We start from the raw sequence: 60948 nt of genomic DNA on the forward strand, positions 1-60948 counted from the left end.
AGGGCACGTCTCCAGGATGGAGGATCACCCACTGCCCAGGGCATGTCTCCAGGATGGAGGATCACCCACTGCCCAGGGCACGTCTCCAGGATGGAGGATCACCCACCGCCCAGGGCACGTCTCCAGGATGGAGGATCACCCACCGCCCAGGGCACGTCTCCAGGATGGAGGATCACCCACTGCCCAGGGCACGTCTCCAGGATGGAGGATCACCCATTGCCCAGGGCACGTCTCCAGGATGGAGGATCACCCACTGCCCAGGGCACGTCTCCAGGATGGAGGATCACCCACTGCCCAGGGCACATCTCCAGGATGGAGGATCACCCACTGCCCAGGGCACATCTCCAGGATGGAGGATCACCCACTGCCCAGGGCACGTCTCCAGGATGGAGGATCACCCATTGCCCAGGGCACGTCTCCAGGATGGAGGATCACCCACTGCCCAGGGCACATCTCCAGGATGGAGGATCACCCACTGCCCAGGGCACGTCTCCAGGATGGAGGATCACCCACCCACTGCCCAGGGCACGTCTCCAGGATGGAGGATCACCCACTGCCCAGGGCACGTCTCCAGGATGGAGGATCACCCACTGCCCAGGGCACGTCTCCAGGATGGAGGATCACCCACTGCCTCCCAAAGATTGTGCTCTATGGTGAACTCGCCACCGGCTGCCGCAAGAGAGGAGCCCCGAAGAGGAGATACAAGGACTGCCTGAAACAACACCTCAGCCTTGGCCACATTGACTGCCACCTATGGTCCACTCTGGCCTCCAATTGGGATTCATGGAGACACACCATTCACGACGCTGCTGCTTCCTTTGAGAATGCACAGAGGGTCAGTCTTGAGGAGAAAAGACACCGCAGACAGAACCGTTCCTTGCCAATGTCACTCAGGGAGACGTTCCCCTGTGCCTTCTGTGACCGGACCTGCCTATCCCCTATCGGCCTTTTTAGCCACCGGCACACCAAGCCTGGGCAGTGCCCTTCTCAAATCTTCGTTCGCAAAGCCTGGCCATGATGATGATGATGGATACCCAGAGCTCAAAGGGGAGTGAGCAGTGATGCTGTTCGTGCCAGCTGTGTTTCCTTAGAGTCAAGAGGGGAAGGAAATAACCACTGGAAGAAGCTTCCTTCCAGTCTGCGTTGCTGGTTTATGGAAAAACGGTGGAAGTTGAGACTTCCCGCAGCGCTGAGGCTCCAGCTGTGCCTTCGTGCAGTGCCACCGGGTGGAGCTCTTCCACCAGCCTCGCAACTGCCAACGGACCTTTGTTAAAAAAAAAAAAAAGGCAGGAAATGTTTTAAGCTCTTTGAGAAGAGCAACCAAACCAATGCCGAGATGGGGTTTGCAGTTACAGTTCTGGGCGTTGCCAATAATAAACGACACGAATACTTCAAAGGTGGCCTTGAGTGATCATTCCTTCTGAGAGCAGGGGAAAGTTCTTCACCTGGTTCTGGAAAGCTCCAGGCAGTGCCCAGGTGACAGAAGATGTGAGTGCTGTGTGAGCTGCAGCTCCCTGTGTGTTACCAGCCTTGCTCCTCCCGAAAATAAATAAAGAAATCAGTAAATCCAAGCCCCTGACTGATTGCCATGGAAATGCACCCTTTGAAAATAGTTTTGAAAACACTTCTGCTTGGGCTGCCTGGGGCTCCTGTCCCAGTGCTTGGTTTTGTTGTTGTTTTTGGCCCTGTGTCCTGCCTGTGTTCAAAGAGCAGAGCGAGGTCTGGATACTCTTTATCCTTTGCCCCGTCCTTGATGTTTGTCTGGACCTTCACCCTGCAGAGTGTCCCTGAGGGTGCCTTCCTGGCTGTGCTGGGAATTTGGTGCCAGATCTACAGGGTTTGGTACAACTCAGAGTGTGGGCAGAGGTTACCTGGAGGAGACTCTTGGTTTTTCTGTACTTTCCTCAGTTCTGTGTCCAGACAGTGGGAGGAACCAAGTCCTTCAGTTTAGGGACAGCTTTGCCTGGTCCTGTCACCCACAGTGGTGGCTCCTGATGCAGTTTAGTTATTTTTTAATAATAAATAAGGTTCTTTTTGTATTCTCAACCTTGTTAAACCATTTGTTCAGCACTTATTCTCCTGTTCAGCACAGGACAGGTTGTAGCTTTAACACTTTTCAAAAAACCCAACCAAATACACAAAACCTCTGATGCCAAATTAGCAAAACTCTAAACCTTGTTTTGACGTAGGGAAAAGACTCTGAAAACTGCTCCAAGTGCCTTTGCTTCACCCCCTTCCTCATCAAGCATTTTGAAATCAGAGTTGGTGATGCTGAAACATGCAGAGATAAAGCAAAACAGGGTAATTCAGAATTTCTAGAATTTATAATTTTTTCCTTTGATCCTGCAGACACACCACCTGCTGCCTGTCCAGAGCAACACTTGCACCTTTTTATCACAAGACCTTGTGTGGGCAGATCTGATCCTCCCAAAACTTGCTTTTTGGGTTTTTTCCCCCTCTTTTCTGCTGTGGCATCAGCCCAACTGAGCTCCTGTTCCTGACGGGAGGGGGGGGTGGGGTGTGATTGTACCTTTCCTTGGCAGGGAAAGCACCAGCCCTGGAGCTGGTGCTGCAGGGGATGGGGAGGCAAAGGCCAGCGGCACCTTTTGGTGTGGGAACAATCGCTGGATGTTTTCCAGCCCGAAGCTGAGCTCCACATTTCCAAGGTGGGCTCCACGCAGGAAAACCTGCTGAGCAGAGCTGGTTTGTGCGGCCGCGACCTGCCTTTGTCAGCAGGGCGGGATCCAAAGGCCGCGGGCGAGCGCTGCTGATCCCAGCGCCGCTGCATTTATGGCCCTTTATTGGCGAGGTGGCTCCGCGCAGAGCCACGCGGGGCTCGGGAGCGTCGCACCCGCCGTGCCGGCCCCGCGACCGCGGTGCGGGCTGCGATGCGGGGCTTGGGCCCGGGGGGCGACGCTCGGAGCGGGGGGGACGGGGACACGGGTGGGGAGTGAAAAGGGGGATCAATGGGAGAGATAAATGAGGGGATAATGGGAGGGATGAATGGAGGGATCAGTGTGGGGGGATCAGTGGGGGATGAATGGAGGGATCAGTGTGGGGGGATCAGTGGGGGATGAATGGGGGAATGAAAGGGAGGGATCAGTAGGGAGATGAGTGGGGGGATCAATGGGAGGGATCAGTAGGGAGATGAGTGGGGGGATCAATGGGAGGGATGAATGGAGGGATCAGTGGGGGGGATGAATGGGAGGATGAATGGGAGGGATCAATGAGAGGATGAATGGGAGGGATCAATGGGATCAATGGGCAGCGGTCAGTGGGCAGGGAGGGGTTAATGGGCGGCGCATGCGCTCCGGCCCCACCTTCCATTCGCAAAGAGAGCGCGCAGGGCGCTGCGGCCGCTGATTGGCTGCTGGGCGGGCGGGGGCGGGGCCGGCACGGGGCGGCCACGCGGCGGCGGCGGCGGCGGAGGCAGAGCGGGAGCGGAGCGGGAGCTGTGAGCGGGTACGGGACCTCTGAGCGGGTACGGGATCTGTGAGCGGGTACGGGATCTGTGAACGGGTACGGGAGCTGTGAGCGGGTGCGGGAGCTGTGAGCGGGTACGGGACCTCTGAGCGGGTACGGGATCTGTGAGCGGGTACGGGATCTGTGAACGGGTACGGGACCTCTGAGCGGGTACGGGAGCTGTGAGCGGGTGCGGGAGCTGTGAGCGGGTACGGGAGCTGTGAGCGGGTACGGGAGCTGTGAGCGGGTACGGGATCTGTGAGCGGGTGCGGGAGCTGTGAGCGGGTGCGGGAGCTGTGAGCGGGTACGGGATCTGTGAGCGGGTGCGGGAGCTGTGAGCGGGTGCGGGAGCTGTGAGCGGGTGCGGGATCTGTGAGCGGGTGCGGGAGCTGTGAGCGGGTGCGGGAGCTGTGAGCGGGTGCGGGATCTGTGAGCGGGTGCGGGAGCTGTGAGCGGGTACGGGACTTCTGAGCGGGTGCGGGACCTCTGAGCGGGTGCGGGAGCTGTGAGCGGGTGCGGGACCTGTGAGCGGGTACGGGAGCTGTGAGCGGGTACGGGAGCTGTGAGCGGGTACGGGACCTGTGAGCGGGTGCGGGACCTCTGAGCGGGTGCGGGACCTCTAAGCGGGTGCGGGAGCTGTGAGCGGGTGCGGGACCTGTGAGCGGGTACGGAACCTGTGAACCGGGTGCGTGACCTGTGACCGGGTGCGTGACCTGTGACCGGGTGCGTGACCTGTGACCGGGTGCGGGACCTGTGAGCGGTGCGGGACCTCTGAGCGGGTACAGGACCTCTGAGCGGGTAGGGGATCTATGAGCCGGGTGCGGGACCTCTGACCGGGTAGGGGATCTATGAGCCGGGTGCGGGACCTCTGTCCGGGTACGGGATCTATAAGCCGGGTGTGGGACCTCTGAGCGGGTGCGGGATCTCTGAGCCAGGTGAGGGACCTCTGAGCCTGGTGTGGGACTGCGGGGCCGGTGCGGGACCTCTGAGCCAGGAGCGGGACCTCAGAGCTGGGCGCGGGGCCAGGAGCGGGACTTCAGGGCCAGGTGCGGAGCAGCGGGGCCAGGTGCGGAGCGGGGTGCGGCCCCGCGGGGCGGACTGGGCGCGGACAGCACCGGGAGCGCACATCGCCCTCTCCGCGGTTACTCCGCGGGCGCGGCGGAGCCCTGAATGCCCCGGCGTTTGGTCGGGGAGTGCCCGGTGCCCCGGTCCGGTCAGCGCTGGGCGAGTCCCGCGGGCGCGGGACGGCCCTCCCCGAGCTCCCCGCTCCGGTCGGTGCCCCCGCCCCGCCGCAGCCCGCGGGCGCTGCAGCCCCGCCGGTGCCGGTGCCGGTGCCGGTACCGAGCGGGCTGTGCTGACTCGCCGGTTTTCCCTTCGCAGAGCAGCCTCAGCACTATGTCCGTCAGCAGCCACGAGAACCGGAAATCCCGCTCGAGCTCCGGCTCCATGAACATCCACCTCTTCCACAAACCGGGCCACGCCGACAGCCTCCTCACCCAGCTCAACCTGCTCCGCCAGCAGAACCTCTTCACCGACGTGGTGCTGCGGGCGGGGAACCGCAGCTTCCCCTGCCACCGCGCCGTGCTCGCCGCCTGCAGCCGCTACTTCAACGCCATGTTCAGCGGGGGCCTCAAGGAGAGCAGAGATGCCGAGGTGAACTTCCACGACTCGCTGCACCCCGAGGTGCTGGAGCTGCTGCTGGACTACGCCTACTCGGCCCGGGTGCTGATCAACGAGGAGAACGCCGAGTCCTTGCTGGAGGCCGGGGACATGCTGCAGTTCCAGGATATTCGGGATGCCTCAGCCGACTTCCTGGAGAAGAATCTCTACCCTGGGAACTGCCTGAACATGCTGCTCCTGTCCGATGCTCACTGCTGCGAGCGGCTGCTGGAGCTGTCCTGGAGGATGGCATTGGCCAACTTCACCTCGCTGTGCAAGACCGAGGATTTCCTGCGGCTGCCCAAGGACAAGCTGCTGGAGCTGGTGGAGAGCGAGGAGCTGGAGGTGGAGGATGAGACGCTGGTCTATGAGGCCGTCATGGGTTGGATCCGCTACGATCTGTCCCGGCGCCACGAGGTTCTGCCGGAGCTGCTGCGCTCCGTGCGCCTGGCGCTGCTGCCCGAGTCCTACCTGCGCAAACAGGTGGCCTGTGAGAAGCTGGTCACCAGCCACAAGCTGGGGGAGGAGATCGTGGCCGACGCCGTGAGGTGCAAAATGAAGATCCTGCAGAACGACGGGCTGGTGACGGGGTGCTGTGCCCGGCCCCGCAAGGTCAGCCAGGCCCTGCTGCTGCTCGGCGGCCAGACCTTCATGTGCGACAAGATTTACATGCTGGACCCTAAAACCAGCGAGATCATCCCCCGTGCCGACATCCCCAGCCCCCGGAAGGAGTGCAGCGCCTGCGCCATCGGCTGCAAGGTGTACATCACGGGGGGCAAAGGCTCGGAGAACGGCGCCTCCAGAGACGTCTGGGTCTACGACACCCTCCACGACGAGTGGGCCAAAGCTGCTCCCATGCTGGTGGCGCGGTTTGGCCATGGCTCCGCCGAGCTGGACCACTGCCTGTACGTGGTGGGGGGTCACACAGCCATGAGCGGGGCCTTCCCGGCCTCTCCGTCCGTCTCCCTGAAGCAGGTGGAGCACTACGACCCCCAGCTGGACAAGTGGTCCCTGGTGGCCCCTCTGCGGGAGGGTGTGAGCAACGCCGCCGTGGTGGGGGCCAAGATGAAGCTGTTTGTTTTCGGGGGCACCAGCGCCAACCAGAGCAAGCTGCCCAAGGTGCAGTGCTTCGACCCCTGCCAGAACCGCTGGACGGTGCCCACCAGCTGCCCCCAGCCCTGGCGGTACACGGCGGCCGCCGTGGTGGGCAGCCACATCATGGTCATCGGCGGCGACACGGAGTTCTCGGCCAGCTCCGCCTACCGATTCCACACTGACACCTTCCAGTGGGCCAAGTTCGGGGATGTCACCGCCAAGCGCATCAGCTGCCGGGCCGTCACCTCGGGGAACAGGCTGTACGTGGTGGGGGGTTACTGTGGGGCCCAGCGCTGCAAAACCCTGGACTGCTACGACCCCTCATCCGACACCTGGAGCAGCGTCACGACCGTGCCTTATTCCCTCATCCCCACCGCCTTCGTCAGCACCTGGAAGTACCTCTCTGCCTGAGCGTGGCCAAGACTGGAAGGGAAATAGTTGTGAATTGATCCAGAGCTCCTCTGTATAACTCTGTGCTGCACAAAGGGTAAACCTTGAGGGGCAGATGCACGTGGATCTGAACTGGAGTTGTCCAGCCTTGAGGGGCAGATGCACGTGGATCTGGACTGGAGTTGTCCTTGTGTGAGCACCGGCTCCAGAAATGTGTTTCCAGGCTGGTGGTTTGGGATCAAAAATCCTGCAGGAGAGAGAAATTCTCTTTAAGGTGCCAAAGTGCTGCGGGGAGAAGATTGGTATAAATAACAGGACTCTTAACCTGGCATCTTAGCCCTGCCACCGAGTCTGGGCCTATGCAAGGATTTTGGGGAATGCTCTGTGTGAGGATTGGGTGTCGTCCCTGGCTCAGGGAGCTGCTGCAGTGGGTGTTTTTTGCAGGCAGTGTCTGAGGAGCCGGGACAGACCGTGCGGGGCCACGGGGCTGCTTTTAGCGCAGCCTCCTCCTCCTGGTGCCACAGTTAATCTGCCAGTGGCACCCAAATGTCTTGTGGGACGCCAGGGCTGGGAGCTGGTGCCAGCACAAGATTATAGCTGGGATTTAGCCCCAGAATGGTGGGTAATTGCATTTATAAGACAAGCCTGTCTATGTATAAACACAGGGTTTCTCTGCTTCTAATTATTCCCTGGTGTCCCTTTCATGCCATTGCTTTCCTGCAACACACAGATTGACTTTCAACATTTGCAACTGGAGTTAAACCTTTCTAAAGGCTTTTGGCAGAAACGATGCCAGTGAATCACAGGCCCTGCAGGGTTTTTATTTTCTCTTTGCAAGAGCTCTACTACCCAAATGAACTTATTAATGTAATAAAATATCCTGGGACATCTGTAGAAAATTCCTGGACGTGGAGGGAAATCAGCAGAGCTCTGTGGGATCCAAGGTCTGAGTGGTGTTGGGTTTGCTGTGCAGTGGTCTCACAATGCTCTGCACCACAGTTCACACCTTGCTATGCCAGTGTCTCACTTGACTGAGGATCCAGGTGGAAGACACAGGGAGCAGGAGCACCTCCTCCCACCCAGCAAGCCAGTGAGCTGATGGATCCCATCAGCACAGCTCTGGCTTTGAACTGCTCCTGCAAATCCATCCCCTTGGTCAGCCCATGAAGGGGACAGGCACAGAGGGGTCTCAGCTTGTGCTGTCCCTTGAGACAGCAAAAGGCTTCCAAGTTTTCTCCTAACTTGTGTGATCTCAGAGCAAGAACCAGAGATATTTTGGATTTTTAGTGATATTTACTAGAAAGGACAAAGGACAATCCTGACTGGCCACTCTGCTGGGACTCAGAGCACAAGCAGCACCAGGGGCAGTTTCCTGGAATGCCTGAACATGTGACTACTTTGCCCACGAGCTGGTTCTTTCCTTTTTTTTTTTATACAGCAGTTGTGTGCTTATTACTCAGCCTGGAGCTGCTTCAATAAATCTGAATCAAATCCATGGTGTTCACTGCCTGTTCTCTATGCTTAAACTCTGCAGGTTTTCCCAGCCCTCACTTTAGTAGACTAGTGAGGACCTTGAGTTCAAATGGAGGGCTCAGCTCTTCCTGTGTCTTTGTAACACAGGTTTGAGGAAAGCTCAGGTCTCACACTGCCTTTTAGCTTTGAAAAACACACAAGTCTGTTTAAAACTCCAAAGGTTAAGCTATTCTGTGCCCTTACCTGGTCATCCTCCATGGAGTTGGGTTTCCTCACTGTCCAAAGCAATGGGGGAAAGCACTGCCCCTTCTGTCCCAGGGGCTGTGAGCTCCAGGCCCTGCTCCAGGTGAGAGGAGGCAGTGGCTGGGAAGGAAGGGCTCTTCCTGAGACAGGAATCAGCACAGCCAGAGGAAACAGGCACCAAAGGTACAACCACAGAAGCATGGTTTGGGTGTGATGCATTATTCCAGAGGTAAATAAATCAATGTCACAGCCCTTCCGAGCTGCTCATACAGGCAAGAGCTGGCATGACAGGAAGGAAAGGAGTTGCCCTGCTGCTGGAGGCAGGAGCAGATACACAGGCTTCATTTCCACCCTGGTTTCTGATGCCTTTGCCATTTTCAGCTCCTGTGCCACCTCTCCATGGCTGGCTGCAGGGAGAGGAGCCCACACCCAGCCTGGAGCACACAGAGAAAAAGACTCATTTCAGTGGGAAAAGGGTAAGATCATGGAGTCCAACCATCCAGCAGCTCCCAGCCTGGCCATCCCTCACACACACAGGGGAAAGTCACAGCACAGGACACGGCTGGGACTGAAATCCCTTGGGAAGCCTCTCCAACCCTGTCACCCAGCCAGGAGTTGCTTCACCTTTGTCACATCTACAGCTCCTCCCGAGGGCTGCACGGTGTGACTTTGCTCAGCAAACTGAAGGAGTGGAGTTTTCATTCATGGCCGTTTGAGCAGCAGCTGTTTTATTTACGCTGCCAGGCAATGAGTGTTGGCTCCCAGCCACGTCCTCCTCCCGCCCCGGGACGGAGCAGCTTCCCCCGGCTCGGGTCTGTCTGCGCCCGGCACTGGGCGTCATCCCAGCCGGGATGGGGATCCAGCTGGGGGAACAGGCAGCCCCCACTGCTGCTGGAGGCTTTGCAGGGGCTGGGCTTTGTTTCCTCCTTTCAATCCAAGTACCTCTCTGTGGCAATCGACTTACAGTATCTAGAATGGAAAAAGTCCTGTCAGAAGTGGACTTGTGAAGAAAATGAAGAAACTAAGTCTAATGTCTTAAAAACTGAGGGGTTTTAATGTTGTTTAAATGTACAAGATGGGGTCTATTGTTCTTTTTGCTAACTCACTCTTCTTCCAAAAATTCCCTGAGTTACCCTTATCTCCCACTATGGAATGTCTGCAGTGTCCTTGATGAAGGCTCAGAAAGTTTTCTCATAGGCCTATATCTCACCCTTTCTGTTGGTTCTTAACCCTTGAATTCTATTGGGGAAAAGTCCAAAGTCCCTCGGGATTCCTATTGGTGATATTTTGATCCTCCTTGAACCCATAAATATCCCCTTCTGTTATCAATAAACGGCTCTGGCTTTCTCTCATCCCTCGACTGCGGTCCCTGTGTGGTCCTTGTGGGCTCCCTGGGGGCTACGTGGTCAGGGCAGTGGGGGGAGCTCACCCCTCTAGGTAATGGGCTAAGCCTGGACCTAGAGACCCCCACGCAGCTGTTGCACCTCTCAGGGAAAACCAGCACTGGGAGCACACCTGGGCTGGGCTGCTCCCGTGGCTCCCTTGCTGCTGGCAGCAGAGCCAGCCTGGGCTGCCTTTCATCCCCTCAGCTGGCAGAGAGCCCTGTGCTGTCCCTCCAGCTCCACCTCCTCCTGGCAGGAACCAGCTCCTGGAGCACCCTGGGGAAAACCAGACAGCTTTACTTGGGCTTGGGTCTGCTGGAGCACAGTCATCCCAACAGACCTGTTCTCCCAGTTTGATGTTTCCATGCATCGATCCACTTGCTGCTTCAGTGCTGGGCTGGGAGAGTCAGGCCAACTGAGCTGTAGGTGAACTTGGTTGCTGGGGCAGAAATCCTCCTGAATTACTAGAATTAATTTAAAATCTCAGCTCAAACCCAGGCCTCTCCTCCTAGCCCAGCTCCTCCATTTGTGGTTGCACCTCTCCAGCTGCAGGAGCTGAACCCCAGCCCACAGTCACATCTGGAAGAGGCGACACAGATGGGCTTCACTGGGCTCAAAGCCAAAGCCATCCAAGTGTGACATCACTGTCCCAAGGATTCTCACACAAAGCCTACAAGCCACCCCAGCCAGAAAAACATGGGATCAGACTGACCCACCTCCCTCCTGGCCAGAAGGCGGGGAATCAGGGCTGATTTTAGGGGAATTCTACTGCTGTTTCAGGGCATTCTGTTCAGCAGCTCCTGCTGTCAGAGCACTGAGGGCTCTTCTTCCTTCCCAGCTCAGCACTAATGGACAAATTCCCCTTTCTGGCTAAGTTGGGATATGGGTATTTCCAATGTTCTGCAGCACACCCACCACACGTCATCTATCAAGGAACTGTTACAGTAGATAATTCATGGCAGCCCAAGGAAAACAAAGCTCTAACTACACACAGTGTGATTTTTGTCCACAACTTCTGATGCTGTAAGAGGGAAACTGGACCCTGCACTCCAACCTGTCTGGAATGCCCCAGATCTGCTATCACAGGCAGTCATCGGGGATGGCTTCAGGTCCAGCAACACACTGTGCCCCACACAGTGGAATGGCATCAGCTGCTGCTCTGACACAGGAGAGGCACATTGTGCTGTCAGAGAGGAGTTTCTATGCTCCTGTGCACATGGAATTATGGAATGGGTTGTGTCCTGAAGGACCATAGAGACCACCCAGTCCCACCTCTGGCCATGGACTGGAACATCTTCCACTAGCCCACGTTGTTCCAAGTTTATCCAGCCTGGCCTTGGACACTCCCAGGGATGGGGCAGCCACAGCTGCTCTGCCCAACCTGTGCCAGGGCCTGCCCACCCTCATAGCCAAGAATTTCTTTCCCATATCCCATCTAACCTGCCATTCCCCTTGGCAGTGGGAAGCCATTCCCCCTAGTCCTGTCCCTCCATCCCTTGTCCAAAGTGAAGAAGCCCCATAACAAGCTGGTCCCTGCCCTGTTTGAGCCCCCAGTGCACGGGACAGTCCCAGAGCCAGGGCCCGTGTGTCACACGCTCCAGCTCTGCCAGCTCTGAGAGGGTTTGGCTTTTATCCTCTGCCAGATCCCACGGGCCCAGAAAGCAGTAAATAATGTAGGGCAGGCCCCACATCCCTCATCTGTTGAGCCTTGGGCTGGCCCCATCGCTGGGCTGAGAAACTAAACCGGATTTGAATCACAGGGGTGAGGAAAGGGAAAGGCAGCAACCAGCACATTCCCACTGTCGGAGCGCACCGAGGAGCCAATCCCCTTTGTGCGTGTTTGTCCTCAAGCATCTGGTTTGCTGATGAGTCTCAGATGCAGGATGGGAACCATCAGCCGCGTCTCACCCACATGAAAGAGGGAGGTTTAGCATAAAGCTGGTCATTGCCGATGGCCTCGGAGTGATTCATGCAGAGAAAGAATGTGGTTTGGGTTTCGGGTTAATTAGCTGCAGATTACAGAGAGAGACAACGCAGGGAGGAGCTGCTGGAATAGTGGTATGAGCACAGCTCTGAAGGCACCGCCACCACCCGTCCTGAGCTCACACCCGTCCTGAGCTCACACCCTCCTGCCTCACAGAGGAGCGACAGCTTTATCTGCCTCACTGCCAGGGAAGGTGTCTGCAATCCCCAAGGAATGCCTGCCCTGCTGCTGTGGCAAAAGCTGAGCGCAGCAACACCCACGCCCCTGTGCACACCGATGGCTGCAGCAGCACCGAACTTCTAACAGATGCAAATTCTGCCCAGGATTTAAACTTGCCTCTGCTGAGCTCTGGGCTGCTGCAGCTGGGCAGTTCCCAGCGCCAATCTGTGCTGCAGGGATCCCTCCAGGCTACGTTAACCCTGGATCTCCCTGATCCAGGCTCCTCTGTCTTTCCAGAAACAATTCCTACAGGTCTGACACTTGGAAACTGCAGGAGAGCACAGTGCAGCTCCCTGTAATTCTCTCCTAGACTGTCCCTCTCTGCTGCCCGCCATGAACTCACACTGATTCCATTTCTTGCTGCTGAAAAATATTTAGAAATGGAGAGGGAGTTACAGGCCTTGCTCTGGTGACAGACACGAGGTCTGGAAGAACAGAGGCAGTGTCTGACCTCCAGCAGGCACTGTGGCTTGGCTCCAGCTCAGCCTCTGGGAGCTCAAAGGGGCAGATGGAAGGAATATTCTCTTGAAGGAAGCACGTCATTCTCTCACACATCAGCCTGTTAGTTCCCATAAAGGCCAAATTTTAAACACTGATCTGCCTAGAAGTGTTTGATTATTTACATACGTTGGAAAAATAGAAAATCTCCGTTTTTCCAGTTGAGTTCCAGTTTGTAACACAACCCAGATGTCACGTGCACTTCAGAGACTGACAAATTCTGACTTATTCTACTGACTCCTGCTCACAGAGACCCCAGGTCACTCACAGCTGCTTTGATAAGCCCCAAAGGCAGTGATGGGCAGACATCACAACTGGTACTGGCACTGGCACTGGCCCCAACTCTGGCTCAGGGTTCTCCTCACCACTGGCTGCAGTGCAGGATTCAGATGATAAAATCCTCCCTCTTCCTTGAGAGCACCGACCCATGTCCCAGTTGTCCCCCTCTCTCCCCAGTTTTGCATCTCTTCTCACCTCTAGAAATGACTCCAGGTTACAGCCCCTGTGCCACGAGGGGGGTTTCACCAGGAAGCACAGCCGTGCTCCTGAGCTGGGAAGCACAGCCAGAGGCTTTGGGATGGTGCTGGGAGGAGCAAGAGCTGCCAAATTGGCACAGGCTCCAGGGAGAAAGTTTCTATTTTTGTTATACTTGTTCCAAGTGGGAACCGATACTGCCTGGGACAGAGCCAGGCATGTCTCAGGCTGGCACCATGCAAAGCACCTCCATGCTAATGTAGGAAACTCAACCCAGTTCACTCTCTCCGGCGAGTTCGGGCGTTTGGGAGCAGCTGATCTTCCCCTCAGGTGTTCACCTCCTGCCAAGGGCTGCAGCTGTTGTTATCCTCCTCTAAACACCTCCCATGCTCTGTCCTGTCCTTTGGAAAACTGTCCTTTTGTTCATGTGGCACGTTATTTCTATCCAGGGTAGAAAATGAGAAGCACATGACAAGTGGCAACTGCTCTGATCTTCAGTTCAAATAGAAAATAATAAATAATTATATAAAGGCAGGCAGTTTTTAAATGTTCTTTTTTATTGCTAGAAGTTGGTTTCAGTCCTATTGCAGCTCTGAAATCCTTCAGTGGAGAAACAATGCAATCATTGTAAAAATCATCATTTGGTGTGCTAAGATCAAGTTTACAATTAATCAAGAGTGCACAATTCAACAGAATATTAACATTTAACCATCAACTTTACAAATAAAATAAAGACTACAAAGATGTTGCTACTGCAGTATCAACAGTAAAGGAAATATTTACAATGTTTACACCCTAACAAAAAACAAAACCAAACTCTTCCCCAACAAAATGGTCAATTTAACCATGGACCATGATTATTTATTAAATCTTTACAGTGCAAGGTGGGCCTAGAAACCAGACCTAAGACTAAAGAGCATCAAGAGTTCACAGCTCTGAGTGAGATGCACGCAGTTATGCCAACAGGATCTACATCCATGAGAGATTTCCTTCCGGGTACAAACAGAAATGGAATTTGAAATAAAACTTTTCTAAAGTGCTCCAATTCCTTTCAGTACAAAAATATAAAAAACTGATTTATAAACATGGCACAAATGTTATGAACCAGAGCTCACACAAATGCTGTCTGAAGAAGAACGTGCTGATGGTGAACGGAGAAGTCGCCAGTGGTTACGGAGATGTGGGGTCTGGTCTCGGCAGGGAGCAGGGAAAGGCTTTGCCTACAGAACACGTAACCTGGCACTGAGATCTGTTTCCTTGTGGATGTGAGAACTGCTGGGGAAGACAACAAAATCTCCAAACTCCCCTGCACGGGGGCACAACACACTGAGCAGCACCAGGGAGCCGCAGCTCCCGTTCCGCAGAGTTAAAGGGAAACGAAAGACGCGGTTTAACCTTTTCTTAGTTTAAGTTTCAGCTCCCATTGTAAATGCAAATGACAAACACCAAGCTCTGTGTACGCAGGATCGTCTGACTATTACTCAGAAGGACAAAACTGTCTGCAAACGATTGAGAATGAGTCCTAGAAGGAGTCCTGGCTGTGCAGGAATGCGAGTACCTGGATGAGCAAGCGTCTCTAGGAACAGCAATTCTTCTGCCTCACGCTGGGGAATGATGAGCGGTCTCGACTCGTGGGACAGGCCACAGCTACAACCCACAGACAGCAGAGTTAGAAACTAGGGAAGCATCCACAACACACACAGGGCAGCTGTGCTCAGCACTAGTGACCACGGAGGGATCCTCAGCCTGGAACCCAGAACCCCCACGTTCCAGGGGGGAAGAGGAAGAGGAAGCCTCCTTTGCACCAGCATTCCAATTGAAACCAGAACCACAGGAACAGCCTCTACGGTGCAACAGCACAATATTAAAGGACAAACATGCTGATAATTTTAAGGCTGTGACACCAAGCAAACACAGCAGCAGTTCAAAGCTCGTGCTGGCATTTCCTCCACACCCCAGCTCAGAGAGAAGCCAGAAGGCACCTGGGAGGCACAGAAATTTGAACTGTCTAATCCTCAGAAATCACTTAAATGGAAACTTTTATCTGAAGGGATCAAAAAGTCCAATGGAAAGGATGTGACTCAGAATCAATCGCGGGTTACTTAGCCCAGGACACAGCAGTATTTTGCAAACTAATTTGCCTAGAAGTTACTTTTCAAAGAACAAGATTTGAGCAAAGAGTTCAAGACTAATTCACTCAGCTGGAGTGATTTGATACCAATTTCACAGATTCAGTTTTGCACAAGTGAAGAGACTCATTCATTTAAAGAAAATAATTCCCTTGCTTCCCTCAGCCATCCACAAATCACCTGCCCATACTCAGCACTAACAATGAGGTATCACAGCACCTGCTCATTCCAGAACCTTCTCCAAGCTGGGTCTAGTCCCAAGCAGGAAGCCACACCAAAACCAGCATGGCACTTACATGATCCAGACCCAAGCGGGAGAAGATGCTGTCTCAGTTCTGAGTGAAAAGAGGTCTCATACAGCCAACTGCAGCCAGACATGTGTACTGAGGTCAGGAAATGACTTTTAAGGTCATTTCTCCATTACAGCTTGAAGACCCATCTTGCAGACCCATATTCCAAGGAGCTTTTGGGGTATTGAACAACAGCCTGGCCTGACACCGGCCTGGGTCCAGTTATTAACAGCCAAAAGTTATTCAAAGCACAAATGTTAACAATTAAGTTAAAACACTTGAAGAAATGAGACCTCACTGCAGAGTTTATTTTCCAGATGTCACTGTTCTATACTCCAACTCATTCATTGCACAGAAGTAGAAAGCAGCCAATGAGCTGCTTCAGCCACGCTTTAGGACAGGGACAAAATTAAACTAAACAAATGTTTCCAAAAATTGTTTCCAAACACCCAAACCAACATCCCTCTTTGGCTGAGGTGGTTTATTCCACTGACACAACTTAACTTTAGGCCAAAACTCCTAAAAACCTGGTAATTTAAGGCAAAGGGGGCATTGAGTTTTCAGTAAAACACAAACCACAGCACAGAGGGGAGAACCCTACTGTGCATTCCTGCTGCTTTCCCTGTGTGCTTCCAGAAGAAATCACAGGGGAGCGGAGGTGACTGGACTGCTGGCTTGATCAGAAGTTACACTGATTTGAGGATTTCCTCTCCATTCCAACCCAGCTTTTAGGAACACAAAAACTGGATACGGGGCAGAATTGTGTTCTAAGCATCACTGACACTGTATCACAACAACCCAAAATCACCACGTGGGACAGTCCCACCTTGTTCTCTGCTGACAAGCACTGTGAATTCTGCAGTGCTGCTGATTCTCCAAGCAGCCCTTCCCAGCAAACTGTGTCCAGTGTCACAGCACTGATCTCCTGGGAGCTGGAGGAGCAGCACCAGGCTGGTAATGAGCCAGATGGTTCCAAGTTTCCTCTCACTGAACTCGGTGCCTTTGCCTCAGGTTTGTACCAGGATCACTCAGCAAAGAAACAGACCCTGAAACTCAACAAGTGTTCCAGCAGCAGTCCTTGTCCCTAAGACCAATTCACTCTTTCGTGGCTTATCTTTCCCCCTGACAAACTTGAGGTTTTCGATTTCTTGTTTGAAGACAATAACAAATTATCACCACTTGAAAACAAACTCTGCATTTTCTGCTGAAAACTTATAATGTTTCAGGCACTGTAACTACTGCAGTAACTTTAAAACTCCCAAGCAAAGTGAAGTTATGACCTTGAAGACATTACTAACCTCTCCAAGGCCCTAACCAGAGACAGCTCAGTGATTTGAGGAGACTGGCAAACTGCCACTGGATCCATGGCCATGGATGGAGAACTCAACAGGCCTTCCACCCACTGCTGCTAAAATCACTTTAAATCAAAGATAGAAAAAAACTATAATCAATCATGTTGAGAAAAGTATTCATCCAAGTTTTTAAGCTCCGAGATACTGATTTCTTTAATTCTGTAACAATACCCACCCCTAAACAATCTCTCCTGTGCATCATAAATCTGACCAGTCACATTCAACACATACTGGAATACACATCCCTGGTGAGGTGTGTAAAAAGGATCTGAGATACAGAGTGAAAAATACAACACAAAACAACTGTGCAAATTACTACAAAGGGAAATAATGCCTTTTCAGCAGAACACTTACTGTCATCAACATCCCATGATCAAGAACTGACCCATTTAACAAGAGGTATCAAAGCTGGTTTAGCTGAAAGCAGCTAAACACAGGTTTAGCTGAGAGTTGGGTTTTTTTTAATTTTAAAACCAAACAGTTCTTATTCCCTTCATCCCTACCACAAAGCTGCAGAGAAGTCTCTGCAGAAACAGCAGCTTTGATATCTTCTGGTACTGGGAGTAAAGTCCCAACAAATTAACAGACAAACAAAAGATGCAGAAAACAGAATTAAACAAGACAATAAATTACTGCATTCAAATGCTTCTTAGACATATCTTGAGCAAAGGACAAAATCCAAGTCTCAAAGTTCCTTCTGAACCAACTCATGAGCGTTGCCTGGGAGCCTGCCCTGCTCTCACCCACAGAGACAGATCCCAGCCCACGCTGGTGGCCACTGAAATGTGCATTCAGCCCAGCTCTTCATTCCTGCTGGGAATCCTCACGGGTCCAACCCTCTCCTCACAGGCAGGTGGAGCTCCTGCCCTGAGCACGCTGTGAGCAGCTCACCTTACCTTCTCCACCATACCTGGCCACTGAGCTGGTGCCACTGGGCTCACAGTGCCTGGCACACCTGGCTGCAAGGACACTGGCTCGCTGCCACCAACACCCCAGTACTGACCTCACTGGACCTGGGAAAAGAGATTTAAAAATTTGCAGCCATTTTGGGGCCTACTACTAAAACTTTTTACATAAAAATCTGGGCGGTTCAACATCACCGGTAACAATTTACAAGATGGTGCCCATGAAGTGTGTACATTCTCCAAAAAGAGCAAATTGCAATAAATGGCAGGATTTTACCATGCCCTGAATAGATATACCCATGCCATGTGTCAATACATTTCCATGTTTGGAGAATCTGAAAGCAAATTGTTACTACTGTGCCCTCATTCTGAGCTGCTGGCAGAAAAGCCAACAAAGTAGGACAGTTAATCCTGGTCTGGTCCTTGCCAGGAGTAACTGGGCAGGGATGAGAAGACATCCATGTCAGGTCTCCATCATGTTGCACACTGGGGCCTGAGTTCTTGAAACAGTGTGTCAGGAGATTCATCTTTAACTGGAAACAATTAGAAGAAAATAACATCTTCTTTGCTGGTATCATCTTGCACATTCAACAGACTCGGCTGGGAGGTCACCAGGGTCTGAACCTGAACGTTGTTGGGCTTGAATAGGTTTGCTGAGGCAGGAGAAAGTGCTTCTGGCTGAGCATCTGTGGGGCCATACAATTCTAGAGGAAAAATGAGAAGACGACACATTCATCACACTGCACAGAGAGTCTGAGGCATTTCCACAGCCAGGCAGGTTGGCCAAGACATACCTGGCTGGAATGCAGAGGTCTGGCTGCTCGGGAGGACTGGGCTTGCTGACCGTCTGCCCCTCAGGACACCCTCCTCTCGTGCAACAAGCCTGGGGGGAAGCAGCTGCTTCTGATCAACAGATGCTGAGGAAAATATTTCACAAATCAGTATCTGAGGTGAGCAGTACCTCACAAACCTCACTGCTGCACACTGGGGCCCACTGCACCGACCCTTTACATATCCCAGAGGCTGTGGCACCACAGAGAGCTGGTCCTGCTGCTGCAAGTTAATTAAATTTTCTCTTCAGCTGTTTAAACCATGAATACTTTCTCTCTCCTCCTCCTTGATATTTCTAATTCAGTTCCCAGCAGCCCCTGACAACCTCAGATTTAAAACCCATATTACCAAGCACAGCAGAGAGGAAAAAACCTTTGCAGCATTCAAACAGCAAATGGCCATTTGTGCTACTTCTAACACGCAGAGCTGTGATGAACTTTGGTGTCTGCTCTCCATCTGTCTCACAGCTGCTCAGCAGCACAGCACGTTCATTCTGGTGTGTTACAGCCTCTCAGTGTCTTAATTTCAACAATAAAAGCAATTCATGAAATGGTTATTCTGGATCCAAAGAACTTCTCTCTCTCAGTACACATTCCTCACACGTCACAAACCCCAAATTCAATACACAGCACTTTGCCTCTGGTACAGAAAGTTTTGTTCCATTTTATTCTGAGACCTACACATGGGCACAACAAGCATGCAGCCCACTAATGGTCACAAGAGAATAGAGACCAATATATTTGTGGTTTATACCTTTCATATAAATTATAGAAAAACACCATTAAGTACATTTCCACTGCAGAGACTGTTATGTAACAGCTATTAAAACTGAACATGGGGAGATGTGGTATTAGAGCTTTATTTTTCAGCATTTAGTATGCAGGGTAAGAGGATATTAGACTTCATTTATGTGCAGAACCATAACCAAGTTAGCAACTGCACCAAACTTCAGGCAAGACAGAAATAGATGTTTCTACACTGTGCCAAAGCTGTTCCCCCTCCCCTCCCTGGCAGGTTTGGCCCTGAGGCTGCTCTGGCACTGCAGGCCCAACTGGTGATCAAACTTGCCAAGTCTGAATCCTACACAATACTAAAATGATAATTTTATAACTTAAAATTACAGGTCATTCCCCTAAGCTGGCAATGAGGCTATTTTAAGAGGTGCAGTGGTTTTACTGTGTCTGTCATTGGCAAAGATCACTACCCCTGTATCCAGCAGTTTGCAGCAGAAATTACACCAGGAGAGGGTGACTGTATTTTTACTTGCTTCTATTTGTGACAAAATTGGCCCCTTTCAGCTCTACAACACACACAGCACCTCAGTTCTGGCCTGGAGATCTGTACTTAATGACTGCCTGGTGCTAAGAAAGGCACTGCATTCAGTGTCACTACAGCTCTGGGCAGATAGAAAGGAAAGGCTAAGCCAGCCTCAGAAAAGCCACTCATGCACAACTTTTTTTTTTGGTTTTGCTGTTTTCCTTTAACACTACAGTTAGACAAGGAGATTTTACATCCAGGTTTACAACCTCTCACCACCATTCTGTCATGTTGGAAACACACAACTCCATTTTCATCATTATCCCTTTGGGTTGTATTTCCAATTTAAATAGTATAGACATGTAGCTCCTAAGTCAGGGATTTTAAGAGATTTTAACTAATAACTTGTAGCATATTTATTTCTAAGTTCCACATGGGTAGCCAGAGGTTTAAATGCAGTGTTTTGTCTCCTGGTTATGCTGGTGGAGATCAAACATGCATTTAAATGGACCTGAATACAAACATACCTGAACTGTCTGTCCTATGAGATGCCTTGTTCTTCCCACCTTTCTCTTTGCTTCCTTTGGTAAAGGTGGCCAGCTTGGTAGGAATCTGCTGCTGGACTGCAGCTGGTTTCTGGATCTGGTTGGTTGCACTCAGGAGATGTATTGGCACTTCATTCTTCAGGGCCAGCACTGGCCTGTTCTCCAGGGTGGTGCTGTCCCTGCGCACCAAGTCCGGCCTCTCCAGGTAATCCAGCCCAGCCACACTCACCCTCACAGAGGATTTCAGCACAGGGGGAGATGGTTCCATCCCCTCCCCATTGAAACTCATGGAATGACTCAGCATCTGGCTCTAGGGGAGGAAAAAATGCACTGTAAGGCAAATGGGGAGAGACCACCCTCAGCCCTGAGAACATGAAGCAGCTCCCATGAAAAGGAGAACAGGTAAGATGAAGCTGCTGGGAAACAGAAGGAAGGGCAAGAGCTTAAGTCCTTGGACACTGAAAAGCAGCTTCAAATTGCTTAATACTGCACCTGGGAAAGGAATGCCAGACTCACTGGGTGATAAGATGGAGAGAAAGAAGTTTCAACAGTTTCAATGAACCCATTTAATCAGACCTCAAAAAATCCCATTTTGAAACACTGGGAAAGTTTCTAGAAATCAACTGGGCAAAATGCTATAGAAGTTGCACAGCTTCTGCAATCCCTTGCCTGCAATAGGGCAGTTCCTGAGTTTAAAAAAATCCTCAGTCAAACACAATCAAAAATAACTTATTCTCCATTTCTATCTGTTTAAAAATATTCTCACTAGCAGAGATTTTTCTGGTAGCTGTGGAATTTCTCAGACACTGACAGCAGCCATCACCAGCTATTTCAGGTGGTGGTTCCAGGAGCCCAGGGCAATGCAAAAAGGGGTTAGTGCTGTGACACGTGCACCCTTCATTCAGAATCAAGCAGGGTAACAGGAAACCAGCTCCTCACCTGGCCCATTTCTGGGGAGAAAGTGCCTGACACTGTGTTCTGCTTCTTCAGCTTCCTCAGCTGATCTAGACGCTCCCTCTCCTTCTCCACAGCTCTCTGAGCTTCCCTCAGCCTCTCCAGGTCGTGCTGATAGGCCTCTCTCTGCCTGTCCAGCTCTTCCTTCTCCTGGTTCACCTTCTCCCAGCGCTGTCGAGTCTCCTCCTCCCGCTCCTGCAGCCGAGCTTCCCTGCTTTCAAATTCCCTCTGCTGCCGACTCTTCTCCCGTTCCAGGCGCTGCTGCTCCAGCTTCAGCTGGCTCTGGAGCTTCTGCACATTCATCAGTTCTTCCCTCTGCTTCTCGAAGTTCCTCTGCTTCTCCTGCTCCAGCAGGAGGTTCCCGCGGGTGGACTGCAGCCGGTACTGCTTCTCCCGGTCTGCCATGGTGGCTCTCTGCACCTCGATGTAACTGTCCTGCTGGGATATCACAGCCTGGAGGGGTTCAAAACACAGGCACAGCTAAGCACAAGACAACAGCACCCACCAGGGTAGATCACAGAGTCTTTTGTCTTCCTGAGCAGACCTAAACTCCAGCTTGTACAGCCCATGGTGACTGACACGATATTGAAGATGGCCAAGCAAATAAATTATGCTTGTGTGTGTCCAAGCGAACATCTAGAATTGTTATCCTGAATCAAATCAGTCAAAATATGGCTGGTTAAAAGGCTACAGCAAACACAACTGATATATACCCATATGGATATCAACAACTTCAAGAGGAAATCACAGAATGGACTGGGTTGGAAAAGACCTCCGAGATCATCAAGTCCAACCCTTGGTCCAACTCCAGTCCCTTTACCAGATCATGGCACTCAGTGCCACGGCCAAGCTCAGTTTAAAAACCTCCAGGGATGGGGAATCCACCCCCTCTCTGGGCAGCCCATTCCAATCCCTGAGCACTCTCTCTGCAAAGAAGTTTTTTCTGATGGATCCAACTTCAATTTCCCCTGGCAGAGCTTGAGCCCCCCTTGTCCTATTGCTGAGTGCCTGGGAGAAGAGACCAACCCCCACCTGGCCAGAACTTCCCTTCAGGGAGTTCCAGACAGTGCTGAGGTCGCCTCTGAGCCTCCTCTTCTCCAGGCTAAACACCCCCAGCTCCCTCAGCCTCTCCCCACAGCACTTGTGCTCCAGTCCCTTCTCCGGACCCACTCCAGACCCTCAATATCTTTCCTGAAATGAGCACATGGAGCAGAGGAAACAGTTACTTAAGACAAAACAGCCCTAACATTTCCTTCAAAATACCACTGTGTTGGTTTCCTTGAATCTCAGGTCTAAATTTTGCACTTCATTCTAGCTTTAGGGGATATTTTCAAGGTAGTTCTTCTCCACATCTGCATAAATTTTATTACATTTACTGGCTAACAAATCTCTTGGATAGCAAACAGTGGTTTACCTGAAGGCTGAAGAGCAACTGTAACAGCGTTTGTATCCTTTGGACAAGCTGAAGAGGAGGAAAAAAACATTAGGCACTTGAGCAGAGCTGTTTGGATGTATTAGACTTCCTCAAAATTTTTAAGCAGTGAAAATAGTCCATGGTATCTGTACAAAAACACACACAGTGGAAGCATGGCTACCAAAGGGCTCTAACACAGCAGCAGCCAATGTGCAGGCACAAGGAAATTCAGTGTATTACTCCTGTGCAGATGTGGGTCAGTGCCCAGCAAACCTCGCTGGGATTCCACGGATTACTCCTCATCATCTTCTGTTCGCCTGAACTATTCAGGAATCACTTCCTTCCAGCACTGAATCACTGCACAGGTGCAGCCCCCAAAGGAGTCTCAGTCTGGTCAGTGAGCTGGGAACAGCCAATCCCTCCACAGATGCAGGAAAAGCAGTCAGACAGCTCCTTGAACTGCCTGCCCACACACCCAGAGCCCATCTCTGCTTTCTGTCAGGACTTTATCTCTGCGTGTGTTAGAGATACAAGGTAGAGGCTGTTCATCTGCTGGGTTCCACAGACACTACAAACACTGGGTTATTGGTGGGTTGGTTTGTTTTGGTTTTGCATGCCATTATTATAATGTGGTTATTTTGCCATTAGATTTCTTAACAGCAGAAGTAACATACCTGAGACTCTATGGTGGGCTGAAAACCACTGCTCTCATCCAGCCTCATTCCATCACTCTGTAAGAAAAGACACAGAGACACTTGTTGGGCACTGGCAGAGCTGCCAGGATAAACTGGAAGGGTTCACCTCATGAGGGAACAGGTACTGCTGGAGCAGAGATTGCTCCCATGCACTGAAGGACATATATCAGAAATACTGAAATCAGGGGTCAGGCTGAAACAGGAGTGTGGTGATTAAAGCTGGTGCTAATGATATGAGCACATGGAACACCAATTATGTTGCCTCTCAAGTGCTAGGCTACCAACTCACCCTACAAAATAACCTTTACAGAGATGAGTAATTTAACAGACAAAAGTGTTCCAGTCCAGCCCTGCCAGCTATTAGGACTTTTGACTACTACTGTGATGAGGAAGCACTATACTATGATGAGGAACACAAGGAAATGCTTTTAAACCACTCATAAAATCAACATACAGTTTGAGATCCTTCTTCTGCATCAGAAGGGAGGTCATGAACTTGCACATCTGAACTTGCTGCAGGGCCTCTCCAGTCCCACTGTCTCTGGTCACCACTACTGTTCTTCCTAACACCTGAAAGAAGAGTGGAGTTTGAGGAGCTCACACCAGCACTGGGAAAACTCAGTGAGTAACAGAGTGAGCAGGAAAACACGGTGAGTGTGAAGCCAGAACCAATATGAACTGCATGGTTTCTCTATGCTGATTCCAAGTGGGAGATCAGACAACAGTGACCCCTAGGACTGCTCAAAAAAGTTCAAAAAACTTGAGGAGAGTGAGTTAAAATAAATATAAGTTCAAATTATGTTATACTATTTTAAGTCAGGCAGCCACAATGTCTGCATGAAAATAATCGGCTGTGGCTCCCAGAATTGTGAGCTCATAACAGGGAGTAATGGTTAGTAGGAATATTCTACTCAAAGCAGCACCACTGTGAGTGTGGAAGGAGGTAAGGGGAGATGGAAACCATATTGTAACAAGTGCCTATAATATGACACATATTTCAGAGACAACAGAAGTTTCTAGAGATCTACAACCAGTGAAATAAAGACCATTTGGTTTTTCAACAAATGTATGAATCAAAAATGGAGATAAATAGTATCTAGTCTTTCCTCACATTTAATTAATTAACTGATAAATCATCTGTGCCAAAAGGACAATTTATATTATCTAAGGATTTGGCAATGACTGTGCAGCTACAAAGGAGAAAAAAAGTGTTCATGACTCAACAATAAAAGCAGACAGCTGAATGCAAATTTTCTAGCTTTTCAGGTCACACTCATTTTTTCAACAAAATTAAGATTTTGTAGTAATTATAAAGTATGTTTTAAGGCAACGTCCTTAGCATAACACTGAGAGCCCTACTCTGCTCTCTAGCGTTAGTATGAGGAGTGAAAGACCCAACATGCCACTCCCACACGCTGGAGATCTGCTCTGAATCTCTTTTTAGAGCCAGGTGAAGCTTCTTAAGTGAGAGCCTCTCATCCCCTGTACAGTAAACACAGTTAGGAGCTGAGGAGCTCAGAAAAGTGCTGAATGGTCCCTTTCTTACTTTTAGTTGAGCCTGAGGGACTGCTGTCATATCCTCCAAAGGTCTCTGCCCTCCGGGGCAGCCCCGGCCCAGAGCCATCCTCGGGCTGACAGGACCCACTGCCAAAGTGAGTGAAGATGAGCTCCTGCAGGTTTTCAGCTAGGAGAGAGGAGAACATCCCATGTAACCAGCCATGGCTGTGCAGCCATACAAGTTATCCTGCTAACAAGTTCAAAAAAACATTTCAACCATCAAGTCAGGCAAATCAGGCAGGCAGAGATGTTCTGCAGTACAGATTGTATGACAGGCACTTCATAAACAGATGATCTCTTGCCTAACTGCAAATTAGATTACCAAGCCTTGAATGTTTGAGTTGTTTTGGTTTTTTTAATAGAAATTGTATTTGTGCTTATTTTCTTTCTAAATACACTATCTTTAGATAGGTTATTTTTATATAACCCTCCTATAATATTACATCTCAGGATTGGTGTATTATTAGAGCACTCAGTTATTCTTTCTGAACAGACTCATCTTAAGACTCCACTGGTTGATCCTTAAAAATAAAACATTCCAAGCTGTGCAGGTCTTGTACCTAAATCCACAAGTGCACCTCAGCTGTCCTGCAGATTGTTCCTGCAGGGAACAAGGAAGTCTGAACTGTGTTACATAAAAGTATTATGTTATTACAGGATGATTTTCAGGACCTGTACTTAGGGCCCAGGTGCTTATCCCCACCCTGAGTGGATTCCTACACATCCCCACATTCCATTTACCTTCAGTCACTGCAGACTTCAGAATGGCCTCTCCTTGCAGGTTTTCTGAGATATCCCCCCGAAGAAGCAGCCTAGCCCGGGATCCTTGGGAAGTGTCTTCAAAGCCATTCATCTCAGACATTTCTGCATAAATCTGTTGCTTCTCACTCAGACTTTGCAGAATCAGGTCATCTTTCATGCTCAAACGTTCTAAAGGAAGAAACAAATTCAGTCCTGCCTTCCCTACCCCTGTCACAGTACAGTGTTCAATTTGGAACATTATCACTCATTTTATGGTCAGAGCATCAAATGCAGAGATATCATTAACAGTTAAGGGGAAAACCCATGGAGCAGACAAAGCTTATGAGACTCTTTAGCAACTATTTCTATATGATCTTATGACACCTTGAAAGACTCACGAAGGAGAAACCTGATCACACCATGTGATAAAGAATTAGGCAGTCATAAATCACAGATGATGCTGAAAAGCAGCTCATGGAATATATAATCAAGTAATTACCTTGAAAATCTCTTAACTTGGCAGCTCTTGCTTCTGCCAGCCTCCTCTCTGCTTCAGGTTCATTAAATGTCCCTCCTTCTTCATCAGGACAGCTGTGCAAAGGGAAAGACAGATCTATGCTTGATTTGCACATCAGATAATTTAAAACCATCTCGGGATTCAACCTGAAGCTTTCACCTCAGATGTGGTTTATCCTGCGTGTCATTCCTCTTCCCTCATCCAAAGCCTTGTTGCATTTGACATCAGTGAACAATTTGGGTTTTTTTAAAAGTAAAAGCAGAACAAAGTCTTTGGCTCCAATGAACACAAACAGAACTGCACACTAAAGTCTTACAGAGAAAGTCAAATAGATTTTCAAGATAAATTTACATCTGAGTCCTGCAAGAAGTGAAGGCCCCCCAGCTCACCTCTCCACTGCCCTGCGGATGTGAGCCATCCAGGAATTCCTCTCCTCCTTGGAGCTGGTGTGAATTTCATACATCTCTGGTCCTTTTAGGGAAGCGCTAATTAAGAACATCGCCTTTTCCTCATTAGCCACCTCTCTCACAATCAGCTTTTGCAATGAGATAACTGGTGGTTTAGAGTCCTGTAAAGTAAAACATCGTTTATTGCACTACATTATTTATGTTCTTTAGGATTTGTGCTTCCCAGCTCCCCCCTCTTCCTAATTCTGCAGAGCCCCCGGGAGCTGCAATATCATCACACAACTCTGACCTTTGCATGTGACACTTTTGACACTGTCATTTTTTTTACCATCAACCACTGATGAAAGCATGAAGAATGTGCATATCAAACACAAGAGGCCTTGGTACTTCTTGATTGAATATTAAACTATGTGTCAATTTAAACACCTGAGGATTCCCATTGGGTCCCACAAAAATTTTCTCAAAAGGAGGCAAAACTGAAATTTGAAAAAGAAAACCAAAACTTTAATGACACGTGAAGAGAAAGAAGAGAACCAGAGGAAGTGTTAAGTTCACAAGTTAGCTATGAAAGAAGTAAAACCATAACACAGAGAGGTTACAGTGTGCCAGGCCCTGAGAATAATGAAACAAGGTGAGAGTGTATTGTATAACTGGGGATTAACTGGATTAGCTGTCAGTCTTTGCAGTGAAAACACAGCTACAGAAGGATATTAGATACTAAAAACCTATCGAGGCTTCACACAGCACAGGCCCTACACACACAGCCTAGAAAGTTCCTTCCCAGGAAAAAACAGCTCTTTGTAACTGCTGAACCTTCACAGAATAATCTGGAACAACAATAAGGAACTGAACTATGAAACAAACATCAGGAACACCAGGTTTTTCCAACTTCTCTGAGCAGTTGCACTGCAATTCCAGCCATGAGCAGAGGTCACTGGAAAAACACAATCACTGAGCAGATCCATTTGCTCCTCTCACTTGCTTATTTATGGAGAAGTGATATTAAATTTCTAATGAACTGTATACATGCAAAGATGCAGAAAATTGGTCAGTCTTGTGTAGAGCACGTTTCCAGAGGGAGAAAAAATCCACCACACAGCACCCCATTCTGTGCATTAGGAGAAGGGCAATTTGAAAAGCAGTTGCTTTTTGAGGTCACCAAAATAGCTTCTGCCATTAGAATTCAGCTTTAACGTTAATGTCTTAAAAAATACATCCAAGAAAACAATTACAGAAGATTTTCTCTGTTCCTGGTTCTCTTACAGCCATAACTGAACTAGATCAGGACAAAATGTACACAATTAACTGCTCTGAGGATACCTGTGGAAATGCCCTGGGAAAGCAAGTGAATCCACTGAATGTTCTAGAGTGCTGCAGAAATACCATCTGCATTTAGTGCTTCTTCCATGTATTTCAGGAAAGTTCCCTGCCCTCAGTAAACCTCAGGGCACTGTGACCACGGTTACCATGACCCCAGTGGGAATGGCAGATTCTTTCCCTGCACATTAAACAGAGGCAGGACTTGATTTACAAGTGCCTTTCAGAGCACAGTTCCAGCCTGTGTAACGTCCGTGACTGGTATAAAATCTCAGCCTAACAAAGCTCAGTGAAAGTCACAGCACCAGGAGAACCTCAAACCATGCTCAGGGCATCAGAAAAACACTGGAGAAGTGGCAGCTACAACTGGCTGATGCAAGGGAACACTGGTTTATACTGGGAAACAGTGAAAGGGATTAATAAAGTACCAGAACTGCTTCAGAAGAAGTGATTCTGTAATAGCTGGCTGATTTATTAAGCTAATTTTCTTTCTGAACCTCTAACAAGTATCTAACATCTCTAATTGTGTTTCTTCTGTAGTTATTGTAATTTTCATAAATACTTTAAGTGGATATATAGAAAAGGAGAACAATACCTACCACTGATGCAAATGTGTATTTTTGGTCCTTTTCTTGTAAGAGCAACAGTACATCAGTTAGCAAAACTGCCAGAATATCTACAGTAACAACAGAGACAAGAAAATAAAAAAAAAGTCACATTTTAAAGCAGCAAGGCTGGTCCAGACTCAGAATTCATTTGACTTACACGTCCTGTGGCTCAGGGAATAGCACATCAACATTTCAATACTGGGTCTGCTGCTGCCTTTCCCTGGGGCTGTGCCCAGCCAGCAGAACCAGCACAGACAGACAGAGCTGGTTTAAAGCCTGAAAACACCTACACAGGCATCCTACACAAAGACTCCAACACTCCAGAGGGAACTCATCTCCCTCAACAGCAGATTCTTCTGGAACTGCAGCTCTTCATGGTACCACCTACTCCTGGCTGCATTTTCTGAAGCTTCTCCTTGAACACCTGAGCAGCAAAGCTGTTTAAATATTCTCTGATGGCCACTGGTTTGATTTTCTGGCTAAACAGGCAGTGTGCAGAGAGGAGCTGTCATGGGGCTCACAAAACACAGGCTTTGCAAAGTGTGAAGCAGAGCTCCTTCCACAGGAGGCTAAGTCAGAATGACTCAAAGCTTTGACATACACCTGATGTCCCTCTGACCTCCCTCTTCAACTGGGAAGCAGATCAGTCAGATAATAAGCAAACAGCCTAAGAAACTTATCATGCACCATTACAGAGATGCTTATTGGACAAGCCAAGAATAGAACAAGTGCTATTTCCTCCAATATCCTATTAAACAAGCAGGTTATTTTAATCTTATTTTATACCCTATTGATCAGTAATAAACAGTTATTAAAAAAAAAACCCCAAACCAACATAAATCTTGTTTCCCAGTTGTATTTCTCCCCTTCCTGCTCCTTTACCTTTGAGTCGCCCTGAGGCAGCTTTCCAGTACAGCATCCCATCCAGGAGGAGCCTCCTCTGCCCCATGTCATCCTTCCGGAACAAAAGCCCATTCTTCAATTTCCCAGAGGATTTGAGCTCCATTTTGTGCATAATCTCCTTAAGTCGCTGCCCCTTCTCACACTCATTTACCATGGCATCGACATGAGAGATGGTGTCCTTAATCAAACTGAGGGCCTGGGTCAGCTCTTCGTAATCTCTGGTTCCAGCTAAGGGAAAAGAGCAGCAGTCAGACACATTTTCAGCTCTGGAATGCAAGGTATGAGCCATCCAAACATTTTTAACAGGAGGCTCCATACTGAACATCTAACTGTATTTCCTAGGAGCTTAAGTTTAAAAAAATATAATATAATAACCTAAAGCTCTGAGTCTCTGATGAACCAACTACTATGGGTTTGTGGTTGCAGACTTTGAACATTGCTCCTCTGCTAAGAGAAAAGGCTGGGAGAGTTAAGATTGTTCAGTCTGGAGAAGAAAAGGCTTCAGGGTGACCTAATTGTGGCCTTCCAGTATCTGAAGGAGCTGACAAGAAATATGGAGAGAGACTATTTACAAGGGCCTGGAGTGACAGTACAAGGGGGAATGGTCTTAAGCTGAAGGAGGGCAGGACTAGATGGAATATTGGGAAGGAATTCTTGGCTGTGAAGGTGGGCAGGCCCTGGCACAGGTTGGCCAGAGAAGCTGTGGCTGCCCCAACCCTGGAAGTGTCCAAGACCAGGTTGGACTGGGCTTGGAGCAACCTGGGCTGGTGGAAGGTGTCCCTGCCCATGTCAGGGGGTGGCACTGGATGGGCTTTAAGGTCCCTTCCAAATCAAACCATTCTGTTTCTATGAATCCCCTGACCCTCTGACAAGATGAGACTGATCTGGATCTGCATCCAAAATGGCACCTTCAGCTTAAGAAGCAGTGAGAGACCAGTTACCAGCCTGTCCCTCCCTGTCTGAGGAAACAACACACAAACCAAGGCAGAAAAAGGATCACCACAACTGTGAGGCACCTCGGAAAGCCTGAGCAGCTCACCCACCTTCCGTGTTCTGGATGACGCGCTCCACCAGCACCGGGTACTTGGTGATGCGCTGGGTGACCAGGAGGATGCACTCCTGCACACCGAGTCTCCTCACAATGGGACAGTTCCCAATTTTCTAGAAAACAAGACACATTTATCACACCCACTGCAACAGTTGATTGTCCAGCTCCCTCTCCATTCACATGTTTGCTTAAAACACTTTGGTACAACACACAAAAACTGCTTTTACTACTGAAAAATATTTCAGGTATTGCTTTCAACTAGACCCTGAGATTAGCTCAGTTGGTTAAAACTTGACTGTAATAATGCCAAGGACATGGGTTCAATCCCCTGTGTGGGTCATTGACTTAAGAGTTGGACTCGATGGTCCTTGTGGGTCCTTCCAACTCAGAATAGTCTGTGATGTTATCTGTGATGTTATACTGTTAACTAAATGTGGAGTCAAGCAGGGAAAGTTCCAAATCTGAACTGTTTGACTGCCCTTTGCTCAGTGATTGGCTTTGTTATAGGACAAGTCCTTAAATACATAAAGTAATGTATTTTTTAAAAACCAGACCCAGACACCTAATAGCCAAATTAGGTCAATAACAGAGAAATTCAGTGTTTATTTTAACACTGTAGGGTGATCTACAGAAACACTTTCCTGTTTAGAAAGGGAGGACTGTAAAGCATCAGTTAGTGTGGCTGCAGGTACAGCACACACCTGGCAGAGAAAACAGTGCCAAGATCTGTCTTTACAAGGACTGAGGTTACATATTTTCAAACTCCAGCCACTTATTCAGTTCCTTGAAAGTAAAGGGCTCTCACTTTAAAAACGTCTGGTTAAGACAAGCTGTAAGTGTGGGGCCATGCTGGAAAGTTCACACAGTATCACTTACTGGTGACTGGAAAATGAGAATGCTTAGGCCTCTGCAAAGCCATCTGAGATTCAGGTTACAGCCTCCTCTTTGGCCATGTCTCTTCAGCCACATTACAGTGTGCAGCAGAAATACAACCCCCCCTGGAGCCAATCTGCTGGGCTTGGAAAGATGATGTTGAGAGCAAAACCTGACTAAGAGCCCCTGCTTTGTCTATAGTAGCTCATCAACAGCATTTCTCATTGATTAAATTTATTATCAAGCCAATTTACCATGATGGCCACACAGCAGGGCAGCCAGAGGCAGAGCCATGAATAGAACAGATACTCTGCTCCCCAATCCCAGGTGCCCTCAAGAGCCTGCCTCAAATGGAACACCTGCTAATTGTGGCTTTGTGTCCAAATAGCTCAAAACATCTAAAATACAAGAAGCCAACAAGCCCTCAAACAATGAGAATATGCCTCTAACCCTGCTCATTCACATTCGAGAGATCTTCAAACACAAAACAAAGCCTAAAGCAATGAGGCATATTTTGCATAGTCAGAATGGGAGACTTCTGGTTGTTGTTTACCTTTATTAAGTTTTGGAACTTCTTATTGCTTTGGAGCAGGTCTTTATAGTGACTTACAGCTTCATTGTGTCCACAACAGAACACACCATATTTTTCTTTCATTCTCTCCCCATTTTCACCTGAAAACTAATTGGAAATATAAAAATGAAAGACATTAATCATTCAGAGTAAACTTACCTCCACTACAAACACCAGGTTCAACATGCTTTTATGGTGGCTGAGACATTTCTTCAACATTTCAATTTCTTCTGTACCAGAAATGAGATTTATGCAGTGTGACATTTGAGAGTTTGGAACATCACAAGATAACCGAGCATGAAATTATGGTTGTCATTATGAGAATCTTTTAAAGGATTCTGGGCCTCTGCATTTAAAAAGCCTGAGGCCTGTAAAAGCTACAGGGCACAAAAATGGTCATGGTATAGGGTAGAAATTGTTGCATCCACTCCATGCCAGGATGGTGCTAAAACTCTCCTGAGTTCCAAGGATCTTGACTGCACTTTCATAAGGTCAAAACAGGGACTTTGGCATTAACTGCAGGAGAGACACGTTTGGGATGGACACCAGGAATATGTTACTTTGCTTTTGGAATAGATGAAAAACAGAACCAAGCAAACTGCAGCCACATACCCCACAACATGTATAAATACAAGCCCAAAGAACACTGAATGAACATTTCATGTTATTTGTGACTAATTCCATTCCTGGGAGTCACACTCCCACATTGCATGGGAAGACAACCACAAACCCAGGATGAAATCAATCTTTATATAACATCACTTCACCTTTACAGTGAGCTTTTCAGAAGTTTAATGGTGGCAACATCACTGAGAGAATTTCATTCACACCTGTTTTACCAAGAGGTCTCCAATGTTCTGGATTATGTAATTCCGGTCACTGCCTTCCTCCAAGGATTCCTTCCGTCGCTCCTTCAACTGGAGCAGGAACTGCCCATGCATCTCCAGCAGCTCATCCACACAGGGGAAGAGCTTGTTGATCACTGCATGTGGGAACTGCAGCTCCTCTCTCATGGCTTTGGAGTACACCTTCAGCATTATTTTCAGTGTCCTAACATGGTGCATTTCAGTCTGCATTAGTTCTGGGCAAGGGGAGATACAAAAATAAAACCAAAAAGTCATTTATATGCCTTGCAGTGACTTGTGAGACACAAGAGCAGGCTCTGAAACTCACCATCATCTTCTTCACCACAGTCTTTGCAACGCTCATGCAAAGCTCTTGAATTTGCTTTGTTAATGTCCCACCCCAGCAGTGACTGACCCTACTTATTTAAGGACATCTCCCAGTGGCAGCTGAGCTGTTCCCTAGTTGTACAGCTGGGCTTTGCTGTTACAGAGGCACACTGAAACCCAGGGGTTGCTTAAAAGCATTCACAAGAAGGAATTATGCACACTAAGACAGGTAACAGACCTGAAAATCTTCACTCAATTTCAGTTTTCAAGCACAAGTCAAAACTGGAGCCCATAAAAATGATTGCTGCTTTGCTTCAAAACAGTGGCACTATGAAAAAGCTTTAAGAATAACAAATGCTCTTACCATAAATGACATCTTGCCTTTTTTTAACGTTTCTGTGTCTATTTGCATAAGCCTGTTCCACTGCAACACTCCAAGACTCCGCCTCAAACTCATGAGCATCTGTTTCTATTTCACTCCGGAGGGACACAGAATATGCATCTAGACCAACACATTTAATTGCAATTATTATTAAACTGTTTCTCACCACATCCTTCATTACCATCATCAACAACAAGAAGGAAAGTAAGAACATCTCAGTGTTGCTTTAAAACCATGTAAGGAATTGCATAAGAATCCTGAAAAGCACCAAAATTCCATACCTTCCAGAAAAATGGAGTCTGCTGTTGAAGGTGCAAGCGAGACAACGTCATCTGAAGTCTGCTTGAATTTTATAAAGCCTGAATCTCCTTCATCCATGTCTCCTGAAATCAGTCTAAATGGCCAAAGAAATTAGACCAAGGGACCAATACAGAACATTCACATTTTTAAGTTACTTGACAAAAAAACCCCAAACACTAAAATCAATCCAAATACTCGAACAAGCTCCTTTCCTCAACTAGAGTGCAATTATCTTACAGTGAATAAATAAAAGGTATCATTGTACTCTTTAGACAGTTACATCAACGTGGCAACTCTGCCACTGAAATGCTACAGTTTAATTAGAGCAGCATCAGCAAAGTTTGTAACTTGTGGTAGGACAGATTAAAAGGTGACAATCCACAGTTCAGAGTACAAAGGGCACTTTCACTGGAAAGGGAGCATGACTGGGGCACAGCAAAAGCAAACAGATGCTCAAAACAGTTGTTAGGTTTGGGTTTGCCCAGTATTTTAATCAAGGTATTCTGCAGTTTAAAACACTGCTGTGTCCTGCACCAGTCAGCACCAGCACCACCCAGAATAGCTGAACTCAGAGGAGATCACTGAATTTCACAACACTTCTCAAGATAAATATATCCATGAAAACCAAGATCTAGGCAGAGATACTCAAATACTGCCCTCTTTATAGGACACCTTTTGTGACACAGGACAGAGGGACAAGGTGATTTAAACAAACAAACAAAAAAAGCATTTTGTTCAGGGAAATAACTTTTCAGCATTAAAGCTCAATGAGCTTGAAAACCAACATTCTGCCACTGTTTTTGTTTTCACACAGGGGGAAGGGGGAGCAGCTGAAGGCAGGGAACCAGACGAGAAGCAGTTTACTCACCCAAATTTACTGACAGCTCCAGCAGCGTTCAGTGAAGCCTGAGAGTTCCCTCTCTGGGCGATAGTCATCCCGAGGTTCCGGGACAGTGCTGGGGTGCCATCCGCTCCCAGGAGGAGACTCCGGGGCTGCTCCTTCAGGGAAGTGGCTAAGGAGGCAAAAATGGAATTGGTGCTCAGAAAGTGAGGCGTGCACTGCAGCTCGCCTGCCCTCAGCCCTCGCTCCGACTGCGGCCGCAGCACCGACAGGATCTTGGATGTCAAGAGCTCGTTGTCCAGAAAAACATTCTCATTCCATTTTCTTGAGAAGGAACCACAAAAAGAGAGCTCGGGATGAGCTGGAATCGCATTGCTCCTGCCGCTGCTTTTTGAATTTGTATTCCCCATGCTCACCACTGGCTGCCCTCAGACTTGGCACAGTAAAGTGGCCCCAGAGATGCTCTGTTTTTATACTACCTGTGATCCTTCTAGAAATGTAAAGCTGCCACTTAACTTACTGTATTGGCTAAATCAGCAGGTCTGAAGTGCAGGAAATTGGTCCCTACTGTGCCCATTTAGTGTGGAAATTGCAAAGTATCTTCTCCTTTAGTAAAACACCAGAACCTACACACAATTATTCACACCCCACTGTATAAGGGCAGAGAACATTTCATGGCAAACAAGGAAAAAACAGAGATCACAGAAAAACCACAAGTTCTTTGCAATGCTTATTGCTCACAGTGATCTATATCTGCATGCACACACACTGCACATAATAGATACCAGAGCTAAATTTAATTTTAATACTGCAGCTTTTAATGCTTTTTAAATCTAGGCAGACTGTGAACTGGAAAGATATTTGAAACTTTAATCACTATTACACAATATGTGGAAGCCTCTAATAGACTTATAAAAAATGGATACAATTATTTAGTACTAATGTCTGTAATGAATGATAAGGACCAGGAGACAAAATACATCCTTTTAAAAAAGGAACTTCAGGGAAGTCAAAGACTCAGCCAGACAATCTTTAGAACTGATCACTGGCAAGGTCTGTGGCTGCCCTTTTTTCAAAGTGCTTTTAAGGACATGGGAGTGGGAGAAATCTCCTGGATCCTTAACCCAGGACTCTGTCACTGCAGGCACAGACCAAGCTCCTGTCACAGCCCAGGGTCAGGAGGCTCTGACAGTTCAAGGGGGTCTCCAGTTCCCAGCCAAATTTTAGGAGTCACCAATTTACAGCTTCTCCAGTAAATACAGGTGTCCAGCCATGCCCAAAGTTCCCCTTTCAGGCTGCACTCCTCATGTACCTGCACTGGTAATTATCTCTCCCTCCAGTCTGCCTTTGCTCAGTGAAGCACAGTTAAACCAAGGTATTTGTGGTTCTTCTACAAAACAGGTTTTTCCACATTTTTCCATATCCCGTGAGGTCTGCTTGTCTCTCTTTTCATCTTCATTGACACAAGAATTGTTTTAGGGCTGCAGGGGAGGTTCCATCAATGACATTTAACAGAAATTATATCATCACATCTCTTCCTGCTGGAAATACCCTTCCCAAAACCTTGGCTTTGAAATCTCCTGGCTGCACACACAGCCCATTCTCAGCCTACAACACAGTGGGTAAACTGAGTCCTTTCCATCACCTCCAAGTGATAAGCTCCAAGCCCAAAGAGCAGACTAATTAGACATTAGCATTAATTCTCAAGGTAAATTTCTTAAACAAAGGCTTAGTAACCAACATCCTCCCATTTCCACTTGGGGAAGTGCTGAAATCATTGGCCACCAAGTTCTCTTTCTGTGCTCCACAAGCCAGGAACACGAAGTTCTGTTTCACAATGACAGGCCAAACTTTAAAAATCCCCAGAAGCAAAACATGGGGAGAGGGATGGGGGGCACACAACACAGTTCACAACTTTCTTAAAATTAATTTCTCTTTTACACTGATCAGTATCTTTGGGTTTTTTTGCTGGGCACTGCAGTGTGCAGGGGTTATGCTGTGGGTAAGCACACACAATGTCCAGGCTATCAGCTGTTCCTTTAATTTCCAGCCTCTGCTTTTGACTATGGAAAATGAGCCCTGGCTGCCTGGCAGAGTCTGCACTGAGAAAAAGCCATTTTCTGAGTTCAATTAGCACTGTCTGCACACTGCTGAGAGCCCTCATCGATCGCTGTTCCCCCGCACAGCCCAGGCTGTGGTACCACAGGGCTGCTCACAGACAGCCCCACAGACAACTCCAGCCTTTGCATTATTCCTTTGCCTATTTTAGCCTCTGCACTGGCTCCTAAATACACAAAACCATCCGTGGTAAGGCAAACAGCCACTCATCTCCTTGAAACAACTCTTCCCTGTGCTACCTGTTGGTAAGAGGTGTTTCATGAAGAACCACCTTGGAATGTAAATGAAGATGGAGCTGATAAAGCTGAAACACCCAGAGCAGAGCTGAGTCCCAGGTCAGCTGCTCTGACAGCTGCCAGTCAACTCCAAGGCAGAAAACACAGAATCACAGCCTGTTCTGAGTTGGAAGGACCCACAAGGACCATCGAGTCCAACCCTTAAGCCAATGGCCCACACAGGGGATTGAACACATGGCCTTGGCATTATTACAACCAAGTTTTAACCAACTGAGCTGATCTTACACTCAACCACCTCAGAGCAAAAAGTCAGTTCTCTTAATGCAAGACCTTGTAACATCCACAAATTAAAATGCCATTTAATACCCCTGCGACCACGATGGTCTTTTCCAGGAGCAAAAAGGTATTTCAAAGCCAATGCTGCAACAGAGCTGTTCTTTCTTCTTGGTTTTTTTTCCTCCCAGATCCTTTTTTCCTGCTTTGTTTCAACAAAGATTTATGTTCAGCTTGTCTCAGAGATTTCTAGCAACCACTAGCTGCAGGCAAGTTTTAAATAGACAATTATGAAAATCTGATGTAAAACAAAGTTCACAGTTCTAGTCTTTTCAGAGGCCAGAGAATAGACAATCAATGAAAAACGAGCTTATTGATCCCTTTTCACCATGATATTTTGAGGTTACACAGCAAGAAGGTATAAAGAAAAATAAAAAGATAAAGAGATAAAAACACACAGGAGATTGCCAGGAGCCTCTAAGCCATTCCCAATAGAAAAAAAAATGAAGCCATCTTATTAAAAGAGACCTTCTCTATACTTCAATAACACACTGTGTATAGCCTTTAAAACATATTAAAGAAAAAAATACAATCAAACAGATAAGCTTGAGCACAGAAATCATTCTTTAGTACAAACCTGGGGAAATGCACTGGGGCGAACTTTGTGGAGATCCAGAAGGTCTGGGCTGCAAATCTTTCTGCTACAGGAAAGAAGACAATATTCTTACACATACAGACCAAACTTTCAGTCCAAAATGCATCAGATTTTTTCTGTCCTACAGCACTAACTGTAAGTGAAGCTGTACACTGAAAATATGGGAGATTAACAAGGAACAGCTTTGATTTTTTTCACGTGCCAGAAGAATGGCATACAGACATTAACAGCTGGTGTAAAAATCCCATGAAGTCCAAATCAGGCTGAAATAGAACCAAAACTGAAGCTACAGTTGAATTAAATCTATGATAATTAATGTATTAGATGAAAGCAGACCTTTATGTTGACAGTCCTCCCCTCCACTTTGCTGCTGTTCAGTTTGCAGCAATATTGACTAAACTAACCCAGCCAGTTTAGACAGAAATTCAGACTGTCCATTTCAAATTGCATCTCTGGTAATTTGTACAGCTTTCTCCTCCTTGCATATTAAAAACCATTCAGATACAATTAAATAAATAACCCAGTGTGTAACAAATGGCTTTTGGGGAGCTCCCCTTTGGGGCTCTCCTTTCTGAGCTCACTCCTCACCCCACTTTGTGCCACTCCTCCCTCTCTCCTCGGTGGTGGGTTCAGCCATGCAAGTTTGGCTGATGGGAAGAGTGGATATTAAAGCACCAGAGCTGGTGAATCTTTGGGTTTAACAGGAAAACACACAATGCCCTGAGATGTTTCAAATGATATATCACAACCCCCACAAGAACATTTCTGCCCCCCAAAGAGTTCCATTCTATATCAGGAATGGCTGAAAGCACTTCCTCTAACCTCTAATTGCTCAGGTCTGAGCTGCTCTGCTCTCCCTTTTCCCCTCACAGAACTCCCCAACCTGCTATCAGCCTCTGAAATCATCAACACTTGCAGGTTAAACCAAACTAAACCTCCCTCAAGTGTTATCAGTTATAAGGAGGAGGAAATGATTTTCTAAACCACTACCAGAATAAAAGACCCTGGCAGATACACATCTCTCTGAAACCAACCTGTGCCCTCACAGGCACCACAGATAAAAACTGACCTGCTTAGCAAGACAAAGTTCATCACAGTTCACAAATGAAATCTCTTATTCTGCACTGCCCAGCTTAGAAATAACAAGCAGCTGTTATGGCCAAACTCCCCTCTGCTCTTCCATCAGCTTTGGGATGGCACAAACCATTAAAACTGTGGCACAACTCAAAGGGACCAAGTAATTCAATGATGTTCCCCAAAAAAAGTGATAGGTTGGAGCATTCTTACAAGGTTTAGTCACAGTTCTGAGGCACAAGGTAAGTAATTTTCAGTACAGCAATAAAATGTTTCACTTTATTTTCCCTACATACATTAACATTAATTACTATAATGACAAGTTAATAACTACTCGATGTCTTGAAGATGTAGGGCAAGATCCTGTACTGATGTAAATTAACCACTGGCATAAATTAAAATTACTGTGTCAAGCCTTGTCATTATAAAAGAACAACAAATGTCAAAGCCCACCTTGGGTCTGATGCTGCTGCATTCAGCCAGCAAACTCCTGCAGTTCTTATGGACATTCACTGCACAATCTGAAACACACACACAAAAAGTCTCATTATCCTAATTATCCTTGTCATTCCCACCCAGGGAAAGGAAAAGCGACACATAAAGGATCTTAATTTTGGACGAGATGCAGAGTTAGCTCAGGTGTTTTGACCAACATTCTTGTGCTTGTTCTGCTCTTGATTTTACACCAAACCCTGGAGGTTTTTCAGTCATACTCAGAGTCACTGATGGTGCAATTCACACGTGCAGGCACACAGAGCCACTCCATTCGGGAGCGGTTTTGTGCCTGACCTGCACCCAGAGCACAGCTTTCCTCAGCTCATTTTCCATGTCTCTCCATTCAAAATTGGCACCATTCAAGAAGGCAGCAATTTCTTTGGCTCCCCAGGAACAGCTGCCCTTTCTGCACCGAGTATTGCTGGGACCTGAGGTAACCACAGTAAATTAAAGATCAAAACACAGCCCAGAATCGTCAGGGCATTGTCAGCACCTCAGCACTACCACCCTGCCAGCTTCATCAAGGAACTGTTCCCAGATGCAGCAACCAAAGCCATAACACCATTAATAGTACAGTAAAATCCAACCCCTTTTCTTCCTTTTGATAACTTGAGAAAACAGGATGACAAGTGGTGGTGTCAAATACTTCCCACAGCCCATCTATGAATCAAGATCCTTCACAAAAAGCAAAGCAGGACACAGATATTCAGTAAAGGTCGTGAGGATTTGTGTCTTCCCATGTATTTCAGGCATGTTAAAAGGGAAAATGAACAAAACTGGGCAGATGAACAACACACCCGGGTAGAGAAAAGGCTGTTTATGTTTAAAGCACAGAGGAAAAACTGTTTCAGGCCTCTTCAGAGCCAAACCCCTGCCTGGCGCCAGGACTGGGGATCTGCTCTAAGGCTCTTGGCTAACCCAGAGAAATGCTCACTTGTGTTTTCCATAATTTCAGCAAAAGTCTGAGAACAGCACCAAAACACTTCAACACAAATAAATTCATAAAGATATAAAAGCAGAACTGAAAGGCTGAGTGCACAGACCTGCAAGATGCTTACACGTTATGCAACTTCCTCGAGTGAGGGAAATGAAGGGCAGAGTTCTGCTCACAAAACAAATTCCACAAAAACAAATCACCTCCCACAACTTCTCTCTACCTTCTCACCACTTCTTCCTTCCACTACCACACCCCACACAACAAACCAAAGGGCACCACATCTAATTTTAAATGTTTGCATCTGCAAATGCATGAGAAAAATGTAGGAAAATCATTCACTTGCTGAAACTGTGTCGAGAATACCAAATATATTGGTTATTTCAGCATTGATAAGGCTAAATTTGGAAGGGAAAAGCAGATTCTCTGAAGGATTCCTATCACCAGGAAATGAAGAGCCTGTCAAAAGAAGTGCCTGAACACCAAACAAGGAGTTAACAATGGGAAGCCCTTTTCTCCTGAGACAAAGGAACAAACTGTAGGACAACAATCACCACACAAAAGGATAGAGAGAAAATTCTCCATGACGTCAGGCCGGGTTGGATTCAAGTCCTGCTCACACAGACAGGTTCCCTTCAGGGCAGAACAGGAGGATGGATGGAGGGAGTGTTCCTGCAGCCACTGCCTTCCCACACCGTCCTGGAATCCACTGCCTTCATCTACACTTCTGTTACAGGGTCATCCTCAGACACTTCATCAAACTTCAACTCAACATTTACCCATTTTCAGTGATTACATTCAGTAATTCTTTTCCTATCAAAGATTAGTAGGACCTGTTCCACTTCAAAAGCTTGGGTACCTTGTTAAGGTAACTGTAAAAGGGATCTCACTTAAAAATGTGTTTCAGTTTGAAAACCTTGCTCAGTTCCAGGTAACAACTCACAGTGCTCCCAGTAGGTATTTTTCACTTAATCAGCTGACATATCTAATAGTGCTGTGGATGACTTTCCTGTGCTGCTGAAAGATTCTTAACACAACAGGAGAGAACATACTAGAAAATGCACCAGAAAAGCTGCAGAAATCAAGGACTTGATTATCCACGAGGCTCTTTGAAATGCACTTATTGATTTAACAAGCACTCAGCAATAGGACAAGGGGGGCTCAAGCTCTGCCAGGGGAAATTGAAGTTGGACATCAGAAAGAAATTCTTTGCAGAGAGAGTGCTCAGGGATTGGAATGGGCTGCCCAGAGGGGGTGGATTCCCCATCCCTGGAGGTTTTTCAACTGAGCTTGGCTGTGGCACTGAGTGCCATGATCTGGTAAAGGGACTGGAGTTGGACCAAGGGTTGGACTTGATGAGCTCAGAGGTCTTTTCCAACCCAATCCATTCTATGGATGTGGCACTGAGTGAGAATCCACCACGTCTTGATCCAACCCCACTGTGATCACCAGCCCAGGGCACAGCGTGATCACAGTGGGGTTGGATCAAGGATTGGACTTGATGAGCTCAGAGGTCTTTTCCAACCCAATCCATTCTATGGATGTGGCACTGAGTGAGAATCCTCCACGTCTTGATCCAACCCCACTGTGATCACCAGCCCAGGGCACAGCGTGATCACAGTGGGGTTGGATCAAGGATTGGACTTGATGATCTCAGAGGGCTTTTCCAACCCAATCCATTCTATGGATGTGGCACTGAGTGAGAATCCACCATGTCTTGATCCAACCCCACTGTGATCACCAGCCCAGGGCACTCTGTGCCCTGGGCTGGTGATCACAGTGGGGTTGGATCAAGGATTGGGCCTGATGATCTCGGAGATCTTTTCCAACCCAATCCATCCTATGATTCTGTGATTTCCAAGGGGCATTATTTTTGCCCATATAAGAGAATTTTGAAACCTGACAGAAGAATCAGACTGTTTTAGAAGCACACTTCATTTTATGAGACCTGCTCCATCTTCACCTTCCCCTGTTCAACAGAATTCTGCAGTCACTGCTGAAGGAAGGACACCCCAACTGAGGATGAGAACGAGCTTTTGAATAACAGTGAGTGTTTGTAAGATCTCTACATTCTTTGTTGTTATTATTCTGCATTCTTATTCAGCCTCTCTGAACAGGGTATTAGAGAACTGCAGGGGTGAAGAAACAGTGAAGAATGAGAGACAGAAAAAGTGACAGGAACCTGCACACATGGAGGATGTTCAAGAACATGAAGGGTTGTTACAGGTGTACAGAAACAACAGATCTCTTACAGGTGTACAGAAACAACAAAACTCCACCCTCTCCTGCCATCCAAAGAAAATCAGCATCAGCAAACTCAAAACTGACAAAGAAAAGTATTTTTGCATGTATCATCAGTAACTGGCAGCATTTGGACTTACTCAGATCAAGAATCTGGGAAGGCACAACAATTAAATGGCCAGTTCTGCCAGCAAGCTCTTCCCAAAGTGGAAAGGTACAGAAGGTGTTCCTGAGAAAGGCAGAGACAAAAACTCAGGGAAGAGCAGCCTGGCTCTTCCCTGTCCTCTCCTCCCTCAATCTGGAATTACAGGAGGATAAATTTGGAAGGGAAAAGCAGATTCTCTGAGGGATTTCTGCACAGAAGGGCCAGTGCTGAGAGCACCAGGTGAGGTGCCAACACACCAGGAGGGTCTGAGGATTTGGCTCACCTGGACTGAGTGGGAACAGCACCACCCCCAGAGCTAAAGGTACAGAGAGACTGATCCCTCAGGGCTGGGCAATCCCACCCTGGGTGGGTCTGGGCTTTAATCAACACCTTGGGAATCAAGGCTGAGAATTTTGGAAGCATCCCATTATCCCAGATCTGCTCACTGCAGGGATTGTCACTCCCTCTGAGGCATTTTGCAGGGGCCAGTGCCAGCAATGATCCAATGACAGAGACTCTGGAACAGCGGCCTCGACCAGCAAAGAGATATTTAAAAGGCTCATAAACAGTGTAAAAGATCCTGGTCATGATTGAGAGTAATGAATAACAAAAAACCTTTCCCTATGAATGAGTTGGTTTCCCAAAGGCTCACAGGAGCTAATTAACAACTTGGAAGATTTTATTGGACAACACCCCAAAGCATCACCCTGTTCACAGTATGTGAGAGGGCAACAAACCAGGCTGGAAAGCAGCAGGGAAATGCACTTTTTCTCCCAGCTGGAACACCTTCCAGGGGATCAGACACTGCCAATGTCCTATAAATGTCTTCCAGAATTGGATTCCAGGACAAATCTATGACTCACCAGACATTATGAGCACTGTGACCCTGACCTTTGGTCTGGAATGGTGCTGCCCAATAAAATTACTCTTAAAAGGCCATTTGCAAACAACTAACACACAAACCCACTGTGATTAATCGAAAATTGAACTAGTGATCCTTTTTTTTCCTTAAAGAATTTTTTTGGTGTGTTTTGTAAACAACAGATTAATAAAACAAACACTTAAAAGCAGGTAAGGTCAGGCAGGGACACCTTGTAGCAGGTGATTCTAATGATAAAAGCAGTTCAAGCACTATTTTAATGCTAAGGATATATTCACCACCTATTAACTCCATACAGCAGAAGAGAGCCAAGGACAAAATTGTTTTATTTGGGAACTAATAATTTTCCTGTTTTCAAGTGTCCAGTGCTTCAGGGATCAAAAAGAACCTATTCCCTCTTCCCTTGCCCTTCCACCATACAAGGAACTCCTCCCTCTTGAACTGACAAAACAAACAACTTGCACAGAAATTATTAATACTGAACATAAAATCTGATTTTATACTCAGAGATACACAAGACAAACAGCAGAGCAACATTTTGAACCACTGCAGCATTCCAGAAAAAGCAGAGTGACTTTGTGACAGATCCTCTCAGGGAAGAGGAGGAGTCTCAGTGGAACATGAGGAAGTTTCAGTGCTGGGTAAATCCAGGTCAGGTATCTTTAGGAACTCAGAGCAGATTTAACTTTCTTCCAGGGGCTCGTGTTTATTTGTTTTCTCACTTGCCTAATTACGCAGGGGCAGAAACCAAAAACTGGAAGGGTGCAGGGAGAGGAGATACTTCACATTCTGCAACAGAGACAGTCCTGGCCAGAGAGCAGCAGCACCAAATTATCAAGTTTCAGCCTCCCTGTCAGAGCATTCCTCTGTGTCTCCAAAACAACCTATAATTACTTTCTTACTGTATCTGGTTTTATTGTCAAAATATCTCGTGTGTTATTCCCAACACTGCAAGTTCTGGTGGCCAGTGGGTTTTCTTCACAAAAACACATAAACAACTGATGTTTCTGTTTTTCAAACAACACCAAGGAAAATTTGCATATTATCCTACAAAAATACAAGTTCCAATTCAATTCTCTCATTCTGAACCCTTCCCCCACTGCACAGGAAGGCAACAGAACCGAAGCAGCAACTGTGACAATCATAAAAGGTATTTAAAATATTTCGTAGGTAAACAGTAGGTGGAACTACAACACACGATGTCCGATGGCTCCTGTTTGAGAGCCGTGTTTCTTTTTTTTTTACCATGCCAAAGAGAAACCATCACTTGTAATTTTATAAATCCAAACAAAACATGCCAATTAAAAAAGCCACCTACAAAACTCTCTAATAAAGAGGGGGGTAAGAAGGAGCTGAGAAGCTGCCATTTCTTCTCTTGGTTACACACAGATGACACATAGAACCTTCAATCAATATTCAGAAATCATGCTTATTTATTAGAGTAGCAACACCAAACACAGCACAAAAAACACTGAGAGGGTTATTTGTTCCAATCACTCTATTTCCCAGCTCCTCATCCAAAATCCATCCCCGCCCTGCCCTCCTGCCGGGGCTCCCTGTCCAGCACTCAGAGCTGAGCTGATCCCATCTCCCCTCCTCTCCCTGAGGTGCCAGGGCTGGGGAATACTCTAAACGGGTCAGTCATCAAAACCGTGGATAAGGAGGCGTTTTCACCATTTTTTTTCCCCTAACACATTTAAGGTTTTTTCAAGTACATCCCGGACATTCCTCGTGCTTGCAGCACCAGCACACACAGAATCACAGAATGGATTGGGTTGGAAAAGCCCTCTGAGATCATCAAGTCCAACCCTTGGTCCAACTCCAGTCCCTTTACCAGATCATGGCACTCAGTGCCACGGCCAAGCTCAGCTGAAAAACCTCCAGGGACGGGGAATCCACTCCCTCTCTGGGCAGCCCATTCCAATGCCTGATTAATCTCTCTGGAAAGAATTTTTTTCTGATCTCCAACTTAAATTTCCCCTGGCAGAGCTTGAGCTCGTGCCTCCTTGTCCGCACGATGTGTGTAAGCACCGAGAGCACCGAGGTGCAGGATTTAACGATCGCGGGGATGCTCAGACTCAAAACTGCGGCAAAAAGGGGCCAAACTTCAGACCAGGCTGCAGCCACTCGCCTGCCTAACACACAGAGACCAACATTCCAGTCCTTCTTCACCCGCTAAAGAGGCTTCTCATGTAAACGCTGGCTCTTCCAGCCGCGTCCCGCCCCGCAGCCCAAGCCCTGAGCTGCCAAGGCCGGGGCGGCTGTAAAACCTGCGGGACCGCCACAAAGGGCAGCCCGACCCGCTGCCGCGGCCACACTCGGGCCCCCCGGCCCCTCAGCCCCCGGGGCCGGCGCTGCCCCACCGGGGCCGGGCTGGGGAGTGCCGGGGCCTCGCTGGGAGCCGGGGCCGGGCCGGCGGCCGCGCTGACAGCCCGGTGTCTTACCGGACTCCCCGGGGAGCCGCCGGGTCCCTGTCGCTCCCAGGAGCCGCCGCCACAGCAACAGGAAACGCCCCGGTGTCCCGGAAGGAAAAGCGGGATAGCGAGGGAGGGAGGGTGCGCCTGCGCGGGCGGCACGGCCGGGGGGTCCCGGGCCCTCGGGGAGGGCAGAGGGGAACCGGGAGCCGCGATCCCCTCGGGGAGGGCAGAGGGGAACCGGGAGCCGCGATCCCCTCGGGGAGGACAGAGGGGAACCGCGAGCCGCGATCCCCTCGGAGAGGGCACGAATACCCGGAGCCTTCTCCGAGGGAGGGCACGGCCACCCCGAGCCGCGTTCCCCTCGGGGAGGGCACGAACACCCCGAGCTTTCCCTCAGGGAGGGCACGAACACGCCGAGCCTTCCCCTCAGGGAGGGCACGAACACCCCGAGCTTTCCTTCAGGGAGGGCACGAACACCCCGAGCCTTCGCCTCAGGGAGGGCAGAACACCCCGAGCCGCGTTCCCCTTGGTGAGGGCAGGAACACCGCGAGCCTTCCCCGACGGAGGGCACGAACACCCCGAGTCACATTGACCTCGGTGAGGGCACGGCCACCCCGAGCCTTCCTCGAGGGAGGGCACGACCACCCCTGGGCCGCGTTCCCCTCAGGTCACGAGGCCCCCGAGCCGCGTTCCCCTCGGGGAGGGCACGAACACCCCGAGCCTTCCCCGCGAGAGGGCACGACCACCCCGAACCGGGTTCCCGTCAGGGAGGACACGAACGTCCCGCGCCTTCCCCGAGGGAGCGCACACGGTCTCCCCCGACAGGCGCGTTCCCTTCAGGGAGGGCAGTGAGCGACCTGACCGTGCTCTGCTCTTCCTCAGGGAGGGCACGACCGCCCCAGCCCACGCTTTTCCCTCAGGGAGGACACACGGCCGCTCTCAGGCCCCTGCCTTCCCCGCAGGGAGGGCAGAGCCGCCCATACCCTGTGCCTTCGGTCAGGGAGGGCACACACTGTGTCCCCCTGCCCCTCTGCGAGGGCACACAGTCCCCCCGACCTGCACTTTCTCTTCAAGGAGAACACGAGCACCCCAATCCCACAGTTCTTCCTCAGGGAGGGCTCACAGCCCCTTAGCCCGCACCTTCCCTGAGGGAGGGCACTGACCACCCTGACCCGTGCTTTCCCCTCAGGGAGGGCATGAGCACCCTGACCATGCTCTTCTTCCTCAGGGTGGGCACACGGGCACCCACAGCCCATGTGTTCTCAGGGAGGGCAAATGGCGGCCCCTGACCTGTGCCTTGACCTCAGGGAAAGCAGAGCCACCCTCAGCCTGTGCCTTCCCTGAGGGAGAGCACACTGCCCAACCCAACCTGCACTTTCTCCTCAAGGAGAGCATGAGCACCCCAATCCCACAGTTCTTCCTCAGGGAGGGCTCACAGCCCCTCAGACTGCAGCTCCCCTGAGGGAGGGCACTGACCCCCCTGAGCCCGTGTTTTCCCCTGAGGGAGGGCATGAGGATCCTGGCCTTGCTCTTCTTCCTCAAGGAGGGCACAGGGACGCTCCTCAGCCCATGTTAACCCCTCAGGGATGGCATGACCACCCCAGCCCATGTATTCCCCTCACAATGGGCTCATGGCCACCCTTAGCCCACACCTTCCCTGAGGGAGGGCACACTGCCCACCCCGACCTGTGTTTTCCCCTCAGGGAGGGCAAATGGCCACCCCTGGCCTGCACCTTCCCTGAGGGAGGACACACTGCCCACCCTGACCCACGCTTTCCCCTCAAGGAGAGCACAAGCACCCCAATCCCACACTTCTTTCTCCGGGTGGGCACAGGGTTGCTCCCCAGCCCGTGTGTTCTCTGAGGGAGGGCAAATGTTCACCCCTGGTCTGTGCCTTGACCTCAGGGAAAGCAGAGCCACCCTCAGCCTGTGCCTTCCCTGAGGGAGGGCACACTGCCCAACCCAACCTGCACTTTCTCCTCAAGGAGAGCACGAGCACCCCAATCCCACAGTTCTTCCTCAGGGAGGGCTCACAGCCACCCCTAACCTGCACCTGCCCCTCAGTGAGGGCACAACCACCACCCCAGCCCACACCTTCTGTCAGGGAGGGCACAAACACTCACAGCCTGCCACTTTCCCTAAGAAGGGCACATGGCCACCTTCATCCACACCTCCCATCAGGAAGGGCACAAATGAACACTGAAAGCGCACCATTTGCTCCCCAAGCAGGACACATGGCCACCCTCAGCCCACACCTCCCCTTAGGGAGGGCACAAATGAACACTCAGAGCCCACCATGTTCCCCCCAAGGAGAACACATGGCCACCCTCATCCCACATGTCCCCTCAGGGAGCGCACAAACACTCAGAGCCCAATATTTGCCCCCCAAGGAGGACACATGGCCACCCCATGCCATGCTTCCCCTCAGAGAGGGTACAGACAAACACTCAGTGCCCACCATTTGTCCCCCAAGCAGGATGCATGGCCACCCTCAGCCCATGCCTCCCCTTAGGGAGGGCACAAACACTCAGAGCTCCCCACGTTCCTCTCAAGGAGGACACATGGCCACCCCCAGCCCACGCTTTTTCCGCAGGGAGGGCACACGGTCCCCCCAGCAGCCACAGAGACTGCAGAGCTCCACGGCAGATGGGATGTGGCATCCCCAGTGCCACCTCTAACAGGGTACCTCGTGTGTGTGCACACGGTGCCCAGCACTGAAACACACCATTCCTTATGAACAGTCTGGCGGGATCTGCCATCCCAAGGGACTGGAGTGTTTATGGATGCCCTGCCAAGGCAAGGGTGGGGCAGCAGAATCCTGGAGAGAGGGAAAAATGAGAGCCATGACAGTGACCCTGCACTCACAGATGCAACAGCCAGAGGGAATTGTCTTCACCAGCAGCAGATCCATGCACTGACTTGTAGAACTGATACAGGGACCCCTCAAGAAAGTGGATTTTATCCCTCCTCAATAAGATCATACTAATTTGAGACTGGATGTGGCACTCAGTGCCATGATCTTGTAATCATAGTGGGGTTGGATCAAGGGTTAGACCTGATGATCTCAGAGGTCTCTTCCAACCCAGCTGATTCTATGATTGATTCTATGATATTTTTTAGTCAGACCTGTACTAACTTTGTATTTTATATTAATTTTGATTTTAGCTTGTACCTTAGTCTGTCAGTTCTCTTAACCATGTAGAGCTTTAGACAAAGAAGAATTTAACCCTGTAGCTGTAAGATGATCTTTAAGAAATAAACCAAAACCTTATTTAGAGGCTAAACTGTAAGAAGTAAATCAGAAATACTCTCTAGGTTGAGGCTTGAAGCTGTAACATTGTTTAGTTAAAAGGAAATATAGAGCTGCAAAAATAAGAGCAGCCCATTAGAGCTGTTAAAAGTCACCCAAAATATCCTGAGTAACTTTGGGGAGGAGTTCTCAGTTGTAACTAAGTGTATAAACTTGGAAACACAAAACTCTTCTTGAACAAGTCTTTGGTGGAATTATTGCCCATGTTCCCAGCACTGAATAAAAGGAAGAATTTTGTCCTGTGCTATTGGATTTGATTGTTTCTTAACTCAGAACCAAAATCCACCTTTTCCCTGACACCACAGTGGTTTGGAGGGAGGAAATGGTTTGCAGGGAGGAAAATGGGAAGAGCTCATGACCCAACCTTCCCTCCTGATTTCACTCTGAGGATCTACAGTACTGATCAAAAGTTTGTCATATTTTAAATCACACATATCCAAGTTGCCTGTTGAGCTTGAAAACACAACAAACATGATTACAAAACAAACTTCCCTCTCAAAATCCACCCTGCAGCTTTCCTGTGCTGCTTTGAAAGAACCTGCCACCATTCCAGGCTGGAAATGTGCTGAAATCCTGCCTTGGGACCAATATGGTCTCTGATTTCCACACTGCCACCTGTTAAATGGATTTTATTTTTCACTTGATCTCATAGTTGCAAGTTTTCCAAAATGTTCCCTTTTGTGCCGTATCTTCTCCACAGGACTGAGTAGAGTCAGCCCAGTTGTTTATTTGGGCCTGTCAGCACCACAGGGAAATAATCACTAAATAAAAAGGTTTGGGGGCAAACAGCTGGCTGTCACTTGGTGACTGAGCAATCCTCAGGCACTTCAAACTTGGTGCTTCACTGTCACATAAAAGTAAAGCATTGCAGATTGCCCAACTGCAGCTGTCACGGGGAGAACGTGCTGTGCCTCAGGGCATCGTGGCAGAATCAGTGCAAACTCTGGCACAGCAGCCAGTTCAAAGACTCCATAGCTCAGAGCTAAGAGTTGGATGCAAAGAGGAGAAGAGCACCAGCTGTCTAATCCTCTGGCATTCTGTGTTAACAGAAGGTTTCTTGCTGAGTGTGTCACAGGTAGATTACTGACCTGCAGCCTTATGTATTTGGCAGCTTGAGTGTACAAGACCATGAGGGTTTATCAGGGAATGGAAGGAGCAGCATTTGGAGTTGTTCCAAATGAAGGCAGTACTGCCCAGATGCAAAAAGAAAGTGAAAAGCTTAAAAGGAGAAGCACTGAGAATAGGGTGTATTTCGGTTTCCTTTTCTAAACCCTCTTGACTTGGGTGAACTAGCTCTGTGTCAGCAGACTCGTGGCTCTGTCAGTGTTTCCTCTGCAACCAGCACCGCAGCCACTTCCACATTTGCTTCAGATCCCGCTCCATTGGCTCATAACCACCTCAACCACAGCCTGACACAGCCGCTCTGGTTTCGCCTTTGTTTGTTTGGAATCCTGTCAGTAATCGTTTATTCCAAGTGGGACTCCCAGTCCATTTATCACTGTCATCATGTTACAGCTGCCAAACCTCTTTTTTCACCCCAAAATAGAAGCTTTTTGGCAGCTGTGTCTCCCTCCGGAAACACAAAGTTCCAGGATGTCTGCTGCTTTTCAGATTTCTCAGGACTCTGTGTGGGCTATGAGCAGAAATTTCAGGATAGATAAATCAAGTAATTCTTCCTTATCACAAGCCCAAACCCTCTTCCCATATTAACTTATTGGTGCTGCACTGGGCATCTTAAAAGCAAAACTGTGCAGGCACAAGTGCTGAGTGAGAGGTGAATTTCACACCAAATTTCAAGTCCAAACCGAAAGCAATTCTGGCCTCTCCTTGGCCATGGGTGGAGGATGTTTGCCTGACAAACTGCATAGACCCTTGTCCTTTCATTTACCCATTGTGAGAAAAGAAATGGTTCTCCAAATCTCTTTCACAACACCCTCAAATAAGCCCTGGTGACCAGTTGTTACAGCAATCTGTTAGAGATCAGCCAGTGCACCGAAGCAGCCAGCAAGGGTCAGCCTAGGACAGTCCAGCACAGCCTGTATTGTGCAGGGAGAGTCATTAAATCGAGCACCTTCTCTTCAAGAGGAGGAGTTTGTCTGAAGCCTGACAAACTTGGGCTGCAGCTCTAGGCACCCTTTTGAAGAGGATGTTTGTTTTGCCCTGCTAAGGGGCCCAGGCTCTGCCTTCTATAATGTATTAAAGATGTGACTGTCAACTCAGGAAGATGTAGCAGACCCACCTCTACCCCAGTGCTCAAGCTCAGGCCGCTGGGAGGGAAGCAATCCTCCTTCCATCTGTATTCCACAGCATATCCCTGGCTCTCCTCCACAGCACAGCCTGCTTGGAGAGCTCTCCTCCTGTCAGGGCTTTCCTGGGACTCATCTAAGTCTTGTTGCATAAACTCTGGAAGCATGTTTATAAGAGAGGATTAATTTAGGCACAGAACCTTCTCCACCCTTGACAGAAAAGGCTCAGAAGGAGCTTTCTCATTTCCAGGTGAACAATAAACCCAGAGACTCTCAGCTCAAAGTTTATGTAATGGCAGAGTTTGGGTGGCCGCTGTTGTAGATATCCCAGTGACTGCAATCATTCCTCTTTGTTTTTCATCCCTGCCAGGCTCCCAACCTCTGTGAGCTGCACAGACTCTCCTGTGACCACACTCCTGACACACAGCACAACCTCCTTCCCTCCATCCCTGGGAGACTCTGTACCATGTGATGTAAGGATAGATGGGAGGAATCAGATGAGAGAGGGAAACAAGACACCATGTACCAGGTTATCCAGGCTGCCTGCACAGCTCACATGCATGTTTCCAGCAGAGCAATGGTTCTTTGTTCTGAATTAAAAGCAGAATTCCTCTTGCTGTCACTGTCTCTAATAAGAAGAGCTCTCACTCCTTCATCACAGCCATAGAAGCCACCAGACTTTTTTGACTACTGGACAGTGAAAACACCTCAGGCTTCCTAATCATTCCCCCATCCTTCCTCTCCCCGGCTTCATCTCATTCCTTTCTTTAACCATCATCTTTCCTTGTGTTTTCCACGAACCCATTTTGCCTCGTACCACGTGGTGGTGCTGCAGTTAAAAATACCACGGAGACATCAACAGCAGCACCTGACCAGCGATGGACCGAGGGCTGGCTGAGGGCCAGGCCATAGAGATGGTGAAATGTGAGTTCATGACGAGAAAACAGGAGCAGCAGCCAAATCTCCTCAGATCCTGGCAGCAACTGCAGCTCAGACTGAGCCCTGACAGGGCAGCTCACACTTCTGAAAAGCAGACCTGCTGCTTTTTTTGCTCCTGGTGGCCCAGGAGCTCTATCAGGGGCTGCTCAGGAGACCACACACTTCTTTGAGCTTCATCAACGGGAGCTGGTGATATCAGCCACCAGCTCAGAGGCAGCTTGCAAAGGTTTCAGCCCAGTATCATCCAAATATAGGCACTCTCAGGCCAACAGCTGTCACACAACAAGCCCCAGTCCAGAGCTCACCACAGACAGGCCATTAATTTTATGAACATCTCTGAACTCTGCCCAATTGTTCAGCCTCAGCTGGAGCAAAGGAAACACAATTAAACAAGCTCTGCTGTGCTGGTGCCCACGTTACCCTGGGCACTGCATCCCTGAGCAGCCGAGAGCCAAAGGAGGTGCCACAGAGTCCCAAACACAAACAAGCTCCTCAGCCACCTTGGAGCTTTTCTCCTGAATGTCAGCAAGGCAGAACACGGGGTCCTCATGGAAGGGCTGAGAAACAAGGTAAAAGTTCTTACAACTCTTGCCCAATCCCCACACATTTATGATGGATAACAACATGCTGAGCCACACTCCCATTTATACAGCTACTTCCAGTTCCAGACCACAGATCTCAACAGCAGTTGTCCAGGGGAGAATCAGTCACACTAACAACAGCCTCAGCATTCCCAAGGCCATGCTTGGAGCAGGGCTCCAGGCTCCTGCTGCTCTGGACTGTCTGTCTCCTCTCAGGTTAAGGTATGTTTGCAAAGCAGGGTTGCAGATGGAGCCTCTGCTGGGAGGGTCCTCAAGCAGCAATGACAAGGCATAACTCTGCCTCCTCCCATAATATTTAGGTCCTCTCTAAACTTCCACAAAGCTCTTGTTCAGCTCCCTCCTTCCTATTTTTTTACTGCGACGCCTGAAAAATGAAACTAATAGCCAGGTCTGTGCCCCAGCTCAGTTTCCCTCCAGCTGCCCTGAAAGGAAAGTACAGTTCTCACCACACATGTCCAAGGTCAGCCAGTCCTCTTATGCCCCAGGAAGGTTTTACTGACCTTAAGAGCCTCTGAGAGACCCTCACTGGAGAGTGAGCATTGCTTGAGGGTACAGCGTGGAGAAAGAGAGCAATCCTTTCAATTCCAGAATATTTTCTCTGCCCACAGACAATCCCATGGGAATGAAAATGTTCTTCAGTGCCCTGAGTACCTGCCCCAAAGAGGAGGGACAGGGTTTGTCAGCCAAAGCCATGCCACAGGGGATGTAGTGGGAACACACACTGGCACTACTCGGAGCTGTAAATCAACAATCTCACCCATGCAGGTCCTGGGAGGCACTGCTTGACTTTTGTGTTAGTTAATGAAGTTTTGGATGCTTTAGAAACCCCTGTGCCCATGCACAGGGCAGATGCTGGGCTGAAACATCACAACAGCTGTGAAAAACAGCCTAAATGATCCAGCTGCACTCAGGCAGTTGGGATATTTGTTCAGGCAAAGCAGAACTTCATGGAAAAAGAGAATTAGTAAAGGAGAAGTTGACGTAGAACCTTCCTTGGGGGAAAGGGGCAGGAAATGGTCAAGTGGCCAAAGAAAATGAGGGTGAACTATTGCCAGCAGGATTTAGAGATCATTTAGACCACTTGGAGAAACAACCAAGCTGGGCCAAGCAGGGTGGTGGGGTAGAGCCCAGCCAGGCAGGGAAGTGAAGCAACCCAGGAGGCTGGTTTAGGCAATCCAGGAGGCTGGTTTAGGCAATCCAGGAGGCTGGTTTAGGCAACCCAGGAGGCTGGTTTAGGCAGCAAGGGGCTGGGCTGGGCTGAAAGGGAGGCAGGAGTAGAGGCTGAGGCAGAGCCAGGCAGTGACAGCCATACTCACTCAGGCACTGCAGACCACTTTTATTCACAAGAGGTTTGGCACACAGTGAGCAGCTGGTGCAACTGGAGAAAACCCCTGGCACAAGCTGATGCCCATTGATCTCTTTCCACCTCTCTTTTGGCTCCTTGGTCTCTTTCTCCTTCTCTCTCTCCTTTGGCTGCTCTTTGCTCTTACCCTGGAAGGAGAGAAAAACAGCTCAGCACAGGCCTTGCACTCCCACATGTTCCTTTCCCCACTGGTACAAAGGAGTGTGCAGGGGGCTGGTGGGGTCAGGTACAGTAGGATGGCAGTGCTTTTCCCAAATGCCTTCCCAAGGCTTGGGCAATTCCCTCTAGTCTAGGTCCAGTCTAGGTGTGACAAAGGGCAGGACAATGCACTGGGCTGTGTCTCTGCAGGCTCCTCCCTGCCCCAGAGGGTGACCCAGGCAGTCACCCAGCCAAGGCACTCCTTGCTCCGCACAGGTGCCAAGGCAGCACAGGAGCACCCAGAATAAAACCTGGAGCAAGGTGGGCTGGAAGTCAGGGATTGCTCAGCACAGGAGCACCCAGAATATGTCCTGGAGCAAGGGGGACTGGAAGTCAGGGATTGCTCAGCACAGGAGCACCCAGAACACATCCTGGAGCAAGGTGGGCTGGAAGTCAGGGATTGCTCTGTCCCATGGACTGCGTTAGGGGTCATAGTGCATTTGCTGACCAATACAGGGGTCTCAGCCAGCCAAAAGCAATCCAGCTAACTGCTTTCTGGGGTCAGATCTCCTTTCCTACTTGAAGAATTTAATGATTCCTCCCGCAAGTTCAGTGTCTGGCCCTTGCCTTGTCCTTCTGCCAGGACCCGGTGACGCGGCTCCGCAGGGAGCTCAGCCGGCGCATCACCTTCGTGCCTTTCTCGGCTTTGTCGCTCTTCCCACTGTCCTCATTTCTGAAATAGAACAAAAACATCCTAACCAAGGGGAGGTTCACTGGCCAAGCCCAGCTCAGCAACATCACTGATGAAGTTCATCAAGGCATTGCTTTAGAACACTAAGACTGAGCTTTCCACCTCCTGGAGGATCTGGTTTGGCATCAGCCATGTCATTTATTAATGAGATACTTGCAAATAAGGAGCTGAACTTTCAAACTATGTGTGCAAGTTCTGTCTGTGTCTGTGGTGTTGTTCAGAGCACCAGTCCTGGCTGAGTCCCTGCAATGCCAGTGTTCTGCACTCATGTTAGCAGGGCAGTAGGGTTAGATGGAGGGGGGCTTGAAATCAGCCTTCTCTCAGAACATGAAGTGTGTAGGTCACCCTCTGTCTCACTTACTCATTAGACAGGAACTCAAACCAAGTGAGGTTCTGCTGGGAGGAATCGCTGCCTTCTTGCACACAAGCTCTCTGCTTCCCCCTGGGCAAGGAAAAGGCATCAGACACACAGCAAAAAACACAAGAGCAGAACTTCTGGGTCAGCAGAAAGTCTCATCTTTGGACATGGGGCAGGAACACATTCAGAGTTACAGAAGAGGCACATGAAATGTTCCTTCTCCTTGCCATTCTACCCCAGTGTCACTGGAGGAAATTCGGGATTCTGGTGCCCTGGGGATTTGCCCCTCAAGGGACCAAGTGTCCTTTGCCAGATGGGTCCTGTGACATCCCCACCCTTGTCCTTCTCCCAGACACACTTACCCATGGTAATGTTTCAGCTCCTGAAGCACCTTCTGGACATTTAACCTACCAGGGATGGGGCAAGAAAAAAGGGACAGAAAGGGATTAGAAAAAGTCCTTGCACAGACATTCTGCATCCCAAAGAGCCTCAGGCACTGATTCAGGCCCAGCTGCTCAGCTGTGCCCCAACACAGAGCGAGATCTCCTTTGCTGTTGCCTCCCCAGTAGCTCAGATACACTTAGAAATCTCCTCAAAACAGACTGACAATACCTACACGTGGTCTGGGGACACGTGATCCTTCTCCAGCATCTCCAGAGCAGGGGGTTCAACACCTGGAACACAAAATGCTCTCAGCAGGGAACCCAGTTTGCCTTTGCAGAACACCACATTGCAAGGTATGCAGCTGGACCCCGTTAATCTTGCTGGGCTCCCACTCTGCTTTAATGAGGAGGAAGGAATGCCAGGAGCAGTAAGAGAGGAAGGAGCTGCTCTGCATTTCTGTGAGGGAGGTGAAGGCTGCACCACTCTCCTGTGTTACCCCTCCTCTCTCCAGTCTGTATTACATTAACTGCAGAGGATCCTGCTTGCAGCCCAGGGGTAGGAGCTGATCCCACCCCAGAGACCCTCCCCATGACAGGCAGCTTGTCCTCCACTTCCCAGCCTGTGCTCTTAAGTCTGACATTTAGCTCTGGGCCTGTCCTCACAAGTGGGCCTTGTGTGAGTGGGGAGTGACCCACGCAGTGGCCACAGGGGGGTTATGTGGCAATGTGTCACTGGGGACAGACATGTCTGAGCTTAGACTGCACTGTTAGCCAGGGCTGGATTCAAAGTCAGCTTGGCTTTGTATTCCAGCAGCTCCTGGGACCACGTGGAAGAGAAAGCAGGGGATGTCGAGGCTTGCAGAGGCTACAGTGCAGTCTTTTATCTTCTTAATCACACCTTGAACTCATTTAATGCCACAGGTACTGTCAATACCAACCTTCTACAGATGGGGGAGAAGTGTTGAAACTGCAAGGTATCTGAGGGGAGACAATGATCTCACAGGTTGATGGAACAGACTTGGACCTCAGTCTCTTCCCACTGCTGACACATTCCTGGAGAAGTAAAAAGTCATGGACACCTTTGGTGCTTTATGCATGAAAGAAACCTCCATCACAGCTGATTCCTCAGCCCTTCCCTCTTGTTTTGTCAGGGTTATGATGCAGGACACCATTAGGCTCAGCAGTTTGTTGGCCTCAGATCTAGGCTCCAGGGAGGCTGGAGCAAGTGACACTTGTGGCTGAAACCTTCTTAGGCACTTCTCACTTTCACAGGACATGTCGCAATTGTGTTTTTAATATTAATTGAGTCCAAAGATCTTCCCCAGAGGAAAGCAGTGTGTAAGGGGAGTGACACTCCTGCCTTCAACTGACAAAGGATTATAGAGAAGATGGAGCCAGACTTTTCTTAGAGATGGAGAGTGACAGGACAAGAGGCAACATGCACAGGCTGCAGCAAGGGAAATTCCAGCTGGATCTGAGGGAAAAGAGGGCTGTGCTTCAGCCAGGTCCCAGGGCCTTTTTCCTCCAAGACAGGGGATTTTATCCCAGAGCGAGAAGGCTCATCCTTGCTGAGATTCCTGCAGGCCTCTTGGCACACCTGGTTCCATGTTGGCACTGAAGGAGCCCTGCCTGCAGCTGCCACCTGCGTGTGCTGCCTTGTGCCCCCCAGCTCGCCCTGCTCCCCACTCACCAGGTCCTGCACGCCGGGGCTGACCATGAGCTGTGGGTGCAGAGGCTCTATCTCCACTTTGACCACTGTGCCAGCCCTGCTCCAGGCTCCCAGTGCCCCTGTGGGCAGTTGGAGGGACACGTGAGGCTGTGGGCAGGACTGGCTCCTCTTCTCCACATCCTCCTGCTCTAGGTCGCTGCCCATCTCTGTGACATCCAGGCTGAACCTGAGCAGGGAAGAGCAACAACCCAGTTTAGCAGACCTGTCCCACTGGGCCAGATGCGGCACAACCCCTGCAATGTCCTTGGGTGGACAGTCCTAAAGAGCTCGTGGAAGTGGGACAAGGAGGATCACCACAGCAGGCACACAGGGAAGGAAATGCCAGGAGGCATCAGCCTGGGCACCAAGTCCTGAGCCTGTTAAAAACAGCCTCTCTGGCTGCCATCAATGAGTCCCTCAGCTCCTGGGGCACCCAGGATGGTTAGTGCTGGATGGCTCACACTCATCTCTTAGCAACCCTGGGACTGTGCAGCCACCCAGGCTGCAGCCTGCCCTGCCAGCCCAGGAGCTGCTGCCCCGTCAGCTGCCACAGCAGGAAAGTCCCTCTGGATGTCCAGAAGAGGCAGATGATGTTGTTTATCACATGTCATAAATCCTGCTTTCACCAGGGTCCAGCTTTGAGGAAGCAAAAAGAAATTACTTTCTGGGAAATGAAGGGTGGGCCAGCTCCCCCAGTGCCCCACAGTGTCCTGCACACCAAGTGCTGTTGCAGTTCCAGCAGCACAGGAGTGAAACGATGGATGGAGCCCAGTGGAAAATCTTAGTCTCTGCATGGGTTCTGTCTGCAAATCACTGTCACCTCATTCCTGCTGCCACAGACAGGCCTAGGAAGTGTTTGCTTAGGGAACAGTGGGGTGTATTCCCCTTCCCTGGCCTCATGCTCACACATGCTTCATCACCCAGCGAGGGACAGGGCATGTCCCTGACACGGCCGCTCTGTGCTGCTGCTCCTCATGTGCCTGTTACAGCATAAACTGTGAATGATCCACAGCACATGGGACAACAATAGGGATGAGAACCAACGTCTGAGCTTGAGAAAGAACTGCCAAGATTTCAGGCTGAGATAATTTTAGGGTACCGTATAAGGAGGAGAGATAAAAATAGTTCTTGCTGGCTTGCCCCTAAATCCCAGTCAGCTGGGGGATCAATAGGTTTGTCAGCAGGGCAAGCATTCATGGAGGAACCTGGAGCTCAAGGCATTCATGTGGCAGGAGCAGAGGATGGCAGGAATGCCAGGCCTGACTCTGCTCCCAGAGCACATCACCATGCTACAAAATACAACCTCCTCTGTTGCCACATGGAGGGCAGAGGGATGGAGGACACTGTGGTGACTGCAGGCACAGACCCCACCAAGCCAACCCATGGGCAAGAAGAAAAAGGATTGGACAGAGCTCTCTCAACCCCTCTGTGATGGGAAAAATTCCCTTTGAACCAGAGGATGGAGATCACTGGGGCAACTGACGCTGTTCAAGGTTCTCTCCAGGCAGTAATGAGTTCTCCCCAGATGAGAGATCCTCATCCTGGCTTCAAGATCAGGAAAAGAGGGTCTTCCCACTGCCAAAGAGACATTAAATCCTCTCTCTGCTCTAGCATCTGCTCCTCTACATCCCACCCAACATGAGCAGTGGTTGTCCAGCTGCTCTGGCAGATGCTGACAAGTGAGGAAGACCACCCAGGAGCAGCTGCAGCCTCACCCACCATCACTGCTCTGTGAGTGTCCAATATCCAATGTCAAACCCCACTTGCAGCCCGTCTGTACCTGCGCTTGCAGTCCACGGGCGACAAAGGGCTCTCCCAGCTGTGCCTCCGGGAGGTGGACATCGATCTTACCAGCGTGGGGAAGGAATCCTGGGCCTCCTGCAGGTCCAGCTCCTTGTCTGCCTCTGCAGAGCCCTGGGGAGTGCTGGTACTGTCCCCTGGCATGGCAGCACAGGGGCACACGTGGCCTTTGTTCAGGAAGTGGCAGTCGGCCTCGCCGTAACGCACCGGGCAGGAGACGGTGCTGGAGAAAACAACATCCACGGGCAGTTTGCTCAGAGCTCCTGGTCTCTCTTCCAACAAGCAAACAGCAGGCACGGCCTGGGATCCTCCCTGTGGCTGTGCTGCTCTCTCTGGAGCTGTTTGGGCAATTGGCAGGCTCAGGAGTCCCAGGTCTTTGTAATACTCCGTGCCATGGAGACCAGAGTCAGAGAGGAGATCCTCCGTGCTGCTGTGCAAGTCCACTGCTGGCACATCCAGCTCTGCAGAAGAGGAGTCCTCCTGCAAAGGCAGCACAAATCCCACCTGAGAGCCAGCCAAGGGGACACCTTCCATGCAGACCTCAGGCTGCAGAGCAGGGCCAGACTTGCAGGGGGGTTTCTCACACCAGGCTTTCTAATGGCAGCCCTCTCCTACTGCCCCTCAAAGCCAGGTCTGCCCCAGCTCCGCCACCTCAGGGTCCCTCTGTGCCTCCTTCCCTCCAACACCAATACAAAGCTTATAAGTATGATTTTTCCCAGCAGCAGAAGCAATATAACCCTGTATTCCTTGACAGTCTGGATAAGCACCCCTTTCCCCATCCTTACTCCACCACAAACCCCTCTGCACATGGAGCTGCCCACCCAGTTTGCTGCCCCTGGCTCCTGCCTCATGGAATACAGAAGGGAAGAGGACACTTGCCTTTTCTTCGGCCATGCTGGTGCAGAAGGAGTCATCCTCAGCAATCAGGGATGGGAGGAAGCTTTTTGGGGTGGGATACTCCAAAGCAGGGCTGTGGTGGCCAGGGAATTCCCGTAAGCATGGCTTGCAGTCAGACCCTGCAAGGCAGAGAAGGTCAGAGCAGGTAACCAGATGGCTGGGAGGGATGGAAAACCAGCAGCACAGGTGACATCCAGACGGTACTGAAAGGCTCAACGAGGCCCTCTGCTCCCTCAACCTTTGCAGACAGGCAGTCCCCAGACCTCAGCAGCCTTGATCCTGTGGGAACCTGGTGCAGAGATTCCCTGACAGCAGAAATCTCGTCCCTCAACCTGTGGCATGTGCAAGGGTAGAGACCAGGCTTTGCACTGAGCCAGCCAGACCCCTGTTGGATGTCCTGTGCTGCAGAAGCTGTTTCCACAGTAAAAGAAGAGTTAAGCACATCCTGATGGCTGTTATTGACATTATGGACCTTTACTAGGAATAAAAATACTGAC

General features: G+C 49.3%; 3 protein-coding genes across 24 annotated transcripts in view; 2 read left to right on the forward strand and 1 right to left on the reverse strand.

Annotated features, from left to right (window-relative positions):
* Window positions 1-305, forward strand: part of PEX11G (peroxisomal biogenesis factor 11 gamma) — a 3464-nt gene extending 3159 nt beyond the window's left edge. For both annotated transcript variants that reach the window (XM_071578203.1, XM_071578204.1), the window contains exon 3: window positions 1-305. This exon is cut by the window's left edge. The gene's annotated coding sequence lies outside the window, so the exon portion shown is untranslated.
* Window positions 306-2616: 2311 nt separating this feature from the next.
* On the forward strand, window positions 2617-8101 carry LOC139683283 (ectoderm-neural cortex protein 1-like). 19 transcript variants are annotated; one of them, XM_071578261.1, is made up of 2 exons: window positions 2617-2666; window positions 4843-8101. In XM_071578261.1, the coding sequence occupies exon 2, from the start codon at window positions 4858-4860 to the stop codon at window positions 6625-6627; it is 1770 nt and encodes a 589-aa protein (XP_071434362.1). In that variant the 5' UTR covers window positions 2617-2666; window positions 4843-4857; the 3' UTR covers window positions 6628-8101. The 19 variants fall into 19 exon arrangements, with proteins under 19 accessions (XP_071434362.1, XP_071434351.1, XP_071434366.1 ...); XM_071578250.1 differs by lacking the exon at window positions 2617-2666 and adding an exon at window positions 3401-3462; XM_071578265.1 differs by lacking the exon at window positions 2617-2666 and adding an exon at window positions 3415-3462 and having other exon boundaries at window positions 4848-8101.
* Window positions 8102-13417: 5316 nt separating this feature from the next.
* ARHGEF18 (Rho/Rac guanine nucleotide exchange factor 18) lies at window positions 13418-60544 on the reverse strand. Of its 3 annotated transcripts, XM_071577981.1 has the most exons (30): window positions 60434-60544; window positions 59535-60034; window positions 57737-57941; window positions 56985-57099; window positions 56280-56337; window positions 56026-56070; window positions 55667-55747; window positions 55182-55287; window positions 54370-54544; window positions 39298-39365; window positions 37753-37816; window positions 34516-34660; window positions 33629-33741; window positions 33330-33467; window positions 32624-32874; window positions 31776-31901; window positions 30345-30462; window positions 29281-29529; window positions 28390-28466; window positions 26456-26634; window positions 26049-26140; window positions 25550-25738; window positions 24798-24935; window positions 23706-23821; window positions 23231-23287; window positions 22557-22604; window positions 21128-21595; window positions 20171-20498; window positions 18350-18472; window positions 13418-18259 (listed from the first exon to the last, which is right to left on the reverse strand). In XM_071577981.1, exons 1-30 carry the CDS (start codon window positions 60446-60448, stop codon window positions 18099-18101), a joined length of 4548 nt encoding a protein of 1515 aa, XP_071434082.1. In that variant the 5' UTR covers window positions 60449-60544; the 3' UTR covers window positions 13418-18098. The 3 variants fall into 3 exon arrangements, with proteins under 3 accessions (XP_071434082.1, XP_071434083.1, XP_071434084.1); XM_071577982.1 differs by lacking the exons at window positions 56985-57099; window positions 57737-57941; window positions 59535-60034; window positions 60434-60544 and having other exon boundaries at window positions 56276-56282; XM_071577983.1 differs by lacking the exons at window positions 54370-54544; window positions 55182-55287; window positions 55667-55747; ... (4 more) ...; window positions 59535-60034; window positions 60434-60544 and adding an exon at window positions 45984-46031.
* Between the last annotated feature and the right edge of the window lie 404 nt (window positions 60545-60948).

Source organism: Pithys albifrons, chromosome 27 (genome assembly GCF_047495875.1).
Source record: "Pithys albifrons albifrons isolate INPA30051 chromosome 27, PitAlb_v1, whole genome shotgun sequence".
Lineage (NCBI taxonomy): Eukaryota > Metazoa > Chordata > Aves > Passeriformes > Thamnophilidae > Pithys > Pithys albifrons.

Excerpts from the sequence above, each read along its gene's own strand:
- LOC139683283 (XM_071578261.1), top strand. The coding sequence starts at position 4,858 with ATGTCCGTCAGCAGCCACGAGAACCGGAAATCCCGCTCGAGCTCCGGC.
- ARHGEF18 (XM_071577981.1), bottom strand. Across the intron at positions 54,545-55,181 it reads GGTCCTGGCAGAAGGACAAG|GGTAAGAGCAAAGAGCAGCC; the intron begins GCAAGGGCCAGA and ends CTCTCCTTCCAG. Across the intron at positions 23,288-23,705 it reads CAGAAGAAGGATCTCAAACT|AGTGATGGAATGAGGCTGGA; the intron begins GTATGTTGATTT and ends CTTTTCTTACAG.